The 72,089-nt window shown below is 45.1% G+C and overlaps 1 protein-coding gene across 2 annotated transcripts; it reads right to left on the bottom strand.

Moving 5' to 3' along the window:
• Positions 1-2,790: 2,790 nt before the first annotated feature.
• LOC142748997 (MICOS complex subunit MIC60-like) lies at positions 2,791-40,288 on the bottom strand. Of its 2 annotated transcripts, XM_075856485.1 has the most exons (15): positions 40,107-40,288; positions 21,109-21,179; positions 19,163-19,352; positions 18,622-18,733; positions 17,627-17,758; positions 16,375-16,494; positions 15,933-16,069; positions 15,697-15,800; positions 14,150-14,285; positions 13,318-13,447; positions 9,919-9,933; positions 5,774-5,997; positions 4,337-4,468; positions 4,128-4,257; positions 2,791-3,717 (listed from the first exon to the last, which is right to left on the bottom strand). In XM_075856485.1, exons 1-15 carry the CDS (start codon positions 40,149-40,151, stop codon positions 3,110-3,112), a joined length of 2,286 nt encoding a protein of 761 aa, XP_075712600.1. In that variant the 5' UTR covers positions 40,152-40,288; the 3' UTR covers positions 2,791-3,109. The 2 variants fall into 2 exon arrangements, with proteins under 2 accessions (XP_075712600.1, XP_075712610.1); XM_075856495.1 differs by lacking the exon at positions 9,919-9,933.
• Between the last annotated feature and the right edge of the window lie 31,801 nt (positions 40,289-72,089).

Here is a 72,089-nt window from a genome sequence, read left to right on the forward strand (position 1 = left end):
CCGTCCACGATTGCTGGCACGGCCAACCGCCGACACCCGCGTGACGCATTTTCGTGCCATGCTCCCATACAAAGTATGGGACCATGGCCTGCAAAAAAAAAAGTAGGACATGTTCCATATTTCCTGGCACAGTTCTACGGCACGGACACCCTTCCATAGCGATACAGAAAGGTGTCCGCAGTTAATAGAACTGGGCGGGTCCGTAATTACGGACCGTATTGCAGAGTGGTTTTCAGATAAAACAGCCTCTGATTTTCAGCCGTTTTTGAAGCTGAAAACGATTTGCGGCTTTTTTTTTTTTTAATATATTTTTTTTATTATTATTTTTTTTAGACGTTTCTGGAGCGGATTTACCACTGGCACAATGAAAAACAGCTCCAAAAACGGCTCAAGAAGTGACATGCTCCTTTTTAACTGGCGCTTTTTTGCACGCCGTTTTTTTAAAATGGCGGTGTAAAAAAAACACCCCGTATGAACACAATTTTTCCCATTGAATTCAATCGGCAGATGTTTATAGGTGTTTAGCTACCGTTTTTTCAGGCATATTTCGAGGCGTTTACGCCCCCGTAATACGCCTGAAATCATACCCTTAGGCTCTGCCTAGAAAGCAGGACCAAAAAAGTTTGATTACTTACTGGTAGTCGGATTTTCATGAACCTGCGACAGCACCTCTGGAGAGACATCCCATTCGCTGGACAGGAAGCGTGAGGATATAAAAAAAGGACACCTCTCCACACACCCAGTCTTAGGAAGAACTCCAGATGAGAATTAGTTTAGTTTTTCTTGTGTGCCAACTAAGTGGAATTACCACCACCACCACCTCAATCTTTTACCATTTCACCTATGACAGCACGCCCGGAAATGTACAATGGAAATCGGTATTTAGGGTGGGACCACAGCTTGACTTGGTCTTTGGTAGAAAGGTACTACAGAGGCTGTATGCAGTTGTAATCAGTAATGCTTGAGGAAGGTGTGAGGAGAGCTCCATGTAGCAGCCTTGCATATATGATCTAGGGAGGCCTCTGCTCTCTCAGCCCAGGAAGTGGACACCGCTCCGGCGTAGTGACCCCCGAAGAACTCTGGAGATTCTTATTTACATAGGCTAAGTGTATGGCCTGTGTAACCCATCTCACTATAGTGGATCTACCGGCTGCCGAACCTTTGTTATAACCCTACAACTGAATAAACAAGTTTTCTGAGGTTCATAAATCTTTAGTGATTTTTAGGTACTGGACCAGGCCTCTTCTTACATCCAGGCAGTTAAACTGCTGCTCCCTTGGATTTTTAGGGGAATCACAGGAGGGGAGAATAATCTCTTGGTCTAGAAGAAAGGAGAGACCACCTTAAGAAGAAAACTCGGTAAGGTCTTCACGATGACCATCACCTAATAGTAAGGTTTAAGGGGGAAAGGCAGAGGGCCTGTATCTCACTTACCCTACGGGCCGACGTAATGGCTCACAAGAATGTCATTTTGAGTGTCAGCATCTTTAGGGTTCTAGAGTCTAGTGGATTTGTCATGGCCTGGAGAACGATATTTAAGTCCCATGGAGGAACTGGGGATCTAATCTGGGGTTTAAGCCTAGAGGAGGCTGCCAGGAACCTCCTAACCCAGGGGTGTTCCACTAATTTGAAATCAGAACTTAATGCGGATATCTGAACCTCTAAGGTGTGTGGAGAGGGGTGTCCTTTTTTTAATCCTCAGGCTTCCTGTCCAGCGAATGGGATGTCCCTCCAGGGGTGCGGTCATAGGTGAAAGGGTAAAGTTACTTGGCTCCTGCCACACTAACAATGGCGGATGTATCATGAGTGACAAGGCAGCAAGGAGGGGTCTAAGTAGGAGGAAGAATGTTCTATACAAATTTTTGAGACACAAGTGGGTGGAGCCTAACCAGTATACCATTAGAGCTGTGGGAATAATCGTGTCATGCTGTCGACATCTAGGGCACGATTGTTCACTATTATTGACCTATGGCCGATCAACAAAACGATTAGTAAAAATAAGGAGAGGAACTTACATAGATCTTGTGGGCTTATGTTTTGCCTAAGATCTGCCTTTACTAGATAGAGGTGCTCCATTTCATGCCACTTCATAACATTAACCAAAAATCATCATCAGTGTAGTCCCTGCAGTATGTGGTACAATCACTAATATACAATCCGGTCCCCCATCTCACGGATTCCGAGATTTTCAATGCGCTGCCAGGGGACCGGTAGTCTAGTTGCGCCGCCTTCTTTGATACGATACGACTCTTTGTCTCGTGACAGACCCGGCTGTACTGTATGTAATCGCTGTTCTACTGCTCCTGCTTTTACATAGAGTACAGCGGGGTCGGTCACATGACGAAGTGTCATATCATCAGAGAAGGCTGCACAACTAGACTACCGACCCCCCCCCCCCCCCGGCAGCGATATAAAAATCATGGAAAGTCTCAGAATCAGCGCGACAGGGGACCAGATTGTATATTAGCGAGCGTACTCACCCGCTACAGTACGTACAATGCTAGTAATCTTTGGTCCCAACAACCCCTTTCCGCTGCTTTGAACATTTCCTCTTTATGAATTAAGAAATCCTTTTTTTAAGATCCCTTATAAGAGAATTCTAAACCAGACAATCCCTTTAAACCAGAGCGACCCCCATTGGAGCATTGGCTACTAATTTAGGCTCCAGATCAGACCCCATTTAAGGCTCCCAGCTAGAGACACACGATGGCATTGTCCGTGTAATACATGTGGATCAGGGTGCATTGTGGGTAGTAGGTGCGGATTGAGGACTTGACAAAGAACACAAAATGCAGTAAATCCGATTTATTCAGGAGGAGGCCTAAACAGTAAATGATTAGAATTATTCGTATTTTGGTTGGATCAGTAAAACCTGAAATACTTAAAAACGTAATACAGGGTACAGGACGTGACACTCCTGGAGTTTGCAGACATGATAAAGGGGAGTGCTGCCGTATTGGAGACGTTATCAAAGTGCAACAAATCTCTACTGTCAATGTGTCGTTTACAGAACGCCAAAAAAACAGAACTTAAATTAGGTTTCTTTGTGTGTGACAAAGGGGAACAAATTCTGCAACAACTCGAGAACCGCTCCGCACTTTCCTCCAGGTCACTGCACTTGCGTCGTACCCAAACCGACAGCGCTGGCATAGGCGGACAGGATGTCGATGACTTGCTTGGTTTCTAGGGTGAGTCGGGCCTCGGTTAGCCAGTCATGTGCCACCCGTCTAGACTCTCCTCTCAACTGGTTGACAAGCTTTGCTGCCAGCTCCAGGTCGCCATGTTCGATGCAATACGAGGCAAAAGAAAGCAGTTTAAATGTGTCCAGGTCCTCGGAGGTCAGCTCGCTGGGGGGTTGTAGTTGTTTAGGTTCAAACATGAGAATGGACTGTATGTAAGAGAGAAAGTATTGGTAGAGACTGTTTCTGGTTTCATCAATCAGTGCCACCCGGCGGGCGAGATTACGGACGGTATGAAAACGGGTTCTCAGTGCCTCCTCGCTGTATACACCGCGCTGCAGGGACTCTTCGGGCAGAGCGGTGGTCAGAGCTTCCGTGAATTCGTTGTTGGAGCAGCTTGCTCTTATTCCCTGGACGGCACTATCCAGGGGTTTGGTGGGGTGTTCACCTGAAGCCGATCTCAATGTAAATTTTAAAGCTTCAATGGAGAGCCATAAGTGATGGGCTTTTCTGGCTTCTTCTTCGGCGACGGCATGACCTGCGCAAGAACAACAAGGTCACCAAGACATTCAAAACACATTCATCTTATAGTTGAGGCCCTACTGGTCTGTGCTGATCAGTAATGGACGGAGAGTCTGCACCAACAGAAGAGAATGTGCCCATAACCCTCTGGCATACACAGATTTGCATGGTAGGTGATACTTTGATTTTTTGACAACCCCTTTAAGGGAAGCAGTGGATTTGGAGCGCTTTAACAGAATACGGTATATTCTACAATTTTGCTAAGCGCATAATCAGTAGGATTTATAGGGACGGCGCTGGGAGACTGGGAGAGGAAATAGGCAACGATATGAAGACAATAGGGAGCTCTAGAATTCCTTGTGATTACGTGACGTCCTCCAGACCACATAACAGTAAACGAGAGATGAAAGCTTCCAAGATCCTTACCTTCAACAGCCTCCTCAATGCCCTTCAGCCTGGCATAGGCAGTGTTAATATCCAGCGTGAAGCCATCGAGCTGCTCCTGAGAGAGACGTCTGAACTGCATCTCTTGTTCTGACAGTTTCTCAGACAGGGACTGGAAATAAGAAACACAACGTCAGTCGCGTCCTGCTAAAGCCGGCCAGTCCCCAACCAGTGCCAGGCGTCAAGCTCACCTGCTGGAATTCGGCCTTCATCTCCTGCTCCTGGACTCCGAGGACATCCCGCAGGTGGTCAGTGTGCGCTGCCGCTTGTCTACGCATCTGAGTCCTCATCTCCGCCTCCATCACCTCCCGCACTTCTTCCACCTGCAATGGATCAGTTTAGGCTTTACTAGACCTCTTCTTTAACATGCGGTGTAACCTTGTCCAGACTCCGGATGCAGCAGCCTCTCCTTCCCAGAAATACATGTGATCGTAAATGGAGAGACAGCACCTCTATCCTGCCGGAAGCTTAGTGACCATGACCGGGTGTTGTCATTGACCTCTAAGGCTGTTACAGTCTAGAATAAGGGGGTCTGCCAGACCGTAGTAAGTGTTCAATAAGCTTTATACTCCTCATCACTCCCCTACACGGTCACCACGCTAGTTGTAGGATTAAAACAATCATAAAATGGTCGCGCTACCTCAGTCACCCCCCACTGTTGCAAGGAACGAGGGGCTCATTCGGCCTTTTCCAATCGTCCCATTCATAGTAAATGGGGGCGATGGAAACAGGCGAGTGCATTCAGTGGATTCCAAAACTCCCATTTATCTCTAATGCTCATCCTGCTCGTAGGCCAAGAACGTGTATTTGGGGGCCCTTCGTTCTCAGCAAGTGTGGGGCCACTGATGTCAGACCACCACGGCTCATGCAGGGTCATGTGATGGACACAGGTGCTGGGATCATTAGTAGACATAGCCCTGATACACATACTGTAACGAGACGTGACACCTGTGGGTCCATCACATGACCAGGACAGAATTTTATCCACTGGAAGTAACTATGAAGTTTCCTACTGTATAACAGCAAGCAGAGGTCTTGAAAACCATGAGTAAATAACACAGAAAGTATATTGGAAAATTGTACAACTATTATATTAAAAAAAACATTCATTTCTTAAAAATCGGACAACCCCGGTTTTCGGGGCTACCCCTTTGTCCAAAGGGTAGCCAGCATAAATTTGACTGCATCACTAGGCAGGACTGAAAAAGATGTAACGTAACCAAAGAGCTATTGCTCAACTCCCAGATCCCCGTCACACCAGTGTCGCCGCTGCGGTCCTCCCCGCCGCTGTGTGATGACATAGCTGCAGCGATGATGTCCTTGTATACCCTCGTGATCGCTGCAGCCAATCACTGGACTCAGTGGGTATACGGCACAGGATCGGGGAGGCCAGTGCTTGGCTGCAGTGATCACGTGGGTATACAGGCACATCATCGCTGCTGCTATGGCAAAAAACGGCAGCGGGAAGGAACGACAGGGATCTGTGAGGTGAGTAATGGCTCTTATTTTTTGCATCCCTCCTACATTGGCCAATCTTTTAAATAACAGTTTAAAACATCTGCATCAGCTGGCATCATGGCGCAATGTGCTGCATTATAAATGGCTGATATAGGAGACGCTCCTGGTACCTTCTTGTCCTGCTCCAGTCGGATCTCGGCACGGTAATGCTCCAGGGCTTTGGACACGGCAGTTTCCAGCGCCTTCTTATCCTCCAGTTTCTGTTTCTCTAGTGCGGCTTCAATGTGCTGCTGCTCCCGCACCCGGTAGTCTGCCAGCTGCTTGTGTAACTGGTCAATGCGGCGGTGGGCATGGGCAATCAGAGAGTTCAGGTCTTCAGTGCTCAGCTTGCCGGCTGCACAGGACAGGGACAATTACAATATATACAAACAGGAACGTGGTCGGCCTTCACCACATTGCAGGCCTCGCTCGTATCTTACAGGACACTACAGGAGTTTCTGCAAAGCTTCATAAGTAACTTGGTAAATACTTTGCTTTACCCACATTTTATTGATATTGGTCCTCTAGTCGCATCCAGAGCTGTATTCAGATTTTTTTATTTTTTTTGTGCTTGAAATTAGTCAGTACTGTGTCGATCGGAATACCCTCAATATTTTGGGAGATCGTCCACAACACATTGTACAAGATGCGTTACCCTGTAGACTATCGTATGCTGTAGTGCTAGTGAACACCATCATTTCCCAGAATTCAAATAAGCAAAGTACGTTCTGCATAGACACTAAACTGGCAGGAAGATCGGACAGGCAGCTTGAGTGATAGAAAACTAGTAGGATTGTAAACGCAGCTCTGGATGTGAATGGAGAAGACATGATATAACTCAGATTAGAGGGGTTTTCCAAGATGGCAATATTGAACACGGATAGGCCATCAATATGTGGTCGGTGAGGGATCAGACTCCCAGTACTCCTGATGATCAGACAAATAAAGGGGTCATTGTTTGCTGTACATTTGGTTGTGGCTGTTCAATTTAATGGGACTGAGCTGCAGTACCAGGCACAACCACAACCAAATATATGGCGCTGTGCCTAAGGTAAGCAATGAAGGGTACACAGAGCTGGCTGGAGCATCGTGGCCCCTTCATTCAGCTTATGAGCAGAAGTGCCGGGAATCAGACCCCCACTGATCCTAAGGATAGGCTAGTCACGGAGGGAAAAAAACTTTGACCCCTTCCCGACATTTGATGTAACTGCACCTCATGGTCGAGAAGGGGGGGCACGGAGCCGCCTCCATACTCAGCACTTTACTAGAACGGCCGGGATTGGAGATAACTCCGACCCTGCCTGTTTAACCACTTAGATGCCATGGTCAATAGCCCACCATCATCTGATCAAGCCCCCACCCCCTCCGTGAGATTGAACAAAAAAAAAAACAAAACACCCTATTACGGTTTTTCCCCTAAACCAAAGTAAAAAATAAATTAATATCGCCATACCTGTATAAGTCTAAACTATTCTAATATAACATTATGTAATCTGCAGGGTGACGCCATAAAAAAACAAACCAAAGATAAAACCACCAGAATTGCTGTCTCTTGGTCACCTCGTCGCTCAAAAAATAGAAATAGAAGTGATCAAAAAGTCATACGTACCCCAAAATTATACCAATAAAAGCAACGGCTTAGGCCTTATTTACACAAGTGTGTGGTTTCAACGGCCGTCCCACGGACCTCTAATTTAAGGGGGCCGTTCACATTGTCGTTGTTTCAACGGACTGTGTGAAGGGTCCGTGAGAAAATAGAAAATGTTCTATCTTTTCACGCATCCCTCCATAGACTCAACTCTGGGGGATGCGGGATATCGCGTCGCGCAGAGCACGGATGCACCTCGGGCGTGAAAAACTGCCGTTTTTCACGTCAGATGCGCAGCGCTCGTGTAAATAAGACCTTATTCTGCAAAAAACAAGACCTCACATGCTCCATCAACGGGAACATAAAAGCTATGTTTTTCAGACTTTGGCGACAAAATAGTTTGTTTCTAACAAAAATATTGCCGTAATCTAACAGGGTCGCAGAATAGAAGTTACATGTAGTTCTTACCGCATGGTGAACGCCGTAAAAGCGACACCCAGAAAGCAATTGAGGAATCACTTTTTTTTTATTATTCCTCCCCACAAGAGAACAATTTTTCCCAGCACATTATATGGTACATTAAATTATGCTATCAAAAATGACAACCTCGCCACACAAAAAACAAGCCCTCATACGGAAAAAACAAAAACACGAAAAATAGCTGCGGCGGCAGGGGATTGGAGAGTGTGTGCCATAATGTTAGACATCTTTACATTTGGCATCTGCTAAACGCCCTGATAGATACATTTGAGTTTGGCTAATTTTCTATCTAAAAAGTACTGCATCCACGGAGGCCATGTTGCTCTGGATGCGGCCACGTGATCTCTACACTGAGGGATAATTAATCTTAACTAAAAATATTCGATTGTTTGGTGTCCTGTACAGACCTGTGTGTCTCCATGGTTACAGACTACAAACAAACCCTGTGTAGTCGGATCCTGCAGTCATATTGCCATCCCTTACTTGTTGCTAATATACATTCGGGTGGTTACAAGAAACAGGGGACAAGTGGATAGCAAGAAGACTGCAGATTCAGACTACACAGTTTGTTTGTAGTCTGTAACCATGGAGACACCGATCTGCTTAGGAGCTGTAGACACGAAACTGGAGAAGATATTTAAAAAAAAAAAAAAAAAAAATAAAAAATTTGTTGCAAAGGTGAACATGGCCTTTAACCCCTTAACGACAGGTCACTTACTGGTACGCGGCAGCCGTTAAGGGGAAGTATGGAGCGTGCTCACGGGCTGAGCACGCTCCATATACAGCGGTTGACAGCGGGGTTACACAGCCGACACCTCCCTGCAACGGGCGGAATCAAAGATCACTTTGATTTCGCCCGTTTAATATCCTTAAAGGCTGGAGTCAATCGCGACGACGGAAATTAAGTTGTTAGAATCAGGGGCCGCCCCCTCAAACACACGATCGCACCCCCTGGCGCCCCACGATCGGCCGTTTACAGTGGTTGTAACGGCAGCCTAAGGGCCTAATAAAGGTCCCCAGGTCTGCACTACTTTGGTCAGAATGACGATATACTGCAATACATTAGTATTGTAGTAGATCATGCAAGCGATCCAACGATCGCTGCTTCAAGTCCCCTAGGGGGACTAATAAAAAAAAAAAAAAAAAAGTTACGATTTTTTGAATCTTCCAAAAAAACAAAAACAAAAAACAATTACAAGTTCACTAAACCTCCCTTTTCACTAAAGCAATGTTAAAAGAAATAAAAGTGAACATAACTGGTATCGCCGCGTCCGTAAAAGTCTGAACTATCACAATATAGCGTTGTTTAACTTGCTCAGTGAACTACGTGAAAAAAATATATATATGAAAACATGTAAATTGCGGGTTTTTGGTCACCTTAGCTCTCCAAAAAAAAAAAAAAAAAAAAAAAAAAAAGGATAAAAAGTGATCAAAAAGTCACATGTACCCCAAAAATGGTATTGGTGAAAACTACAGCTCACCCTGCAAAATTTAAGCCCTCACATCACTAAATTGGAAAAATAAAAAAAGCTATGGTTTTCAGAATATGGCGACACAAAATTGTATTTTTATTTTCTTTTTTTTAAAAAGTGGTAAAACATAAAAAAACAAAACAAATTTGGTGTTGCCGTAATCTTATCGACCTGTAGAATAAGGTGAATATGTCGTTTTTACCGCCTGATTGACACGGTAAAAACAAACCTCCCCAAAAAATAATAATTGTGTAACCGCTGTTTTTTTACCGATTTCACCCCACAAATAATTTTTTGCCAGATTCCCAGTACGTTATGCGGTACAATAAACGGTGCCATGAAAAACAACAAACTTGTCCCGCAAAAAACAAGACCTCATATGACTATGCCGACGAAGAAATAGAAAAGTTATGGCTTTTGGAAGGCGAGGAGGAGAAAACTAAAAACGAAAACCTTAAACTGGCCTGGTCTTTAAAGGGTTAAAGAATCTGATCCATTGTGAAGTAATGTCCTATTTGCAGCTGCAGAGGGCGCCCTATAATAGAAATCATTTTGGAGGAAGACACAACATGGGATCTGGTCTGTCTGCAGCAATACCTGCAGGGGACTCCATTACTTACTCATCACAGCCGCTTTATTATACGGGGGTGACGCAGACAGACATGCAGAGTACAGGCTACACAGGCAGAGTACAGGAAGGTGTCAGTGTTAGAAGGGAGACAGGAGCAGAACTCACCTACATCGGAAATCTCTGAAACAGAAAAAAAATGAAGGTTTGGAGAGGTTAACGCCGGTCCGCAGGCGACTTACAGGACTCTACATGCAGAAAAGCCATAACCCCCAAACAAGAACAGAAACCACCGACCGACAAGAAGCCAGTATACCGATCCCTGAAAGGACAATACAAATGTTATACTAAACACGGTCACATTAACAAAGGACCGGGCCCTCCTGACACGTCTATTAGTAGATACTGGTATTCTCCATAATACAATAATATTGAAGCAACTTTTTTCAAATACTTTGCTGTGCCGTCTCCTCAGTTATTCCTCCAGGAAATCTACAAATAAATGGTGTTTCCAGTCCCTAGTTAATGAGGCGTGTTACTACCCAGTCAGTACCCACTAAACAGTGTCAGAGTATGTAGGGACATTCCCTATCGCCAAGGTAATGGCAACACAGTTATCCATAAATTTCCAGGAGGAATAACAGAGGAACGTCACAACACAGTCTTAAGAATAGTTTTCAGAATTCTTAGTTTATTGGAATACAAGTATTTACTGAGACACGTGAGAAGCTCTGACAGGTCCGGCCTCAGTGACGCCCACGAGTTTTTGTAACAAACAATGAGAAGTCCACCAATATAGAGGTAAGGTGAATGGGAATAAAAAAAACAAAAAAACTTTGGCGATCCCAAAACAACCCTAACCCCACTAGTTCCTCCTCAGCAGGAGGGGTGATCTACACAAGTAACATCTATTTGCTGCCATCATGGTCTGAAGCCATAAAGCAGCGCATGCAAAGGAGAGCGCTGTACAAGACATGCAGTACATCACACCTCAGATACCGCGCCGCCGCCGCCACACCTCATAGATACCGCGCCGCCGCCGCCACACCTCATACATACCGCGCCGCCGCCGCCACACCTCATACATACCGCGCCGCCGCCGCCACACCTCATACATACCGCGCCGCCGCCGCCACACCTCATACATACCGTGCCGCCGCCACACCTCATACATACCGTGCCGCCGCCACACCTCATACATACCGTGCCGCCGCCACACCTCATACATACCGTGCCGCCGCCACACCTCATACATACCGTGCCGCCGCCACACCTCATACATACCGTGCCGCCGCCACACCTCATACATACCGTGCCGCCGCCACACCTCATACATACCGTGCCGCCGCCACACCTCATACATACCGTGCCGCCGCCACACCTCATACATACCGTGCCGCCGCCACACCTCATTCATACCGTGCCGCCGCCACACCTCATACATACCGTGCCGCCGCCACACCTCATACATACCGCGCCGCCGCCGCCACACCTCATACATACCGCGCCGCCGCCGCCACACCTCATACATACCGTGCCGCCGCCGCCACACCTCATACATACCGTGCCGCCGCCACACCTCATACATACCGTGCCGCCGCCACACCTCATACATACCGTGCCGCCGCCACACCTCATACATACCGTGCCGCCGCCACACCTCATACATACCGTGCCGCCGCCACACCTCATACATACCGTGCCGCCGCCACACCTCATACATACCGTGCCGCCGCCACACCTCATACATACCGTGCCGCCGCCACACCTCATACATACCGTGCCGCCGCCACACCTCATTCATACCGTGCCGCCGCCACACCTCATACATACCGTGCCGCCGCCACACCTCAAACGGTGACACCACAAGGTGAATAGAGGAACTGTCTCCCTCTAGCCTCAGCTGTATCTATATAGAGTAGACGCTGCTGGGGAGTGAACTGGATGCAGATGAGATTTTCATGATGCGTTGTCTTATATACAAGTCATAACGGAGAGCACCGGTAATTCTCCACCATGAAGCAGATGGAATGATTATTTTCTATCGCTCTGGGTTATGACCGGTTTCCCTGCACTGGATATAATTTAACTTACTGCGTCATATGCAAGAGAAATAATACACTGAAGAATGCTGTAAAATACAACGGGGCAATTCATTAAGACTGGCGTTTCAGTAATCGTAAGAAAAGTTGAAGTAAACTGTGACACATTTATTAACCTCCGTGCTCTTCTCCCCTCTGGGACCCCTCCTCACTCCAGCGCCGCTCATACAAGGTCCTGACAGCGAGCAGCGTCGGGCCCTTATATGCAACGCAACACTTTAACGTCATTAGTGCTGCGTCACACACAATGTCCTGCCGATGCCCGGCATCAGGATCTTAATGAGCCGCGCTGGAGAGATGAGGGGTCCCGGAGGAAAAAAGGGGTGCAGGGAGCAGAATTTGTTTTGCTACGCCACATAGAGTGAAGCTAGGAGCTGGCGTGGATTTCCACTAAATGGAAAGAAAGCAGCCATGTTTTTCGGATTCTCAACAACCCCCTTAATGTATGGGATATTGCAGCGGAGGGAATGAAGAGGAGCGGCGGCCAGATACCACTGGTGCCGCCTATCTCTGGGGAAATCAGACAGGTTAAACACCCATCCTGATGCTCTCAACAGCCGGTATCAGGAGTCGGTCTGGCACCCCCCATAGATCCATCCAGAAATCGAACGTCTACAGGCCGGCAGCCACCAATCACACCCAGCAGAAGCTCAAAGCCACTAAATAATAGAGAAGTGCACGCGCGGCCAACACACCACCAGTCTCCGGACCTCTCCCCAAGCATGATCAGGACTGACAGGAGGCATCACAGAAATTCAGACGTGTCAGATATGGAGAGATTTTAATGTTTAACCCATTGAGCACCCAGGCTGGATCTTGGGACCCATGCACACAGCAGAGCCGTATACACGGAGCCTGTAAACAGAACGTGGAGGCCGTACAGCTCCCTAGTAAGGAGCACGAGGCACAGTGTGACACAAGAGTGTGTGGGGACATACCCCATTGACAAGGCAACCGACAGTTGTCAACTTAGTCATACATTTCCAAGAGGAACAACAGTGGAACAACTATGCAAATTTTTAAGAAAAGGCTGTTTTTTCAGTGGCTATCGCTGCACTGAGTTTCACGATTACCTAACAAAATCAAAATTGATTGTGAGGTTTCAAGGGGTTAAAAGAACAGTAAGAGACACGACTCCCAATTGCTGCCCATATAATTCTTAGTTGTAGCATACTGCGATCGCAAACAGTGACACTTCCCAGAAGGGCTTCTTGCTCCATGTCACACATTTCTATGATGCCAACGCATGTCACACATTTCTATGATGCCAACGCATGTCACATATTTCAGCGTACCGTTCCGTTCACGCCACACGACAGAAGCGGCTTTACTTTAGTTTTAGTAAGACACACAGCACGGACATGATTTTACCATCATACACATGACAGAAGAAATGAAATACGTCTAATAAATTATAAACTGGGGTGCACCCTCCGCCATATACTGGAAACCTGCAGACACTTACTTAACCCCTTCCAGCCAGGTTGCACCTCTGGTGTAACACTGTCGAGCTCCTTCTGAAAATCCTCTCGGGCGACGGCCACCAGCTCATGGTACTGAGCCACGATCTTGGCTTCTGATTGAGCAGATTGCACCTACAATAACAGGACAGATCATCAACCTAAACATTCACTGCACCAGATCAGTTACTATAATAGTAATATGGGGTGCGTATAATGTTGTGGAATTATAGGAATCTATTATACAGATGCTGAACACGTAAACCCCTTTTAGTCACGTCACTCAGATACCTGCTGCCTTTTGACGGAGGGTGGTGCAGGTCCCCAGTCTACAGCGACATCTTTTGGTGTCGCTGTAGAAAAGACTTATGAGTGTTCCAGTGAGCGCTCATTCTGTAAGCAGGAGCTGCTGAACTTAAGGAAGCCTTTGGAGTACATCTGGTATGTAGAAAAATTACGACCCCAGCTGTTTAATCCCTTGATCGCCGCAGTCCATGACCAAAAGGGGACTTCCCTTTTCGATCGAGTTTTCAAAAACACTGACGCGATAGGAGACTTAGGGAACCCTCTGCAGTCAGCACTGGGGACCTATGGCTGCTGAAAGTCTGTGAGCCCCAATGGGGAATAAGTAAGGAAATCCTCTGTACAGCGCTGTGGAATATGTTGGCGCTTTATAAAGTAACAGAAATAAATAAATGAGGAAACAACGAAAAAATTTTTGCTGGTCATTAAGGCCTTTTTCGAGGTTTGGCCATTGAGTTAGGACAGGTTGCTGGGATACTAAGATTTGATTAAATATTCTGGTTATAAACATTTGATATATATACCACGTTTTACCTTTTTAACAATGTTATCCAGGTCCACGATCATACGATGCAAATTTTCTTCAGCTGACATGATATGAGGTTTGGCGCCATTGATGGAGTTCTTCTTGGTGTCATCAATAACACCCCGCATACGCTCCAGCTCCTCCCTGAAGCAAAACAGAGATGTAGTCACGGTCACTGCCAGCAGGGGGCGAGCTTGCTGGTCTAAATAGCAAATAGAAATTGTTCTTAAAGAGGCTCTGTCACCAGATTTTGCAACCCCCATCTGCTATTGCAGCAGATCGGCGCTGCAATGTAGATTACAGTAACGTTTTTATTAGGTAGCAGATAGGGGTTGCAAAATCTGACAGAGCCTCTTTAAAGAGGCTGTCACCAGTTTAATACTTCCCTATCTCCTACCTAATCTAATAGGCGCTTTAATGTAGATAAATACTGCTTTTTATGGGGGGGGGGGGGGGTTTCAAACATTTATTTTTGACCAAGTTACGATCATTTTTAGTTTTATGCGGATTTGTTCTAAATGCCCAACTGAGCATTTTTTTTAACTTTTGACCAAGTGGGCTTTGTAAAGAGAAGTGTAAGGCGCTGACCAATCAGCATCATACACTTCTCTTCATTCATGGCCAGCTTTATTCACAGCGTGCTGTGAGAGCTTGCCCGCTACTCTGACACTGTAAAGATTCCCCCTTTACGCCAACCACAAAGTAATAATGCCCACTTTAGTGCCCCCATGAAGTGATTATACCCTCATTATGCCCTCATATTAATAATCCCCTTTTGTGCCCTATATTAATAAGCCCCGTGTGCCCCCCTGCAAAGTAATAGCGTCCCAATTGTGTTCCCACAAGTTAATAGTGCTACCTTTGTGCCCCTTCAAGGTAATGGTGAACCCTGTGTGTTCCCACAAGGTAATAATTGTCATATGTGCCCCCCACAAGGTAATAGTGCCCTCCATGGGCCCCCTTAAGGTAGCATGGCCTCCAGCCGTGCCAGGACTGCTGCTGAGGAGGTTAATCGTCCTGGCACGGCTGGAGGTGATGTCTGGTCATTCTCCCGTCGCTCCGGTGAAGGAACTGCGGGAGTAAGTGACGTCACAGCGTGATCTCGCGAGATCACGCGGTGCTGTGAATAAAGCTGGCCACGAATGAAGAGAAGCGTATGACGCTGATTGGTCGTCAGCAGCAGCAAACACTTTTCTTTACAACGCCCACTTGTTGAAAAGTAAAAAAAAACAAAAAAACACCCAGTTGGGCATTTAGAACAAATTTTCATAAAATTAAAAATCATAACTTGGTCAAAAATAAACGTGTTTAAACCCCCCCCCCACAAAAGTTGTTATCTACATTAAAGCGCCTATTAGATTAGGTAGGAGATGGCGCAGTTATAAACAGTTGTCAAAGCCTCTTTAAAACGGTAATGCAATGTAAAGCCTGCCATCTAACAGATCGGCAAATCATACAGATCATGCAGGTAACCGTTTACTACTGTATGTCTAGATAGATGCAGCCAGGACGGCAAGACGCGAGAAGCTCACACAGAACACACGATAATACGAACTTTGCTTTGAGTAGAGCATCAGCTGCCTCATCCACAGCTTTGCTGCGCACCTTCAAGGCATCCTCCAAATCCCGCCACTGCAAGGACTTCGGTTCAGCGGAGATCTAAGAGACAGTAGGGAGTTACGACCACCAGTCAGGAACAGAACGTCAAATCTATGATTTAAAACATAGGGTTGCTCTTCATATGCAAGTCCCACAAGCTTTTATGTGGGACAGAGCTGGGTATCTGCTCACTTGCGTGTCATCCATTGCTTCACGTAACTTCTGAGCATGGAAGTTCACAGCTTGCACAGCGGACTCCTGCGAGGTGATGGCCTGGAGTGTGACGCGGGCAGTATTGCCGAGTGCTTCCTCTAGTACCACTGCTATAGCTGTGGAAAAAAGGCTGATATAAATACAATGTACTCGTCCAACATGTGCCTAGTGCAGGATACATTGGGTTCATGGACATCACGTCACTACAGTAAAGTAAACAGTGGACCGGTGAACGGGAGAATGGGGGTTGAGGGAGGTATTGACACGTGCAGACAAAAAAAAACCTCACGTATCTTATAGAAATAACTAGGAGTGATGTCACAGACACATTAATTCCCACAAACATTCTGCAGCGGGACCAGTGTAGTCCTACCCTCCAGATAAACCCTAAATTGTACGACTTCCCTCAGTCATGACCTACATTCAATCTTTTCTCTCTCTTCTTTCTCCTGCTGTACGAGGCGCGCGGCTACCTCCTCTGCGGGACGTTCCTTCAGGTGGTGAGACTCCTCATGCTCACACTCCTTACAGTGCTCGGCTTCTACCAGGTGGAGAAAGCAAACAAGAGCGAAAAGTCAGGCGGGCAATTCAGAACACTACAATTAATGGACATCCAGCAAAAAAAAATAATAATCAAAAATCGAGCCCACCCTAGCATTTTGGGAAGGCATGGTCTGGTACTTGTTGGCCTCCCCCACCCCATTCATATTGCTTGTAGGAGAGGACGGCACGGCCTGATGGCTCGTTTCATTTTCCTGTCTCACATCTAATGTTACTGTGATTTTGTAGATGGAGCTCAGGAGTTTCTGACTAGCCTGTGCCGGGGCCCTCTTTTTTTTACAGGCCTCATGAGATGCCTCTATAGTACGACCTTTGGCCAGGGGAGGTTGGCTTCATATACAGGATCTAGTGTCTTGCACCTTCACCTGTGCATGGGTTGTGCCATTTAAGTGACTAGAGCGGAGCTGCAATGCCAAATACAACCTGAGAACAGGCGTGGCATAAACTGCCCTCCGTTGATTTCAATCGGAGGTAGAGGCATTTTTCTCCTGTATGGTTTGAAATCAATGGAAGGCAGATTTTTGGACGCAATTTTTGACCAACAACCGCCCGCAGCTTTTGCATTTGTTTCATTAAAAACGCCCCACGAAAATAAACTATCAAAAAACATTCAACGGAATTTTGAGGCAGATTTTCTCCTGTTTGGCAAGAAACACTGTGCACATATCCTTAGGTTCAGTTCACACAGTTTTTTGGTGCTGATTTCCGACGCGCTTTCCACGTCAAATAAGCGCCAAAAAAACAGCCCAAATCGCCCCTCATTGATTTCAATAGGAGGCAGAGGAGGTGGTTTTCCCCTGGTGGATTTTGGCCGCTTGCGGGGAGAAAAAAAATATAATACTTTTTTGAGTAGTTTCCACCTCGGACGCTTGTTTTGCACACTGTTTGAGGCTGATTTTTTTCTGCCTGCAAAAATCTGTGCGAACAAGGCCTTACCATGTTGTTCTGATTTCTGGACACCCCCTTTAACCCATGATATTCAGGTTTCTGGAGCTGTCCTTGGAGCGACACTGGCGGGTAACACTGAATGACATAGCTGCTGCTGGGTGACTGATTTTGGGAAGTTCCTACTCGTACTATGTCAATTATCAGTCCAGATGTTGTGCATTTACCTGAACTTGCTGGATGTTTCGGCTTTTGCTCTCCTGTTTCGGCCACCTTGGGAACCTCTTCATGCACCACTGAAGCTGGGACTGAAAGTACATCCCCAGTGGCAGAAATGATCTGAGCTACATGTGATGACGCTACAAGACAACAAGAAAATCTGAAGTGAAAAAAAAGCACAAAACAAAAACTTCCTGAACTCCTCACAGTTCCGAATATGTCAAGGGAAGGATTTCAATAACATTGTGGAATTTCCTACCCCTTAAGGACCAGCCTGATTTGGACCTTCAGCATCGGGCGGTTGTTTTTTTTTCATCAACGGATTCTAAGAGCCACAACCAATTTTTTGTGAGAGCAGGTGTATATATAATCTATTGAGGCTACGTTCCTATGTAATACTGAAAGGCTTCACATAGCGAAGGCCCATATGTAACACTTCAGCAGTTTGCAGGGAATTTGGAAGCTCCCTGTGATCAGTTCATCGTGGAGCCCGGTTATGTGTTGAAGGGTAACTAAACTTTCAAAAAAACTCTTGACATGGCAGAAGATTTTGACCGGTGGGGATCTGAGCAGGGAGACCCCATCGATCGCTAAAATGAAGCGGAAGAAGTGCACTGTGCTGCTTTGTTTCTGATTGGCTTTTCTCGGAAAGCCGAGCAGTTGGTGTATGGGCTTAATAGAAAGTCTATGAGTCCGCTCACCGCTCGCTTGACATTCCGAGGAAAGCCAATGAGAAACCAAGAAGCACAATGCTTACCAGAGAGCTTCTGCCGCTTTGTTTTAGTGATCGTGGGGGTCTCAGTGCTCGGACCCCCACCGATCAAATCTTCTGACATGTCAAAAGTGTTTTTTTTAAAGTTTAGTTTCCCTTTAAGAGGTTTTTCAAACTGGGAAACTCCATAAGGGACTATTCAGACGCTGCAGTTAAAACCTCATCCAAAAACCACATGGGTTTTACCGCAATTTGTCCGCATGTACCCTAATAATTCATACACAAATTCACCTTCTACGTTTTCACCAGGTACGGGTGTCGCTTCCGTACTTTTTTTCGGTTGTTTGGACTCCTTCGTCACTTCCGATACTGAAGAAATCTTTAGTGGACTGGAATCCTTCACCTAAGGAAACAAAATCAGAGATTTTAATTTTTATTTTTTTCAAAGTCCTACATTACTTGTTCCAAATGGTCTAAGTTTAGTCATTAGACAACCCACTGCAATGAAGAATACCCCCCGTGCTCACGCAGCAGTCAGGTGCGGCTTCTTACTATTACGTACAAGTCTGAATTGGGTAGTCGGTGGGGTTCGATGCCCACTGATCAGCAAAACGAAAGGGTGCTGTGCGGTTTGGTACTGCAGATCAGCCCTATTTTAATGGGGCTACAGCATAAAACAAAGCTACACGGACGGCACTTTACGCTCCAGCCACTTCTTTCTGCTGACCAGTGAGGGTCCCAGGGGCTGCACTCCCACCAATCATACATGGACGGCCTATGCGAAGGAGAAATTCCTCCCAAGTCAGAGACATGCAGACACGACCCATCTTACTGGTTTCTTCGGCACGGTTACTTTATAGGGTGCAGGTCCTAGGGCGAGCTCCAAAAGTTTGTCAGAATAAGGAACAGACTTCTCCACATTTTCACGGAACTTTGGATCCCAATTGGCGTAGAGAACAGTACCCCCCACTCCTCCACCTGCAAAGAGGAGTCCTGCGGCCACGACCTTCCCAGCAGAGGGGCTGCAAGAAAATACACACACACGGTTACCACCATATCAGTACACGTAGACCACGTTTGTGCCCTACGTCAGACAGATGTGTTTATTTTAATATATTTATATATAGCTTGATTCTTGGTGCAGATCTGAATTATGGCATGAGCAATGTCTGATTGATGGGTCCAGAATACACCGCAGCCAGAGATCAGCGGCGCCTTGTCCCACGTCAGAGATGTGGTCACACATCTGCAGTATTAAAGTCAACGGGAGATATGTAAATTGTCGGGTGCATGACTTGATATTTGCAGTCAAGACGCCATTATTATCCTTCATGGAAAAAAAACAACTCAATTCCAGTAAAGAATAGAAAGCGTGTAACTGGAATCTGGTCTTTACCACAAGGTTTGCAACGATCTTGCTCATATCAGGGCTAAAAACACTGCACCGTGTAAAAAGACCCCACGATCACGGGCCACCTTCATCCAAACATGAGTGGAATTAGTGCTGGGGATATAAAGTGATGTTACTCCACCCGGAGAGAGTAGTCAGTGCTGTAGTGGAGAACTCCGCGCCGGGTTAATATGTGAAGGGGTTTCATGTTACGTATAAGGTGTGGGGCCGTCAGGACACAGCGGCTCCGGACCTGCACATACTGGATCTACGTAACTGCTGAGAGATGCGGGACCAACACAAACCTACAGAAGGCATCCCATCTACTTCACACCCGCATTACTCCATACAGACGGCATCCCATCTACTTCACACCCGCATTACTCCATACAGACGGCATCCCATCTACTTCACACCCGCATTGCTCCATAGAGACTGCATCCCATCTACTTCACACCCGCATTACTCCATACAGACGGCATCCCATCTACTTCACACCCGCATTACTCCATAGAGAGTGAAAACTAAATGAAGTGCATGCAATGACCACATAGGACATTCTAGTGACCCGGATTCAGAAAAAAAAAATTCCTGTTCACACAATGTAATAAAAAAAGATCACTTATTCTGGTCTGGTTTTGCTCCACTGACTTCACATCGCGTTTTGGCCCTTTGCGGTAAGTATACGTCAGTAAAGCTCCCAGGATACAGGATAAACGTGTCCATAGGGCTCCATTAGTCTGATGGAGACCAAAAGAGTGTCTTTTTGGCCACCGTCATGCTGGTATCAGTATATATTTTTATAGAATGGAATAGTGTAGTAGACTACAGATCCAGCGGAAAAACGTACGCCACACAGTATATTTCTTTTTACCATGGGGCTTATGGATGAGCATTGCTACTGGCCTCCATTAAACGTATGCGTCAGAAAGCTTCAGTGACACAACTATCCACATATGTACATTTATCGCTGGGGCTTCCCGATGCAGCAGCGGCCCTCGCCCCCGCTTGCACAGCGGCCCTCGCCCCCGCAACCACAAGACTTTTATAACCAGAGTCAACAGCTGCTTTAAAGTTCTTGTGGCTGCAGAAGAACATAGGGCCGCCATGCCATTGGTCAGGCCACAGTCCAGTTTAGGCTATGCCGCCGGTCAGGCCACAGTCCAGTTTAGGCTATGCCGCCGGTCAGGCCACAGTCCAGTTTAGGCGCCGTCACCGACAGCCATCTAGCGTATGGACAGAAATGGATATTTTCTTACAATAAAAGGCTGTGTCTTATATTGAAAAAAGTAAATAAATCTATAAAAGCAGAAAACAAGGACCATGGCGCTGCCGTAGTGCTCGGTCTACCAGTACAACAAAATAAATGTAGAAATCATTAAACATACCCAGGTGATGGTGTGGAATAAGCTCTTGTAGCACGGAGGGGGTTAAGTGACGTCTTCACACACAGACATTCCTACAAAAGAGAAGAAAAAGGGTCACCAACAACTAAACCTGGAGGGAGAAGATTTCTTCTTTAATACGTAGAACTATAGTCAGGAAGACCGTAATAAAAACACATGAATTCTATCACGACCATTACAACCTCCGAGACCGCAGAACTGCAATGCAGCTTTTCCACAGAAGCAGTTCCAGGAATATTTCCTGCTGACCTCCTTCCCGGAGCCATGGATTTTATTTTTCTTTTGCCAACATTATAGTGCGAGGTCTCCTTGTCTGCGATTCTTTGTCTCATTATTATGGTATCATTATTTTTATTTTTTTTAGCAGACCGCAAAAAATAAATCAACTCCACTTTTGCTCTTTTGTTGTCTGACTATTGTTGGGGTAAACCATTAACCCCTTCGCGCTCAGGTCAGTAATAGTACGTCCTGCTAAGTAGAACGTTCGCGCTCAGGTCAGTACTATTACTGACCTGAGTAAACACGGCGCCATCTTTCCCCGGCGCGTGTCTGAGCTGTGATACCTGCTGTTTCCGACAGCAGGCTATCACAGCTTAGTGTGCAGGGACCGATCGCGGTGGTCCCCGCCGATTAACCCCTTAGAAGCCGCGTTCAATAGCGATCGCGGCTTCTTAGGGGTTAAGCTGCCATCGCCGGCCTGCTACACGATAGCGGGCCGTGATGGCTACTATGGCAACCAGAATCCTAACAATGGACTCTGGCTACGCCATCGACGGAAGCCTAGTGGGTCCCGACAAAATCAGGACCCACTATGCTTGCTGTCAGCGAACAGCTGACAGCTCTAATACACTGCACTACGCATGTAGTGCAGTGTATTAGAATAGCGATCAGAGCCTCCTGCTCTCATGTCCCCTAGTGGGACAAAGTAAAAAAAAGTGTGAAAAAGTAAAAAAAAGTTGTGTAAAAATAAGAAAATAAAAGATTTAAAAGTAATAAAAGTAAAAGTCCCCCTTTTTCCCTTATCAGTTCTTTATTATTAATAAAAATATATAAATAAACAAATAAACTATACATAATTGGTATCGCCGCGTCCGTAACGTCCTGAACTACAAAACGATGTCGTTATTTATCCCGCGCGGTGAACGCCGTAAGAGAAAATAATAATAAACCGTACCACAATCACAATTGTTTGGTCACTTCACCTCCCAAAAAATGGAATAAAAAGAGATCAAAAAGTCGCATGTACCTAAAAATTGTACTGATCTAAACTACAGTTCGTTACGCAAAAAATAAGTCCTCGCACGGCTTTCCTGATGGAAAAATAAAACAGTTATGGCTCTTAGAATAAGGTAACACAAAAAATAAATTATATTTTACAAAATGTATTTTATTGTGCAAACGCCATAAGACATAAAAAAAAACTATAAACATCTGATATCGCCGTAATCGTATCGCCACGCAGAATAAAGTGAATATGTCATTTATAGCGCACGGTGAACGCTGTAAAAAAAATTGAATAAAAAACAATAGTAAAATTGCTGTTTTTTAGTCACCACGCCACCTAAAAATAGAATAAAAACTGATCAAAAAGCCGCATGCACCCCAAGAAAACTACAATGGATTCCTCAAGGGGTCTAGTTTCCAAAAAGGGGTCACTTTTGGGGGGTTTCCACTGTTTTAGCACCACAAGACCTCTTCAAACCGGACATGGTGCCTAATAAATTAAATTAAATTAATTAAATGTCACCTCTACTTTGCTCTAAATTCCTGTGAAACACCTAAAGGGTTAATAAACTTTTTAAATGCTGTTGTGAATACTTTGAGGGGTCTAGTTTCTGAAATGGGGTGTTTGATAGTGGTGTCTAATATATGGGCCCCTCAAAGCAACTTCAGAACTGAGCTGGAAACTAAAAAATAAAATAAAAATGAGGCAATACTTCGCTTCTTACATTATACTGATAATGAGCCGTGCCCACCCCGAGATGACCCCAGTTTTGACCGTTTGTATAAACGGAGACCCCTATTAGACCGTTTCAGTGCCCGGTTTTCCCAAGCATACACCCCCGAGAAGTGTATTTCTATAGATGAATCCCTGGTACATTTGAAAGGGAGGCTTCAATTCCGCGAGTACCTGCCGGGTAAGAGGGCAAGGTATGGCGTGAAGATGTATAAGCTGTGCGAGAGTTCATCAGGGTATACCTACAGATTTAGGATATATGAAGGGAAGGACACCAGTTCTCAGCCCCCAGAATGCCCCCCCTTACTGGGAGTTAATACAAAAATTGTGTGGGATTTGGTGCAGCCACTGCTGGACCAGGGTTACCACCTCTACCTGGATAAATTTTATACCAGCGTCCCACTCTTCAACTGCCTCGCTTCCAGAAGTCCTGCGGCATGCGGCACTGCTAGAAGAAACCTGAGAGGCCTCCCTACGACTCTGCTTGGGCAAACACTCAGAAGGGGTGAGAGCAGGGCACAATCTAGCAGCAACATATTGTGTGTCAAGTACAAGACCAGGGAGATGCCACACCAGTACCCATGTACCTGTACGAGGCACCAGTACAGGGACCCCCAAACTAGACTGCATCCTGGACTACAATAGGTACATGGGAGGGGTGGACTTGTCAGATCAAGTCCTGAAGCCTTACAGTACTTCTGGAAGCGGGGCCACAGGCATCGTACCAGGGCAACACTTTTTAGGAGAAGTTCCCCAAACTGGCAAGAAGGGAAAAAGTCAAAAGAGGTGCAGAGTCTGCTATAAGAGGGGGATAAGGAAGGACACAATATATCAATGTGACGCGTGTCCCGAAAAACCAGAGCTCTGTATGAAAGAGTGTTTTCAAATTTATCATCCATCCCTTTATTTTTAATTTACCCCAGTTTTACTCGCTCTGATCCACTTCGCACAGCTTACCCCTCCTCATCTTTCCCCTCTGAGCCCTGCTGTGTGCCCAGGCAGCTGATAACAGCCACATGTAGGGTATTGCCGTACCCGGGAGAGCCAACATTACAGTTTATGGGGTGTATGTCTCCGGTGGCACATGCTGGGCACAATATATCGGACACTGACATGGCATATATATAGAAAATTGCAAATCTCACTCTGCACCATCTGCTGCGCATTATCTTTTACACAATACCTGTGGGGTCAAAATGCTCACTACACCTCTAGATGAATTCCTTAAGGGGTGTCGTTTTTAAAACGGGGTCACTTCTCGGGGGTTTCAACTGTACTGATACCTCAGGGGCTTCTGCACACACGACTTAGCACCAGAAAATTCCCAGTAGGCCACATGGTGGTCCTTTCCTTCTGAGCCCTCCCATGGGCCCAAACGGCAGTTTATCACCACAAATAGGGTATTGCCACACTCAGGACAAATTGGGCAACAAAATGCGGTATTTTATTCCTTGTGAAAATAAGAAATTTTGAGCCAAAACTACCTCTTATTGGAAAAAATAATTTTTTTTTTAATTCACAGTCCAATTCAAATAAATTCTGTGAAAAAACTGTGGGGTCTAAATGGTCGCAACACCCATAAATAAATTCTTTGAAGGGTGTAGTTTCCAAAATGGGGTGACTTCTGGTGGGTTTCCATTGCTTTGATACCTTTGGGGCTCTGCAAATGCGACATGGCACCCGAAAACCAATCCAGCAAAATCTGGGCTCCAAAGAACACATAGCGCTCCTTTCCTTCTGAGGCCTCCCATGGGCCCAAACGGCAGTTTATCACCACAAATGGGGTATTGCCGCACTCAGGACAAATTGGGCAACAAATTGGGGTATTTTATTCCTTGTGAAAATAAGAAATTTTGAGCCAAAACTACCTCTTATTGGAAAAAATTTCATTTTTTTGAATTCACAGCCCAATTCAAATAAATTCTGTGAAAAAACTGTGGAGTCTAAATGGTCACAACACCCATAAATAAATTCCTTGAGGGGTTTTGTTTCCAAAATGGGGTCACTTTTGGTGGGTTTCCATTGCTTTGATACCTCTGAGGCTCTGCAAATGCGACATGGCACCCGAAAACCAATACAGCAAAATCTGGACTCCAACAAACACATAGCGCTCCTTTCCTTCTGAGCCCTCCCATGGGCCCAAACGGCAGTTTATCACCACAAATGGGGTATTGCCGCACTCAGGACAAATTGGGCAACAAAATGGGGCATTTTGTTCCCTGTGAAAATAAGAAATTCTGATCAAAAATGACATCTTATTGGAAAAATTGTCATTCTTTTAATTTCACAGCCCAATTCAAATACGCGCTGTGAAAAAACTACGGGGTCAAAATGGTAACAATAACCATAAATTAATTCCTTGAGGGGTGCAGTTTCCAAAATGGGGTCAGTTTTGGGGGATTCCTACTGTTTTGGCACCTCAACACCTCTCCAAACCTGGCATGCTGCCTAAAATATATGCTAATAAAAAAGCACCACCAAAATGCACTAGGTGCTTCTTTGCTTCTGGGGCTTGTGTTTTATTCCACGAGCGCACTAGAGCCACATGTGGGACATTTCTAAAAACTGAAGAATCTGGACAATACATATTTAGTTGTGTTTCTCTGGTAAAACCTTCTTTGTTACAGAAAAAAAATAGAATAAAATTGAAATTCAGAAATAAAAACGAAATTTGCAAATTTCACCTCCACTTTGCTTTAATTCCTGTGAAATTCCTGAAGGGTTAAAAAACTTTCTAAATGCTGTTTTGAATACTTTGAGGGGTCTAGTTTTTAAAATGGGGTGCTTTATGGGGGTTTCTAATACATAGGCCCCTCAAAGCCACTTCAGAACTGAACAGGTACCTTAAAAAAAAGGCTTTTGAAATTTTCTTAAAAATATGAGAAATTGCTGTTTATGTTCTAAGCCTTGTAACGTCCAAGAAAAATAAAATAATGTTCTAAAAACGATGCCAATCTAAAGTAGACATATGGGAAATGTGAACTAGTAACTATTTTGGGTGGTATAACCGTCTGTTTTTCAAGCAGATGCATTTAAATTCTGAAAAATGCTATTTTTTCTAAATTTTCTCTAAATTTTGCAATTTTTCTCAAATAAAGACTGAATATATCGACCAAATTTTACCACGAACATGAAGCCCAAAGTGTCACGAGAAAACAATCTCGGAATCGCTTGCATAGGTTTAAGCATTCCGACGTTATTACCACATAAAGTGAAATATGTCAGATTTGAAAAATGGGCTCTGAGCCTTAAGGCCCAAACTAGGCTGCGTCCTTAAGGGGTTAAGAGACAAAAAGGGAGCAACATTAAGGTTAAATGGCCATCTTTTAAGTTGTTTTCTCCGATTAGGACCCCCCCCCTCATCAAATACCATAAACAGTGCTAAGTGCTAAGGGGTTAAAATTCTTTAACACCAATATCGTCCTGGTGCGTTTTATAGAAGCCGCAGCTGCTTTTCCCTGATCCAGAGCTCCAAACCCCCCCCCCCCCTTGCTTCACACAGACACAAAGTTAGGCCACGTTCACACGTTCAGGATTTTACAGGATTTGGGAGGAGATTCCTGACAGCCCCCGCTCACAATCCTCCGGCAATGCTTGATAAAGGGGTATTCCCAGAATCGACAATTATGACCTATCCGCAATAAAGGTGCTAACTGTCTGATCTAGGGTTGTCACGAGACCAGAATTTAGACTTTGATACCGATACTTGGTTTCAAGTATCCGAATACTACACAAACAGTACAAAAAAAGAGACGCTATAGATTTGTTGTGCAGGTTATTACGGTGGCGACGATACCGAATGTGTGTATTACAAAGGCATCATAAGTTATACATTATTCCAGCCCCTACCTCCCTCCTCCCTCCATATCACAGCGAGAAAAAAAAAAAGTGAAAAAGTGTATATTTTATGTATTGGGACTTATTTTAATGTTGATTGTAAAAAGTGTGTTTTTTTTTTTTTATTATTACTTAACAATACTTTAATTTTTTTTTACTTTTTTATTTTTAAACTTTAATGTACTGCCATATATCTATACACTTATAGTACACAGGCAGTTGTTAGGACATACCCAAGTATGCCCTAACAGGAAATATGGTCAGACAGCCCTGGGGTCCTTCAAAGGACCCTGGGCTGTCTACGGATATATGGTATGTCCCTCGATCACAAGAATTCCCTTTGATGCGATCAAAGGGGCACCCCCTTCTGATTCACCCCTTGAATGCTGCGGTCAGCTTTGATCGCAGCCTTCAAGGGAATAGCGGCAGCGATCTGAGGTTTTTCTGATCTCCACCGTTAGAGCAGGGCTGCGATTGTGTAACACAGCTATTGCCCCACTCCTGACAAGTGCGCACGGTCAGCATGAGCGGATGCGGCTGGCGCTGCACTAATTATTGGCAGCACCTGTACTGAAGACAGGTGCACACTTGTCAGGAGCGGGGCAATGGCTGTATTACACAGCCGCAGCCCCGCTCTAACTACATTCACGTTTCACAATACGAAGTTGTGCGGATGAACAGCTTAGTATCGAAATACATGAATTGACGGCATTGAACCGTTTGAGGGTGCGCGGCATCTAAATAGTATCGATATTTCGATGCAATGTACCACCCTAGTCCGATCACTGAGCCCCACCAACCCGAGAACAGGGGTCCCGAACCGGTTCCTCTTCACTGCTCCACTCAAAGTCTACGGGAATAACGGAAACAGTCAAGTTCAGCGCTCAGCTGTTTCGATCTGTCTCAGACATTGAATAGAGCGGCAGGGTGCATGCTCGACCACTTAATGGGGTGTAGTGAGGAGGATCTGAGGGTTCAGGACCCCAATCAGTCGGGTTCCCAGCGGTGGGGCACCTAGCAACCAGACAATTATCACCTATTCTGTGGAACTGGTACAACCCTTTTGATAAAGTTTTTTTATACCCCATTGACACGCCCAGCAAAATATTGTGCGGAACGTTCTGCAGATATTAAGATGTATGAACTTCATTTTTGAAGGGATACATTTTGATACAAAATTGCATGAAGACGACTGTGCTGGATGTCATTTTTGCAATATGTAATGCGTCTTTCATAAAATATATGGCTATAATCTGTTTTTTTTTACTTTCATAATTCAGGTTGTGTCAAGAGTATAAAAATTGCCACGGCAGTGAAAGGGTTAAATGATAAAGTTCTGGGGGTCTGCAACCATCACTGGGGGATATGCCACAACATTTAAAGAAGGGAATACGCTTTTATATCTGTATAAAAAGAGAGCTCCCCCTAGTGGTGGCTGCAGGGAGCCAGGACTTCTCTCGATGGCTGTGTGAAGGGGATTCGGAGTTCTGTAACGTATCGTCTTAGGGTCTGAACTGTTTTTCTATTCTGAAATTATCAGACATGTTTTTGGACCTTATCAAATGAAGAAAGATAAAAATAGGGTGGACATCGCCACTTGCAGCAAAATCGCATGCATTAATGTGAGGTTGCTGCTGTTGTCACCGCTAGTAAAGCTTATGTAAAAGTCCCCAGAGACTAAAAAAAATAATATTTTTTTGCATTCGCCCAGCCATAGATACACATTAAATAAAAAGTTGTCCAAAACGGCAGATTCCTACCATTTCGGCTAATGATCGTTATGAAAAATGAACGTGAATCCGAAAACTTGATAGGCCAGGTCTGTAAGTTTCAGACATGGTCAGCCTAAACTAATGTGTACACCATGATGGCCCGAATTAACCCTTCCTGTAATCTGCTGTCCACTCCCTGTTGTCAAGTAAAATCCATCCAGTTACAGAGCAGAGGGGCTGGACTGCAGTAAGTGGAGGAATGAGGAAAGTGGGGTATCAGGAGTAGAAAAACACAGACACGCCACCCATAGAAGTCTTTGAAGAGGGGAGGGGTAGCAGGAGGAGAGAAAGACACCGAGCGCAGCAGCCCCTGCAAACAACTGATCAGCAGCGGTGCCGAGAGTCGAACCCTCCTCACCGGTCAGATAATTATGGCCTATCCCGAGTATAGGCCATCAATTTTATCTCTCCGGATAACCCCTATAACACAACTCTGGATTATCCTCCAGATTAGGCAGCAGCACTGGTCGGACAGTGCCCACAGCCCGGGTGATGGTCACTGATCCCTCTAAAATCAGCTACTAACGTCTACGAGGTCTTGTCTGTTCCATGCTAATCTGGAGAGCAGTAGCACACAGCGCTCCCCTGGGACTACAATGTCTGGAAAACAGCATGAGCAGAGGGGGAAGTATTGCAGGACTACAGGCACGAGCTGGTAAAATATGCAGGAGCCGTCCCACAGAAATACACCCTGGTTTCCTATAGTGACTCATGTTTTCCATGGTAAAGAATCATGCCCTGTATGTTTATACCAGCTGAACAGTGTTCTCCCTCCTATATGCATCTGCTAAGGAACTGGGAAAGAAACTCAGGAGAGCCACCATTATTTTACCAAATAAATAAAAGTCTCCTTCCGCTCAGCTCTCATTATACCACCCAGATATCATAGGGCACACTAATCTGATCCAATCATAGCTATGACGCTAGAAAGCATGGCACACAGCCTGCGGGCATCTCTAATCACAGAAAAACAGATCGATCACACAGGTAATACTGATGAAGGCTCATCGAGATCAGCACCATCTAGTGGAAGGGGGGATAATAGACAGTCCTACACTGGCTCTAGACTATGCTACTTGTTGAATTAAAATAGAAAGGTAAGTTTCTGTGGATTGCAAATGCGCATTACAGATAATACTATGGAGCCACACTGTGCATGGTCCCTCTGGCTCAGTGTCGTATATTGCACTGTATTCCCCTCTAAAAAAGCACCGAAACAGTGGAATACGGTCTGACATATGGCATCCATTGTAGCACGATGCAATTTTCTGTTTTTACACAGACTGCATGCATCCCATGTAGTGCTCCGACGTTCCAATACAGATGGGATCATTGGAAAGAACTTTCTGAGTTGGGTTCTGTTCACATCCATGCCAGAACTTCCGTCCTTAACAGAGATATGACCGACAATCCTTATGGATCTCATTGACATAAGAAAAAAAAAAAAAGTCAACAGCAAAACTAATACAGCAGACTACGCTAATCTTGAGGAAGAAAACACTGGACATCCAACGGAATGGATCTCTGTGCCAGTGTGAACAGAGTCTTATAAAGTGCTGTGATCCAAAGCAGAGGAACCCAAAATGTACAAGTTTATAGGACTGTACAGACAAAAGTATATGATGTATTAGGGTGGATTCACACACGGCAGATTGGATGCAGAAATTTCTGCGGCTCTTTGATTGGTCTGAATGGGGCTTACAAAACTTCTCGCACAGAAACAGCCCCATACACACATATAGAACCGATTTCCAGTCACAGACAATTATTATATATGTATATTCATTTATTAGTTAGGCTAGGGCTCCATGGTGGCTTTTGGTAGCGGAAATGGTAAAGTTGTAACCTCAAAGTTTATTGGGGAAAGTCGCATGACAATGCCAAGAATCCCGACACGAGCAAAATTCTTGCGATCGGCACAAGTTACTCAAGACCCCCCCCCCAAAGGGAACCAAAAAGTCACTTTGGAGTCCTGTCTAAAATGCATTGACTGCAAAACTATTATAATGATATCAATCAGGCCTCGGGAAACCGCTAAAGCGTTATCCCACAGATCATTAGCATACCAGAAGTCCAGAAATACGGTTAGTAGATGTTGTATAGTAATTTGCAGTGTTTCTAGCATATAGAAATACCCGTCTCATCTTTTCTCTTTTGCTTCCTGTGTCCCCCTTGGTGCGGTTGCTAATCTGTGCCGCTGGAAGAGGGACTCTGGGAAAATAAAGTCCTTCTGACTTCCCTGCAGATCGATAACATGGGATTGAGAGTAGTGAGGGGATATACTGTGTGACATTCACAGTATACACTCCCATAGAAAGCAATGAGAATATAATTCAATAAAACTATAAAAGGCTGAGTGGGCATGTGTATGGTTCATATCTGCCGACAGGATGCAGAACTTTACAATCATAATAAGCGAAGGAGTATCCTCTGCTATACTACTAGAGAGGCTCTGCTCCTTACCTGACAAGAAGTCTCCTCTACTATACTGCCATGTTGTAACGTCTGCGGTCAGAAATCGCAGACTCCTCTATCATGCTGCAGACATATTCCTCCCCAGAGATGCCAGCACATGTGGCCGTCCTGTCCTGCAGTGACCACTAGGGTGCGTGCTTGAACTCATTCCCGGCCTTAGAGAACCTTTCACCTCCCAATACAGGTGCAGCTGAGAACAGCATGTAATGGGCAGGGCTGCACAAACCCTGGGGCACTTTACATTTTTTTTCTACCTTCCTCCGTTATTTAGATATCGGTGCCGTTATATTTAGTGCCCGATATTTAAATAACCCCCTGACCGGTCAACGGGGCATGTACTGGCAAGGGGGCGTGTAACATAGCTGTGACACTGTCCCTTCCTTCATTGCCTGAGCGTTGTGTTTACCCGTGTTAGTCTTTGCAAATGGTCCCTTAGTGCTTTCCAGTTCCCATTGTTCCCGTTTCTGCTACCTGTATCCTGTGCTACCTTGTTCCTGTGCCGTAGAGAGTTGGAGTCGTGTGGTGCCGTATACTACGCCTGCTGTATTTCACCGCGCCTGGAGTCTGCCAAGGTCCCATCCGAGCCTGCCATAGAGCTACTGTCTGTATTGCCACAGGTATACTTATTCGAACTATTGACTTTGCATTCGTATCCTGTTTGGCCAGCTGCTATCCCGCTACAGTGGTACGGCCCAGTGGGTCCACACCCACCGTGACACGTTACTAGAGGCTCCGCTCCTACCCTGAGAAGTCTCCTCTACTATATACCGCCATGTTACTACAGAGACTCTGCTCCTCCCCTGAGAAGTCTCCTCTACTATATACCGCCATGTTACTACAGAGGCTCCGCTCCTACCCTGAGAAGTCTCCTCTACTATATACTGCCATGTTACTACAGAGACTCTGCTCCTCCCCTGAGAAATCTCCTCTACTATATACTGCCATGTTACTACAGAGGCTCCGCTCCTACCTCGAGAAGTCTCCTCTACTATATACTGCCATGTTACTACAGAGGCTTTGCTCCTACCTCGAGAAGTCTCCTCTACTATATACAGCCATGTTACTACAGAGGCTCCGCTCCTACCCTGAGAAGTCTCCTCTACTATATACAGCCATGTTACTACAGAGACTCTGCTCCTACCCTGAGCAGAAGTCTCCTCTACTATATACAGCCATGTTACTACAGAGGCTCCGCTCCTACCCCAAGAAGTCTCCTCTACTATATACCGCCATGTTACTACAGAGGCTCCGCTCCTCCCCTGAGAAGTCTCCTCTACTATATACCGCCATGTTACTACAGAGGCTCCGCTCCTACCCAGAGAAGTCTCCTCTACTATATACCACCATGTTACTACAGAGACTCTGCTCCTACCCTGAGCAGAAGTCTCCTCTACTATATACCGCCATGTTACTACAGAGACTCTGCTCCTCCCCTGAGAAGTCTCCTCTACTATATACAGCCATGTTACTACAGAGGCTTCGCTCCTACCCTGAGAAGTCTCCTCTACTATATACAGCCATGTTACTACAGAGGCTTCGCTCCTACCCCGAGAAGTCTCCTCTACTATATACAGCCATGTTACTACAGAGGCTCCGCTCCTACCCCGAGAAGTCTCCTCTACTATATACTGCCATGTTACTACAGAGACTCTGCTCCTACCCTGAGCAGAAGTCTCCTCTACTATATACAGCCATGTTACTACAGAGGCTCCGCTCCTACCCCGAGAAGTCTCCTCTACTATATACTGCCATGTTACTACAGAGACTCTGCTCCTACCCTGAGCAGAAGTCTCCTCTACTATATACAGCCATGTTACTACAGAGGCTCCGCTCCTACCCCGAGAAGTCTCCTCTACTATATACCGCCATGTTACTACAGAGACTCCGCTCCTCCCCTAAGAAGTCTCCTCTACTATATACAGCCATGTTACTACAGAGGCTTCGCTCCTACCCTGAGAAGTCTCCTCTACTATATACAGCCATGTTACTACAGAGACTCCGCTCCTCCCCTGAGAAGTCTCCTCTACTATATACTGCCATGTTACTACAGAGACTCCGCTCCTACCCTGAGAAGTCTCCTCTACTATATACAGCCATGTTACTACAGAGACTCTGCTCCTACCCCGAGAAGTCTCCTCTACTATATACAGCCATGTTACTACAGAGACTCTGCTCCTCCCCTGAGAAGTCTCCTCTACTATATACTGCCATGTTACTACAGAGACTCTGCTCCTCCCCTGAGAAGTCTCCTCTACTATATACTGCCATGTTACTACAGAGGCTCCGCTCCTACCCTGAGAAGTCTCCTCTACTATATACTGCCATGTTACTACAGAGACTCCGCTCCTACCCTGAGAAGTCTCCTCTACTATATACTGCCATGTTACTACAGAGACTCCGCTCCTACCCTGAGAAGTCTCCTCTACTATATACAGCCATGTTACTACAGAGACTCTGCTCCTCCCCTGAGAAGTCTCCTCTACTATATACTGCCATGTTACTACAGAGACTCCGCTCCTACCCTGAGAAGTCTCCTCTACTATATACCGCCATGTTACTACAGAGGCTCCGCTCCTCCCCTGAGAAGTCTCCTCTACTATATACCGCCATGTTACTACAGAGGCTCCGCTCCTACCCTGAGAAGAAGTCTCCTCTACTATATACTGCCATGTTACTACAGAGACTCCGCTCCTCCCCTGAGAAGTCTCCTCTACTATATACCGCCATGTTACTACAGAGGCTCTGCTCCTCCCCTGAGAAGTCTCCTCTACTATATACCGCCATGTTACTACAGAGGCTCCGCTCCTACCCAGAGAAGTCTCCTCTACTATATACTGCCATGTTACTACAGAGACTCCGCTCCTACCCTGAGAAGTCTCCTCTACTATATACCGCCATGTTACTACAGAGGCTCCGCTCCTCCCCTGAGAAGTCTCCTCTACTATATACCGCCATGTTACTACAGAGGCTCCGCTCCTACCCGGAGAAGTCTCCTCTACTATATACAGCCATGTTACTACAGAGGCTCCGCTCCTACCCGGAGAAGTCTCCTCTACTATATACTGCCATGTTACTACAGAGGCTCCGCTCCTACCCTGAGAAGTCTCCTCTACTATATACAGCCATGTTACTACAGAGGCTCTGCTCCTCCCCTGAGAAGTCTCCTCTACTATATACAGCCATGTTACTACAGAGGCTCCGCTCCTACCCTGAGAAGTCTCCTCTACTATATACAGCCATGTTACTACAGAGACTCCGCTCCTCCCCTGAGAAGTCTCCTCTACTATATACAGCCATGTTACTACAGAGGCTCCGCTCCTACCCCGAGAAGTCTCCTCTACTATATACAGCCATGTTACTACAGAGACTCTGCTCCTCCCCTGAGAAGTCTCCTCTACTATATACAGCCATGTTACTACAGAGGCTCCGCTCCTACCCTGAGAAGTCTCCTCTACTATATACAGCCATGTTACTACAGAGGCTCCGCTCCTACCCTGAGAAGTCTCCTCTACTATATACAGCCATGTTACTACAGAGACTCTGCTCCTCCCCTGAGAAGTCTCCTCTACTATATACAGCCATGTTACTACAGAGGCTTCGCTCCTACCCTGAGAAGTCTCCTCTACTATATACAGCCATGTTACTACAGAGGCTCTGCTCCTCCCCTGAGAAGTCTCCTCTACTATATACAGCCATGTTACTACAGAGACTCTGCTCCTCCCCTGAGAAGTCTCCTCTACTATATACAGCCATGTTACTACAGAGGCTCCGCTCCTACCCTGAGAAGTCTCCTCTACTATATACAGCCATGTTACTACAGAGGCTTCGCTCCTACCCTGAGAAGTCTCCTCTACTATATACAGCCATGTTACTACAGAGGCTCCGCTCCTACCCTGAGAAGTCTCCTCTACTATATACCGCCATGTTACTACAGAGGCTCCGCTCCTACCCCGAGAAGTCTCCTCTACTATATACTGCCATGTTACTACAGAGACTCTGCTCCTCCCCTGAGCAGAAGTCTCCTCTACTATATACAGCCATGTTACTACAGAGGCTCCGCTCCTACCCCGAGAAGTCTCCTCTACTATATACCGCCATGTTACTACAGAGACTCCGCTCCTCCCCTGAGAAGTCTCCTCTACTATATACCGCCATGTTACTACAGAGACTCTGCTCCTCCCCTGAGAAGTCTCCTCTACTATATACTGCCATGTTACTACAGAGGCTCCGCTCCTACCTCGAGAAGTCTCCTCTACTATATACCGCCATGTTACTACAGAGGCTCCGCTCCTCCCCTGAGAAGTCTCCTCTACTATATACCGCCATGTTACTACAGAGGCTCCGCTCCTACCCTGAGAAGTCTCCTCTACTATATACTGCCATGTTACTACAGAGACTCCGCTCCTACCCCAAGAAGTCTCCTCTACTATATACTGCCATGTTACTACAGAGGCTCCGCTCCTACCCTGAGAAGAAGTCTCCTTCATAACCGCGTGTAAGTGGAAAACATAAATTTTTTTAAAATCATCTATGCAATGATTGTGATATGAAGTGGTGGGATAACCCCTTTAAGTTGCATTTTGCAGTCACTCTCTGCCTGGATGTAGCGGCCGCCTTGCCAGTTCGGAGGGATGTAGGGGGAACCCCAGTACTCCAGATAGGTGCGGGTCCCAGAGGTGGAACCTGTTTGTATCACATTTCTGGGATTTCCTGTGGCTATGCCATATATATCTGAGATCAGAATAACCCTTTAATGCATCACATCTAAATAAGACTAAGATGCATACAGAAAACAATTGAAGGGGCCTGAGAACAAGTTAACGTCATACACCCTGCAATATCAGATAACCCATGGACAAGAGGGAGGCTGTTTCTGGGGGAAAAAAACAAAAAACAGACCCTTTCTTACTAATCTCATACAGGCTGCCATGTTGACCTACTGAATGTGATGTCTTGCACAATATCACACTACAAAATTGCATGCAATAAGTACACTTTGATTTTATGTCATATAGCGTTGCAGAAAAATAAATTTTATGAGGATTTTCTGTAATTTAGGGCAGGAGCCTCATTAGATAAAAATGACAGCAATATTGGGATTTCATGCATTTTTAAAAGCGCACTCACATGGCACAGAGTATAAAAAATATCCAACATTGTTTCATTTAAAGAGGCTCTGTCACCACATTATAAGTGGCCTATATTGTACATGATGTGATCGGCGCTGTAATGTAGAGAACAGCAGTGTTTTTTATTTAGACGGAGTTATGACCGATATTAATTTTATGCTAATGAGTTTCTTAATGGACAACTGGGCGTGTTTTACTTTTTGGCCAAGTGGGCGTTATGGAGAGAAGTCTATGATGCTGACCAATCAGTGACCAATCAGCGTCATACACTTCTCTCAATCCATTTACACAGCACATAGTGATCTTACTAGATCACTATGTGCAGCCACATACACATTACTCAAGTGTCCTGACGGTGAATATACATTACCTCCAGCCGGGACGTGATGTCTATTCACAATCCCGACACTTTGTTAACGTTTGTGTGAGATTTACAGCAAGGCAAGCGTAATCTCGTTTTAAATGACAGCTTAATCACGCGAGATTACGTTTGCCTTGCTGTAAATCTCACACAAACGTTAACAAAGTGTCGGGATTGTGAATAGACATCACGTCCCGGCTGGAGGTAATGTATATTCACTGTCAGGACACTTGAGTAACATTATAGTGTGTGTATGTGGCAGCACATAGTGGCTGTTCACATCACCGTTCACTTTCCATCTGAGGTTTCCGTTGTGGAACCCCGCAATGGAAAGTCAAACGGAAACCACAGCTTCCGTTTGCATCACCATTGATATAAATGTTGATGGAAACACTGCTAATGGTTTCCGTTTTAATGACGGAATCAATAGCGCAGTCAACTGCGCTATTGATTCCGTCGGAAAAACGAAAACCTGCCGGAACTGTGACAAACGGAAACCATTAGCAGTGTTTCCGTCACCATTGATATCAACAGGTGATGCAAACAGAAGCTGTGGTTTCCGTTTGACTTTCCGTTGCGGGGTTCCACAACGGAAACCTCCGACGGAACCCGGAACGGAAAGCGAACGGTGATGTGAACAGGCCCTAAGTGACATTTGATCGTATTTCTGCCGCAAGTCCCGGACCGAACACAGTGCAGGGAGCCGGGCTCATAGCATCATAGTTATGTACGACGCTAGGAGTCCCTGCCTCTCCGTGGAACTACTGTCCCATACTGAAAACATGATTACAGTACGGGACAGTTGTCCTGCAGCGAGGCAGGGACTCCTAGCGTCGTACATAACTATGATGCTAGGAGCCCGGCTCCCTGCACTGTGTTCGGTCCGGGACTTGCGGCCGAAATACGTTCCGTTCTTTACGGACCGAACATGCTCATGTGAATCCAGCCTTATACTCTCAGCCTCTGCTTGGGTCCAACTTTTAGCTACAAACATGAATTGCTGTGCGTTTTTTTATACCACGTTAAGCTTTGCTGCCAAACCGCATGACGTCGCCCATGTGTGTAAAGCGCAAGGTGGCCTTTTTCATCATATATATAAGTCTGAGGGTATAACATGATTGTATTTTTTCTAGTCAAAAGTGTGAAGATTGTTGCAGCAATGAAAAGGTTATGGTTGAACAGTTTAGTGTATGATATATATAATATAGGTTTATAATTACCCAAAACCCCCCATTTATGCACCAAAGAATTGTTAGTTATTAATATTACGTATACTTATGTACTATTGATCTGAAAATTGCTAGGATATGCCAACACTTTATCACTGGGACCCCCCCGATCCAGAGAATGACGGGGCCATAGTGCTGAATTTGGCACTGCGACCCTTCAAAGTGCTCCTTGCCAGCCAGCTTTGCAGAGAACCGCATTTGTCCCCATTCACTATGCAACCCATCGAAAAATAACCAAAAATCAGCGCAACAGTCAATCCTACGCATTTCGGTTTTAAATTTTTTTCCCCGGTTTAGGGTATGTTCACACGGCAGCGTCCGTAACGGCTGAAATTACGGAGATGTTTTCAGGAGAATACCTCCCCGTAATTTCAGCCGTAACGGAATGTACAGGCGCTTGAACGCCGCGTCCATTACGGACGTAATTGGTGCTGCTTTTCATTGGAGTCAATGAGTAACAGCTCCAATTACACCCCAAGAAGTGACAGGTCACTTCTTTGACGCGGGCGTCTATTTACGCACCGTCATTTAACAGCGGCGCATAAATATACGCCTCGTGTGAACAAACATCAGCCCATTGCTTTCAATGGGCAGATGTTTGTCAACGCATTCAAGCCGCAACTTTCGGACGTAATTCGTGGCAAAAACGCCCGAATTACGTCCATAATTAGTGTGTGTGAACATACCCTTAAACTGTTTCTGCATCTTCAGGACGCAGATACAGTTGAATCCGATGGTGGGGCTGGGAGCCGTAGTAAGGTCCCTGCTCTACCATTCACTATGTATCGCCGGACGCGAGGAAGTGATGTCATTGCGCCTGTCTGCGCCGCACAGACCAGAGGGATCTCCTCCACTCGTCTGTATATTATTATTAGGCACTATTGGGGCTGTGTGGGGGCAGCGTCAGGGGGTATATTATATACATTAGTGTACAGCAGGCTCAGGAGACAAATATTAATTCAATGGCGCATCATGCAAAAAGGGGTGTGGTCTGAATAATCATTCATTGATCGCAATCGATGTTACACTTTCAATTAATGACCAATTCGATTTAGGTCATAATGGCCCAGCCCTACCAATCACCCTGCAATAACCTGCACCGCCGAGTGGCCGGGAGCGCCACAACAAACCAGCACCACAGCCCCTTCATTCTCAGGATCGGTGGGGACCCAAAAGTCAGAAAGTGATAGAATTTCCTGGCAATTTTCCCGCCACCACATCGGTTCACACTCCCGACTCATGGCGTGTTACGTTTGCAGGACGGCCAATCACGACGCGTCGATCGTGGTGATGTAATTGGCTAAAGTGCAGACCGATGCGCCGGTAAACAGGAATAGCAGTGGCGAAGGAACGATAAAAACTGAAGTACGTGAAAAGTTGATTGTGTTGTTTTGTAGTAATATTCTTGGCGGTTGCTGATGCAGCTATAATATTAGGTAAAAGATGAGAAAATAGACCACATGAGTTATACAGATATCTTGTAGTGGGCGCGTCCTCGTAATTCACTTCACACTGCGATTATAATCTGCATAGTCCTGGTGGGGACCTGGCCGGTGGTTCTTAAAGGACGTCCTCAGCCAGTCAGGGGCCGGCATACAGCAGTGACTCACTAAGGCCCTGAGTCTGGGAGTGACACCCACTACAAGGTCACGTCCTCCTGGGGTTAAACGCAGCCACCCTGCATCCCTCAGCAGCTGCTTACAGGACTGAGTTCACATTTGGTGTGACAACAGCAGGAAGCGCACCCCCCAGCACACCGGTCACTGACTGCAGCGTCCTGACATGCTGCTCCTCCAACATCTGTCCTTACACCACAGCCAGTGTCTGACCTGCCGAGCCTTCCTATTAGATCAGCCTCACGTCCATCACATTAAAAACAACACTTTATTGGACATTGAACACGTCGCTCACAGCAAAGCCCGCCCTTCTATACTATACAGTTGAAAGGTCATAAAATCCTCCAGTGATTGGATAGCAAGGCAAGAACAGCGCATTGTAATTGGTTACTGTGGTTTACAGGGATCACAGCCGATTGGCTAAAGGTAAAAGCAATACGCGGTGCTCTGTAAGGCCGGAGCGCCCGGTGTAATACCGCCAGACGCTGGCAGCAGAGAGGTCTGGTCACAGCCGCTGAGGCCGGTCTTGGTCGGCCACGTCAAAACCCACCACCCAGCAATGATGGCTGCCCACAGACATAAAAACACTTTTCTGTAACGTTACCTTAGCGAGCGCCGCCGCGCGGGCCTTCCTGCACACCCGAAGCATGTTCCCTGTTGTAACGGGGAGGAATCAGTCCGGTGCCCGACTCAACACACCATGTCCCGGTACAGGATGAATGAGAAGAGTGACCGCGCAGCCAAACTGACACCGCCCACGCCCCCTCGTCTCACCACGCCCCTTCTAGGCAGCAGCGTGCGTTGTTTTTTTTTTTTTTCAACAACTTTATTCAACGTTTCTCACAGTGCAGTGGAAACGGTCACTTTGTAGTTATCTATGGAAACAGAAAATCAAACTAACAATGATAATTACAACATATACAGCAATATACCGCACCTGTGTGTACAGAGCCCTCACAGCAATATACCGCACCTGTGTGTACAGAGCCCTCACAGCAATATACCGCACCTGTGTGTACAGAGCCCTCACAGCAATATACCGCACCTGTGTGTACAGAGCCCTCACAGCAATATACCGCACCTGTGTGTACAGAGCCCTCACAGCAATATACCGCACCTGTGTGTACAGAGCCCTCACAGCAATATACCGCACCTGTGTGTACAGAGCCCTCACACCAATATACCGCACCTGTGTGTACAGAGCCCTCACAGCAATATACCGCACCTATGTGTACAGAGCCCTCACAGCCAATATACCGCACCTGTGTGTACAGAGCCCTCACAGCAATATACTGCACCTGTGTGTACAGAGCCCTCACACCAATATACCGCACCTGTGTGTACAGAGCCGCCACAGCAAAATACTGGACCTGTGTGTACAGAGCCCTCACAGCAATATACTGCACCTGTGTGTACAGAGCCCTCACAGCAATATACCGCACCTGTGTGTACAGAGCCGACACAGCAATATACTGCACCTGTGTGTACAGAGCCCTCACACCAATATACTGCACCTGTGTGTACAGAGCCCTCACACCAATATACCGCACCTGTGTGTACAGAGCCCTCACAGCAATATACTGCACCTGTGTGTACAGAGCCCTCACAGCAATATACTGCACCTGTGTGTACAGAGCCCTCACAGCAATATACCGCACCTGTGTGTACAGAGCCGACACAGCAATATACTGCACCTGTGTGTACAGAGCCCTCACAGCAATATACCGCACCTGTGTGTACAGAGCCCTCACACCAATATACCGCACCTGTGTGTACAGAGCCCTCACAGCAATATACCGCACCTGTGTCTACAGAGCCCTCACAGCAATATACTGCACCTGTGTGTACAGAGCCCTCACACCAATATACCGCACCTGTGTGTACAGAGCCCTCACAGCAATATACCGCACCTGTGTGTACAGAGCCGCCACAGCAATATACCGCACCTGTGTGTACAGAGCCCTCACACCAATATACCGCACCTGTGTGTACAGAGCCCTCACAGCAATATACCGCACCTGTGTGTACAGAGCCCTCACACCAATATACCGCACCTGTGTGTACAGAGCCCTCACAGCAATATACCGCACCTGTGTGTACAGAGCCGACACAGCAATATACCGCACCTGTGTGTACAGAGCCCTCACAGCAATATACCGCACCTGTGTGTACCGAGCCCTCACACCAATATACCGCACCTGTGTGTACAGAGCCCTCACACCAATATACCGCACCTGTGTGTACAGAGCCCTCACACCAATATACCGCACCTGTGTGTACAGAGCCCTCACACCAATATACCGCACCTGTGTGTACAGAGCCCTCACACCAATATACCGCACCTGTGTGTACAGAGCCCTCACAGCAATATACTGCACCTGTGTGTACAGAGCCGACACAGCAATATACTGCACCTGTGTGTACAGAGCCCTCACAGCAATATACTGCACCTGTGTGTACAGAGCCCTCACAGCAATATACTGCACCTGTGTGTACAGAGCCCTCACAGCAATATACTGCACCTGTGTGTACAGAGCCCTCACAGCAATATACTGCATCTGTGTGTACAGAGCCGACACACCAATATACCGCACCTGTGTGTACAGAGCCCTCACAGCAATATACCGCACCTGTGTGTACAGAGCCCTCACACCAATATACCGCACCTGTGTACAGAGGGCACACAGCAATATACCGCACCTGTGTGTACAGAGCCCTCACAGCAATATACCGCACCTGTGTGTACAGAGCCCTCACAGCAATATACCGCACCTGTGTGTACAGAGGGGACACAGCAATATACCGCACCTGTGTGTACAGAGCCCTCACAGCAATATACCGCACCTGTGTGTACAGAGCCCTCACAGCAATATACCGCACCTGTGTGTACAGAGCCCTCACAGCAATATACTGCACCTGTGTGTACAGAGCCGACACAGCAATATACTGCACCTGTGTGTACAGAGCCCTCACAGCAATATACTGCACCTGTGTGTACAGAGCCCTCACAGCAATATACTGCACCTGTGTGTACAGAGCCCTCACAGCAATATACTGCACCTGTGTGTACAGAGCCCTCACAGCAATATACCGCACCTGTGTGTACAGAGCCCTCACAGCAATATAACGCACCTGTGTGTACAGAGCCGCCACAGCAATATACCGCACCTGTGTGTACAGAGCCGCCACAGCAATATACCGCACCTGTGTGTACAGAGCCGACACACCAATATACTGCACCTGTGTGTACAGAGCCCTCACAGCAATATACTGCACCTGTGTGTACAGAGCCCTCACAGCAATATACTGCACCTGTGTGTACAGAGCCCTCACAGCAATATACCGCACCTGTGTGTACAGAGGGGACACAGCAATATACCGCACCTGTGTGTACAGAGCCCTCACACCAATATACCGCACCTGTGTGTACAGAGCCCTCACAGCAATATACTGCACCTGTGTGTACAGAGCCGACACAGCAATATACTGCACCTGTGTGTACAGAGCCCTCACAGCAATATACTGCACCTGTGTGTACAGAGCCCTCACAGCAATATACTGCACCTGTGTGTACAGAGCCCTCACAGCAATATACTGCACCTGTGTGTACAGAGCCCTCACAGCAATATACTGCATCTGTGTGTACAGAGCCGACACACCAATATACCGCACCTGTGTGTACAGAGCCCTCACAGCAATATACCGCACCTGTGTGTACAGAGCCCTCACACCAATATACCGCACCTGTGTACAGAGGGCACACAGCAATATACCGCACCTGTGTGTACAGAGCCCTCACAGCAATATACCGCACCTGTGTGTACAGAGCCCTCACAGCAATATACCGCACCTGTGTGTACAGAGGGGACACAGCAATATACCGCACCTGTGTGTACAGAGCCCTCACAGCAATATACCGCACCTGTGTGTACAGAGCCCTCACAGCAATATACCGCACCTGTGTGTACAGAGCCCTCACAGCAATATACTGCACCTGTGTGTACAGAGCCGACACAGCAATATACTGCACCTGTGTGTACAGAGCCCTCACAGCAATATACTGCACCTGTGTGTACAGAGCCCTCACAGCAATATACTGCACCTGTGTGTACAGAGCCCTCACAGCAATATACTGCACCTGTGTGTACAGAGCCCTCACAGCAATATACCGCACCTGTGTGTACAGAGCCCTCACAGCAATATAACGCACCTGTGTGTACAGAGCCGCCACAGCAATATACCGCACCTGTGTGTACAGAGCCGCCACAGCAATATACCGCACCTGTGTGTACAGAGCCGACACACCAATATACTGCACCTGTGTGTACAGAGCCCTCACAGCAATATACTGCACCTGTGTGTACAGAGCCCTCACAGCAATATACTGCACCTGTGTGTACAGAGCCCTCACAGCAATATACCGCACCTGTGTGTACAGAGGGGACACAGCAATATACCGCACCTGTGTGTACAGAGCCCTCACAGCAATATACCGCACCTGTGTGTACAGAGCCCTCACAGCAATATACCGCACCTGTGTGTACAGAGCCCTCACAGCAATATACTGCACCTGTGTGTACAGAGCCGACACAGCAATATACTACACCTGTGTGTACGGAGCCCTCACACCAATATACCGCACCTGTGTGTACAGAGCCCTCACAGCAATATACTGCACCTGTGTGTACAGAGCCGACACAGCAATATACTGCACCTGTGTGTACAGAGCCGACACACCAATATACTGCGCCTGTGTGTACAGAGCCCTCACACCAATATACCGCACCTGTGTGTACAGAGCCCTCACACCAATATACTGCACCTGTGTGTACAGAGCCCTCACAGCCAATATACCGCACCTGTGTGTACAGAGCCCTCACAGCAATATACTGCACCTGTGTGTACAGAGGGGACACAGCAATATACTGCACCTGTGTGTACAGAGGGCACACAGCAATATACCGCACCTGTGTGTACAGAACCCTCACACCAATATACTGCACCTGTGTGTACAGAGCCGCCACAGCAATATACCGCACCTGTGTGTACAGAGCCGACACAGCAATATACTGCACCTGTGTGTACATAGCCGCCACAGCAAGATACCGCACCTGTGTGTACAGAGCCCTCACAGCAATATACCGCACCTGTGTGTACAGAGCCCTCACAGCAATATAACGCACCTGTGTGTACAGAGCCGACACACCAATATACTGCACCTGTGTGTACAGAGCCCTCACAGCAATATACCGCACCTGTGTGTACAGAGCCCTCACAGCAATATAACGCACCTGTGTGTACAGAGCCCTCACACCAATATACTGCACCTGTGTGTACAGAGCCGCCACAGCAATATACCGCACCTGTGTGTACAGAGCCGACACAGCAATATACTGCACCTGTGTGTACAGAGCCGCCACAGCAATATACCGCACCTGTGTGTACAGAGCCCTCACAGCAATATACCGCACCTGTGTGTACAGAGCCCTCACAGCAATATACTGCACCTGTGTGTACAGAGCCCTCACAGCAATATACCGCACCTGTGTGTACAGAGCCCTCACAGCAATATACCGCACCTGTGTGTACAGAGCCCTCACAGCAATATACCGCACCTGTGTGTACAGAGCCCTCACAGCAATATACTGCACCTGTGTGTACAGAGCCCTCACAGCAATATACCGCACCTGTGTGTACAGAGCCCTCACAGCAATATAACGCACCTGTGTGTACAGAGCCGCCACAGCAATATACCGCACCTGTGTGTACAGAGCCGCCACAGCAATATACCGCACCTGTGTGTACAGAGCCGCCACAGCAATATACCGCACCTGTGTATACAGAGCCCTCACAGCAATATACTGCACCTGTGTGTACAGAGCCGCCACAGCAATATACCGCACCTGTGTGTACAGAGGGGACACAGCAATATACTGCACCTGTGTGTACAGGACCCTCACAGCAATATACTGCACCTGTGTGTACAGAGCCCTCACAGCAATATACCGCACCTGTGTGTACAGAGCCGACACAGCAATATACTACACCTGTGTGTACGGAGCCCTCACAGCAATATACTGCACCTGTGTGTACAGAGCCCTCACAGCAATATACCGCACCTGTGTATACGGAGCCCTCACAGCAATATACTGCACCTGTGTGTACAGAGCCCTCACAGCAATATACTGCACCTGTGTGTACAGAGCCCTCACAGCAATATACTGCACCTGTGTGTACAGAGCCGCCACAGCAATATACCGCACCTGTGTGTACAGAGCCCTCACACCAATATACCGCACCTGTGTGTACAGAGCCCTCACACCAATATACTGCACCTGTGTGTACAGAGCCCTCAGCAATATACCGCACCTGTGTGTACAGGGGGGACACACCAATATACTGCACCTGTGTGTACAGAGCCCTCACAGCAATATACCGCACCTGTGTGTACCGAGCCGCCACAGCAATATACTGCACCTGTGTGTACAGAGCCCTCACAGCAATATACTGCACCTGTGTGTACAGAGCCCTCACAGCAATATACCGCACCTGTGTGTACAGAGCCCTCACAGCAATATACCGCACCTGTGTGTACAGAGCCCTCACAGCAATATACCGCACCTGTGTGTACAGAGCCCTCACAGCAATATACCGCACCTGTGTGTACAGAGCCCTCACACCAATATACCGCACCTGTGTGTACAGAGCCTACACAACAATATACTGCACCTGTGTGTACAGAGCCCTCACAGCAATATACTGCACCTGTGTGTACAGAGCCCTCACAGCAATATACTGCACCTGTGTGTACAGAGCCGACACAGCAATATACTGCACCTGTGTGTACAGAGCCGACACACCAATATACTGCACCTGTGTGTACAGAGCCCTCACACCAATATACCGCACCTGTGTGTACAGAGCCCTCACACCAATATACTGCACCTGTGTGTACAGAGCCCTCACAGCCAATATACCGCACCTGTGTGTACAGAGCCCTCACAGCAATATACTGCACCTGTGTGTACAGAGAGGACACAGCAATATACCGCACCTGTGTGTACAGAACCCTCACACCAATATACTGCACCTGTGTGTACAGAGCCGCCACAGCAATATACCGCACCTGTGTGTACAGAGCCGACACAGCAATATACTGCACCTGTGTGTACATAGCCGCCACAGCAAGATACCGCACCTGTGTGTACAGAGCCCTCACAGCAATATACCGCACCTGTGTGTACAGAGCCCTCACAGCAATATAACGCACCTGTGTGTACAGAGCCGACACACCAATATACTGCACCTGTGTGTACAGAGCCCTCACAGCACTATACTGCACCTGTGTGTACAGAGCCCTCACAGCAATATACTGCACCTGTGTGTACAGAGCTGACACAGCAATATACTGCACCTGTGTGTACAGAGCCGACACACCAATATACTGCACCTGTGTGTACAGAGCCCTCACACCAATATACCGCACCTGTGTGTACAGAGCCCTCACACCAATATACTGCACCTGTGTGTACAGAGCCCTCACAGCCAATATACCGCACCTGTGTGTACAGAGCCCTCACAGCAATATATTGCACCTGTGTGTACAGAGGGGACACAGCAATATACTGCACCTGTGTGTACAGAGGGCACACAGCAATATACCGCACCTGTGTGTACAGAGCCCTCACACCAATATACCGCACCTGTGTGTACAGAGCCCTCACACCAATATACTGCACCTGTGTGTACAGAGCCCTCACAGCCAATATACCGCACCTGTGTGTACAGAGCCCTCACAGCAATATATTGCACCTGTGTGTACAGAGGGGACACAGCAATATACTGCACCTGTGTGTACAGAGGGCACACAGCAATATACCGCACCTGTGTGTACAGAGCCCTCACAGCAATATACCGCACCTGTGTGTACAGAGCCCTCACAGCAATATACCGCACCTGTGTGTACAGAGCCCTCACACCAATATACCGCACCTGTGTGTACAGAGCCTACACAACAATATACTGCACCTGTGTGTACAGAGCCCTCACAGCAATATACTGCACCTGTGTGTACAGAGCCCTCACAGCAATATACTGCACCTGTGTGTACAGAGCCGACACAGCAATATACTGCACCTGTGTGTACAGAGCCGACACACCAATATACTGCACCTGTGTGTACAGAGCCCTCACACCAATATACCGCACCTGTGTGTACAGAGCCCTCACACCAATATACTGCACCTGTGTGTACAGAGCCCTCACAGCCAATATACCGCACCTGTGTGTACAGAGCCCTCACAGCAATATACTGCACCTGTGTGTACAGAGAGGACACAGCAATATACCGCACCTGTGTGTACAGAACCCTCACACCAATATACTGCACCTGTGTGTACAGAGCCGCCACAGCAATATACCGCACCTGTGTGTACAGAGCCGACACAGCAATATACTGCACCTGTGTGTACATAGCCGCCACAGCAAGATACCGCACCTGTGTGTACAGAGCCCTCACAGCAATATACCGCACCTGTGTGTACAGAGCCCTCACAGCAATATAACGCACCTGTGTGTACAGAGCCGACACACCAATATACTGCACCTGTGTGTACAGAGCCCTCACAGCACTATACTGCACCTGTGTGTACAGAGCCCTCACAGCAATATACTGCACCTGTGTGTACAGAGCTGACACAGCAATATACTGCACCTGTGTGTACAGAGCCGACACACCAATATACTGCACCTGTGTGTACAGAGCCCTCACACCAATATACCGCACCTGTGTGTACAGAGCCCTCACACCAATATACTGCACCTGTGTGTACAGAGCCCTCACAGCCAATATACCGCACCTGTGTGTACAGAGCCCTCACAGCAATATATTGCACCTGTGTGTACAGAGGGGACACAGCAATATACTGCACCTGTGTGTACAGAGGGCACACAGCAATATACCGCACCTGTGTGTACAGAGCCCTCACACCAATATACCGCACCTGTGTGTACAGAGCCCTCACACCAATATACTGCACCTGTGTGTACAGAGCCCTCACAGCCAATATACCGCACCTGTGTGTACAGAGCCCTCACAGCAATATATTGCACCTGTGTGTACAGAGGGGACACAGCAATATACTGCACCTGTGTGTACAGAGGGCACACAGCAATATACCGCACCTGTGTGTACAGAGCCCTCACAGCAATATAACGCACCTGTGTGTACAGAGCCCTCACACCAATATACCGCACCTGTGTGTACAGAGCCGTCACAGCAATATACCGCACCTGTGTGTACAGAGCCGACACAGCAATATACCGCACCTGTGTGTACAGAGCCGCCACAGCAATATACCGCACCTGTGTGTACAGAGCCCTCACAGCAATATACCGCACCTGTGTGTACAGAGCCCTCACAGCAATATACTGCACCTGTGTGTACAGAGCCCTCACAGCAATATACTGCACCTGTGTGTACAGAGATTAATTATATGGTTCACTGAAGTGACAACTGAGTAAAATATACCTTTTAATAGTAACTTGTTCTAAAAACAGGGGTAACACACCACTGTGACATAAGCCCCACCGTGAAAATTAAAAATGTATTAAACAAAAAACACTGAGTCATTATGATACATATATCTCAGTGTTTTGTAACGATATTTGTCTGGAATCAGCATAAATCCTGGGCACAACAGTAGTACAATCCCCAATTGAAGCACCGGTGTCCGAAAGAAAATCGGATCTCCTAGCGCTGGGTGTAACACAATATGACTGTCCCCTATGCAGACATTCCATAAACAATAAACGACCCTACGCGTTTCAGATACTCATCCTCAGGGGTCCGTATCTTGGTAACTCTGGCCTCATCACCAGCGATAGTAGTATTCAACAGCAGATATTCTGCTGTGCGTCACGGGAAGATGCACGTATCGATGTCAACGGCATACTTCATTACAGGCGCTGGGTTACTATAAACACCTAAACTCCACCCCTCGTATTAGGCGGCAACACATGAACTGACCAATCACAACACCCTCTCGATTCGTGACACCTGCCCATGTGACCCCCCGCCGTCAGCTGACAGCCAGGGGTCATCATCGACCGCATCATACCGAACGCGCAGGCGCAGTGGAAGCCAAGGACGTGTCGCCCGGACTACCATACACGAGGAAGGTAAGCGCTACACGATAATATATTTTATAAGTATATCTTGCGGGACAGTTAACCACCGCAAGTGGACTACCTTACAAAGCAACTCTAAAGTAAATAAACACATGTAAGGTGGACAAGATAACTAAGTCCCTCACATTTAGAAAAACTGACAAACGATCTCTTTATGTGTCGGCTGACCAGTATGGCCATCTCAAATCTAGTACACTATGCAAATGAAACTCACCCACCCTAGAGGCAACCCAATAACGGGTTGACCACCTAAAGGGGAATGATATTGCATATTAAATAAAACATGTATAATTAGTCTGCTCGTTTAAACCTGCTGGTTGTATACATGCCAATCTATGGATCCATTGGGCTTCTTTACGTAAAATCAGGTTGTCCCAGTCCCCTCCTCTTTTAGGGGGTCTAATAAGTTCAATTGCTTGAAACTTTAAACATGCTGCCTGGCCTTGGTGTTTAGCATGCACGTGCTTAGATATTGGGGTGTCCCTAACATGGATAATATCTCCAACATGCTCCCTAATCCGGCGACGAAATTGTCGTGCTGTTTTACCCACATAATTTAGGGGGCATGGGCATGTAATTAGGTAAACGACTCCCGCTGTCTTACAATTGACAAAATCCCGAATATTGTATTTTTTCTGTGTAGCAACACTGGTGAAGCTATTCCCTTTGAAAATGAAATCACAAGCTTTGCAGCTACCACATCTAAAAGTGCCTGGTATTTGTCTATCCAGCCACGTACCCCTAGGTGAAATGGGGTCAAAACAACTGTGCATGACTCTGTCCCTAATATTTTTCCCTCTCCGATACGTGACAGACGGCCACTGTGTGATCTGGTCTACTAAATCTGTATCAGAACTGAGAATACGCCAATACCTTTTCAGGATCTGCATAATATCATTTTGTTTGGAATCATAAGTGCCTATGAGTCTCGTAACCTGTTCTTCTTTACGTTTTTTAGGGACCAGAAGACATTGCCTGTCTGCATCCCTTGCTCCCTCATAGGCCTTCCTAATAACACTCTTGGGGAAACCTCTATCCTTCAATCTTGTTTTGAGTTCCTGGGCTTGGCACTCAAAATCACCCATAGAGCTACAATTCCTACGTACTCTCATAAATTGGCCTTTCGGAATGCCACGTTTGAGGGGATAAGGATGACAACTATTCCATTGCAAAAAACTATTGGTTGCTGTTTCTTTCCGATGTACCTTGGTACGGATTGTGCCTTCTTCCGTTTTTATAATTTTCAAATCTAGAAAAGACAATTCTTTTTCACTGATCTCGCATGTGAACTTTAGCCCTACATCATTATTGTTGAGGGCTGCTACAAAACTATGGAACTCATCCATTGTAGAGTTCCAGAGAATCAGCACGTCATCAATATATCTTATCCATAATCCAACGGATGAAGTCCATTTGGCAAATTTGTCCCCAAAGACAATTGTCTCCTCCCACCAGCCAAGAAATAAATTTGCATAGGTGGGAGCAGCAGGACTCCCCATTGCAGTACCACATTGCTGATGAAAGATCTTGTCTTCAAAAATAAATATATTTTTTTCAAGAACAAACTGTAGTAACTGCAAAACAAAATGGTTATGGGCTGCAAACTGAGTGCCTCTTGATCCCAGATAATACTCGATCGCTTTATAACCCAATTTGTGAGGTATGGATGAATACAACGCCTCAACATCCAGGCTAGCCAAAATTGTATCTTTCTCCAAAGAAATACCGTCAATCTGTTTCAAGACATCCATAGTGTCACGTACATATGATGTGAGACTCAAAACAAAGGGGCGCAACACCTGATCAACATATGTACTCACATTTTGGGTTAAATTATTAATGCCTGAGACAATGGGTCTGCCACGTAAGGGAGGATACCCTTTGTGGATTTTGGGCAGACTATAAAAACATGCCATGACAGGAAATTGTGGGTACAGGAACCCAAACTCACTTGCACTAATCAAAAATCTGCTCTTTGCATCACTCAGAATGCCCAGCAACTCCTTCTTGAATAGTGCTGTAGGGTTGTCCTTTAAAATGGTGTAACAGTCATGGTTAAGTAAAATGTCCTCACACATTTTTTTATAATCATCCCTACTCATGACCACAATGTTCCCACCTTTATCAGATGCCTTTAGAACAATATTTTGTTTTTTCTCTAAAGTGGTCAGAGCTGATCGTTCGGACCAAGACAAATTGTTATCTATGCCCCTACTGTCCTTACTAAGATTTTTGATCTCATCTCCCACCATCTCCACAAACAAATCCACATTGGTAAAGTCTCCTATAGGTGGCAGCTTTCTACTCTTCATTTTAAGATTGGTAAAAGGACCTAAACCTGGGGCTCTACCAGATTCCTCTAATAACCCCTCTAAGGCCACAAGGCCTTCCATATCAGACTCTTCTAGCCCTAATTCCATACATTTTTTCCTATTATGGTGTTTGAAAAATTTGATCCATTTGAGTTTACGAGCAAATAAATTAAGATCCTTTATCCAAGAGAACGAGTCAAATTTAACTGTGGGGACAAAGGAAAGTCCCTTTTCTAATAATGTATTCTCTGATGCACTCAAAATATATTCAGATAGGTTAATAATTTTTAGCCTATCCATATTATTTCCCTTCACTAATCCTTTTGTCCCCTCAGCATATAGCGGGAAATGGGGGGATTGTTGGCTAAAAAATTATTGCCACTATTAGAAGAGGCTCTAGCACGGCCTCTATTTCTACCTCTAGCTCCTCCCCTGAATTTTTGTTTCCCACCGCTACCACCAAAGAAAGGGCCCACTCTTTCAGAGTCTGTTGTTTCACTCTCTGATGTGGAAGGGTCAGATTCCCTCGGCCCCCTATTGGTCTGTTGATATTGCTGTTGTTGTGTGTTAACAAAATCGTAAGCTTTTTTCTCCCTAAATTCCTGTAGGTCTCTCTGGAATTGGAAGTGTTTACGTTCCTTTAAATGATTAGTGAACCTTTCTAAAGTTTGTTGAAGGATTTTATCTTTTTTATCAAAACCAGGGGTGTCTACTAGAGACTTAGCTGCCTCAATCTCTTTTTTAAGCTCAGCACTAATAGAGTCAAACTGGACTTTCTCTTCCTCTACTAAAATCTGCATCAGCCTAAGTGAGCTCCCTGTGATCTCCTGTTCCCACCTTTCTTTAATATTAATGGTTTTTAATCTTGATGCTGGAACAATGGGGACCCTAAGGCCTCTGGGAACTATCTTGTTTTTTAAATAGTTTTCAAGACTCTGAATCTCCCACCAGCTTCTAGTGTAATCCTTATGCAATCTATTAAGGTTTTTAAAGGTAGATTTAAGAGATGCACCCTGAACTGCATACACCAATTCACATTCAGAAAAGACGCTTTTTGCCTCACTCATCCACCCTTCTGTGTTTAAATCAGAGAGTGCAAAGGCTGCCATACCCAGATATAATGAATTTATTAACTGTATGGACTAAATGTAATTTCACTGTATAATTTGATGAAAATCTAATTGTGCTCCCACAATATGAAAAAATTAATTATATGGTTCACTGAAGTGACAACTGAGTAAAATATACCTTTTAATAGTAACTTGTTCTAAAAACAGGGGTAACACACCACTGTGACATAAGCCCCACCGTGAAAATTAAAAATGTATTAAACAAAAAACACTGAGTCATTATGATACATATATCTCAGTGTTTTGTAACGATATTTGTCTGGAATCAGCATAAATCCTGGGCACAACAGTAGTACAATCCCCAATTGAAGCACCGGTGTCCGAAAGAAAATCGGATCTCCTAGCGCTGGGTGTAACACAATATGACTGTCCCCTATGCAGACATTCCATAAACAATAAACGACCCTACGCGTTTCAGATACTCATCCTCAGGGGTCCGTATCTTGGTAACTCTGGCCTCATCACCAGCGATAGTAGTATTCAACAGCAGATATTCTGCTGTGCGTCACGGGAAGATGCACGTATCGATGTCAACGGCATACTTCATTACAGGCGCTGGGTTACTATAAACACCTAAACTCCACCCCTCGTATTAGGCGGCAACACATGAACTGACCAATCACAACACCCTCTCGATTCGTGACACCTGCCCATGTGACCCCCCGCCGTCAGCTGACAGCCAGGGGTCATCATCGACCGCATCATACCGAACGCGCAGGCGCAGTGGAAGCCAAGGACGTGTCGCCCGGACTACCATACACGAGGAAGGTAAGCGCTACACGATAATATATTTTATAAGTATATCTTGCGGGACAGTTAACCACCGCAAGTGGACTACCTTACAAAGCAACTCTAAAGTAAATAAACACATGTAAGGTGGACAAGATAACTAAGTCCCTCACATTTAGAAAAACTGACAAACGATCTCTTTATGTGTCGGCTGACCAGTATGGCCATCTCAAATCTAGTACACTATGCAAATGAAACTCACCCACCCTAGAGGCAACCCAATAACGGGTTGACCACCTAAAGGGGAATGATATTGCATATTAAATAAAACATGTATAATTAGTCTGCTCGTTTAAACCTGCTGGTTGTATACATGCCAATCTATGGATCCATTGGGCTTCTTTACGTAAAATCAGGTTGTCCCAGTCCCCTCCTCTTTTAGGGGGTCTAATAAGTTCAATTGCTTGAAACTTTAAACATGCTGCCTGGCCTTGGTGTTTAGCATGCACGTGCTTAGATATTGGGGTGTCCCTAACATGGATAATATCTCCAACATGCTCCCTAATCCGGCGACGAAATTGTCGTGCTGTTTTACCCACATAATTTAGGGGGCATGGGCATGTAATTAGGTAAACGACTCCCGCTGTCTTACAATTGACAAAATCCCGAATATTGTATTTTTTCTGTGTAGCAACACAGAAAATGAAATCACAAGCTTTGCAGCTACCACATCTAAAAGTGCCTGGAATTTAGGGAGAAAAAAGCTTACGATTTTGTTAACACACAACAACAGCAATATCAACAGACCAATAGGGGGCCGAGGGAATCTGACCCTTCCACATCAGAGAGTGAAACAACAGACTCTGAAAGAGTGGGCCCTTTCTTTGGTGGTAGCGGTGGGAAACAAAAATTCAGGGGAGGAGCTAGAGGTAGAAATAGAGGCCGTGCTAGAGCCTCTTCTAATAGTGGCAATAATTTTTTAGCCAACAATCCCCCCATTTCCCGCTATATGCTGAGGGGACAAAAGGATTAGTGAAGGGAAATAATATGGATAGGCTAAAAATTATTAACCTATCTGAATATATTTTGAGTGCATCAGAGAATACATTATTAGAAAAGGGACTTTCCTTTGTCCCCACAGTTAAATTTGACTCGTTCTCTTGGATAAAGGATCTTAATTTATTTGCTCGTAAACTCAAATGGATCAAATTTTTCAAACACCATAATAGGAAAAAATGTATGGAATTAGGGCTAGAAGAGTCTGATATGGAAGGCCTTGTGGCCTTAGAGGGGTTATTAGAGGAATCTGGTAGAGCCCCAGGTTTAGGTCCTTTTACCAATCTTAAAATGAAGAGTAGAAAGCTGCCACCTATAGGAGACTTTACCAATGTGGATTTGTTTGTGGAGATGGTGGGAGATGAGATCAAAAATCTTAGTAAGGACAGTAGGGGCATAGATAACAATTTGTCTTGGTCCGAACGATCAGCTCTGACCAATTTAGAGAAAAAACAAAATATTGTTCTAAAGGCATCTGATAAAGGTGGGAACATTGTGGTCATGAGTAGGGATGATTATAAAAAAATGTGTGAGGACATTTTACTTAACCATGACTGTTACACCATTTTAAAGGACAACCCTACAGCACTATTCAAGAAGGAGTTGCTGGGCATTCTGAGTGATGCAAAGAGCAGATTTTTGATTAGTGCAAGTGAGTTTGGGTTCCTGTACCCACAATTTCCTGTCATGGCATGTTTTTATAGTCTGCCCAAAATCCACAAAGGGTATCCTCCCTTACGTGGCAGACCCATTGTCTCAGGCATTAATAATTTAACCCAAAATGTGAGTACATATGTTGATCAGGTGTTGCGCCCCTTTGTTTTGAGTCTCACATCATATGTACGTGACACTATGGATGTCTTGAAACAGATTGACGGTATTTCTTTGGAGAAAGATACAATTTTGGCTAGCCTGGATGTTGAGGCGTTGTATTCATCCATACCTCACAAATTGGGTTATAAAGCGATCGAGTATTATCTGGGATCAAGAGGCACTCAGTTTGCAGCCCATAACCATTTTGTTTTGCAGTTATTACAGTTTGTTCTTGAAAAAAATATATTTATTTTTGAAGACAAGATCTTTCATCAGCAATGTGGTACTGCAATGGGGAGTCCTGCTGCTCCCACCTATGCAAATTTATTTCTTGGCTGGTGGGAGGAGACAATTGTCTTTGGGGACAAATTTGCCAAATGGACTTCATCCGTTGGATTATGGATAAGATATATTGATGACGTGCTGATTCTCTGGAACTCTACAGTGGATGAGTTCCATAGTTTTGTAGCAGCCCTCAACAATAATGATGTAGGGCTAAAGTTCACATGCGAGATCAGTGAAAAAGAATTGTCTTTTCTAGATTTGAAAATTATAAAAACGGAAGAAGGCACAATCCGTACCAAGGTACATCGGAAAGAAACAGCAACCAATAGTTTTTTGCAATGGAATAGTTGTCATCCTTATCCCCTCAAACGTGGCATTCCGAAAGGCCAATTTATGAGAGTACGTAGGAATTGTAGCTCTATGGGTGATTTTGAGTGCCAAGCCCAGGAACTCAAAACAAGATTGAAGGATAGAGGTTTCCCCAAGAGTGTTATTAGGAAGGCCTATGAGGGAGCAAGGGATGCAGACAGGCAATGTCTTCTGGTCCCTAAAAAACGTAAAGAAGAACAGGTTACGAGACTCATAGGCACTTATGATTCCAAACAAAATGATATTATGCAGATCCTGAAAAGGTATTGGCGTATTCTCAGTTCTGATACAGATTTAGTAGACCAGATCACACAGTGGCCGTCTGTCACGTATCGGAGAGGGAAAAATATTAGGGACAGAGTCATGCACAGTTGTTTTGACCCCATTTCACCTAGGGGTACGTGGCTGGATAGACAAATACCAGGCACTTTTAGATGTGGTAGCTGCAAAGCTTGTGATTTCATTTTCAAAGGGAATAGCTTCACCAGTGTTGCTACACAAAAAATACAATATTCGGGATTTTGTCAATTGTAAGACAGCGGGAGTCGTTTACCTAATTACATGCCCATGCCCCCTAAATTATGTGGGTAAAACAGCACGACAATTTTGTCGCCGGATTAGGGAGCATGTTGGAGATATTATCCATGTTAGGGACACCCCAATATCTAAGCACGTGCATGCTAAACACCAAGGCCAGGCAGCATGTTTAAAGTTTCAAGCAATTGAACTTATTAGACCCCCTAAAAGAGGAGGGGACTGGGACAACCTGATTTTACGTAAAGAAGCCCAATGGATCCATAGATTGGCATGTATACAACCAGCAGGTTTAAACGAGCAGACTAATTATACATGTTTTATTTAATATGCAATATCATTCCCCTTTAGGTGGTCAACCCGTTATTGGGTTGCCTCTAGGGTGGGTGAGTTTCATTTGCATAGTGTACTAGATTTGAGATGGCCATACTGGTCAGCCGACACATAAAGAGATCGTTTGTCAGTTTTTCTAAATGTGAGGGACTTAGTTATCTTGTCCACCTTACATGTGTTTATTTACTTTAGAGTTGCTTTGTAAGGTAGTCCACTTGCGGTGGTTAACTGTCCCGCAAGATATACTTATAAAATATATTATCGTGTAGCGCTTACCTTCCTCGTGTATGGTAGTCCGGGCGACACGTCCTTGGCTTCCACTGCGCCTGCGCGTTCGGTATGATGCGGTCGATGATGACCCCTGGCTGTCAGCTGACGGCGGGGGGTCACATGGGCAGGTGTCACGAATCGAGAGGGTGTTGTGATTGGTCAGTTCATGTGTTGCCGCCTAATACGAGGGGTGGAGTTTAGGTGTTTATAGTAACCCAGCGCCTGTAATGAAGTATGCCGTTGACATCGATACGTGCATCTTCCCGTGACGCACAGCAGAATATCTGCTGTTGAATACTACTATCGCTGGTGATGAGGCCAGAGTTACCAAGATACGGACCCCTGAGGATGAGTATCTGAAACGCGTAGGGTCGTTTATTGTTTATGGAATGTCTGCATAGGGGACAGTCATATTGTGTTACACCCAGCGCTAGGAGATCCGATTTTCTTTCGGACACCGGTGCTTCAATTGGGGATTGTACTACTGTTGTGCCCAGGATTTATGCTGATTCCAGACAAATATCGTTACAAAACACTGAGATATATGTATCATAATGACTCAGTGTTTTTTGTTTAATACATTTTTAATTTTCACGGTGGGGCTTATGTCACAGTGGTGTGTTACCCCTGTTTTTAGAACAAGTTACTATTAAAAGGTATATTTTACTCAGTTGTCACTTCAGTGAACCATATAATTAATTTTTTCATATTGTGGGAGCACAATTAGATTTTCATCAAATTATACAGTGAAATTACATTTAGTCCATACAGTTAATAAATTCATTATATCTGGGTATGGCAGCCTTTGCACTCTCTGATTTAAACACAGAAGGGTGGATGAGTGAGGCAAAAAGCGTCTTTTCTGAATGTGAATTGGTGTATGCAGTTCAGGGTGCATCTCTTAAATCTACCTTTAAAAACCTTAATAGATTGCATAAGGATTACACTAGAAGCTGGTGGGAGATTCAGAGTCTTGAAAACTATTTAAAAAACAAGATAGTTCCCAGAGGCCTTAGGGTCCCCATTGTTCCAGCATCAAGATTAAAAACCATTAATATTAAAGAAAGGTGGGAACAGGAGATCACAGGGAGCTCACTTAGGCTGATGCAGATTTTAGTAGAGGAAGAGAAAGTCCAGTTTGACTCTATTAGTGCTGAGCTTAAAAAAGAGATTGAGGCATCTAAGTCTCTAGTAGACACCCCTGGTTTTGATAAAAAAGATAAAATCCTTCAACAAACTTTAGAAAGGTTCACTAATCATTTAAAGGCATGGTGTCGCCCCAAAAACATGTTTTTTTTTTAAAATTTAAACATTTAGTGTGTGGGTGATAAAACATTGTTCAAATTTTTTTTATTTTTTTCGCGAGTCAGGAAATATTATAAATTTTTTCAAATTTATAATACTACCCATTTTTGGTCACTAGATGGAGCTGTTTGGAGCTAGTTCCCAAAATTGCAGCATTGCAACATTGGGTTAAAAGCTATCGCTCTAGTGAGCGCTCAGCATCCCCCCCTCCTTTATCCTGGCTAGTGCCGGGATAAACGAGGGGTTTGAAAGGTTTAACCTGCTACACTGTGCGTCGCCATTTTTTGAGGTAACCCACAGTGTAGTAGGTTTACATGCAGTAGTAAACACACACAAACACTAACATACATTGAAATCGCTTACCTGCTCCTGCCGCCGCGGCCCGTCCGCTCCCTTTGCTGCCGCTGTTCCATGTGCACTTGTCCGGAAGCCGCGACCGGAAGTAGTAATATTACTGTCCGGCCGCGACTTCCGGTCCACAGGAAAATGGCGCCGGACGGCGCCAATTTCGAATAGGACTGTGTGGGAGCGGCGCATGCGCAGTTCCCACACAGACGCCGTACACGGCAGTCAATGGGACGGGAGCCGTTCGCAGTCCCTATGGGACTGTGGCTGCCGTATTCCATGTCTGTGTGTGTCGTTAATCGACACACACAGAAATGGAACAAAAAATGGCAGCCCCCATAGGGAAAAAAAAGTGTGAAAAAAAGAAACAGTAAAACACAAACACACAAATGAAAATAAACGTTTATATTAAGGCACTAACATCTTTAACATATTAATAAAATATTTGTGATGACACTGTTCCTTTAAAGGAACGTAAACACTTCCAATTCCAGAGAGACCTACAGGAATTTAGGGAGAAAAAAGCTTACGATTTTGTTAACACACAACAACAGCAATATCAACAGACCAATAGGGGGCCGAGGGAATCTGACCCTTCCACATCAGAGAGTGAAACAACAGACTCTGAAAGAGTGGGCCCTTTCTTTGGTGGTAGCGGTGGGAAACAAAAATTCAGGGGAGGAGCTAGAGGTAGAAATAGAGGCCGTGATAGAGCCTCTTCTAATAGTGGCAATAATTTTTTAGCCAACAATCCCCCCATTTCCCGCTATATGCTGAGGGGACAAAAGGATTAGTGAAGGGAAATAATATGGATAGGCTAAAAATTATTAACCTATCTGAATATATTTTGAGTGCATCAGAGAATACATTATTAGAAAAGGGACTTTCCTTTGTCCCCACAGTTAAATTTGACTCGTTCTCTTGGATAAAGGATCTTAATTTATTTGCTCGTAAACTCAAATGGATCAAATTTTTCAAACACCATAATAGGAAAAAATGTATGGAATTAGGGCTAGAAGAGTCTGATATGGAAGGCCTTGTGGCCTTAGAGGGGTTATTAGAGGAATCTGGTAGAGCCCCAGGTTTAGGTCCTTTTACCAATCTTAAAATGAAGAGTAGAAAGCTGCCACCTATAGGAGACTTTACCAATGTGGATTTGTTTGTGGAGATGGTGGGAGATGAGATCAAAAATCTTAGTAAGGACAGTAGGGGCATAGATAACAATTTGTCTTGGTCCGAACGATCAGCTCTGACCACTTTAGAGAAAAAACAAAATATTGTTCTAAAGGCATCTGATAAAGGTGGGAACATTGTGGTCATGAGTAGGGATGATTATAAAAAAATGTGTGAGGACATTTTACTTAACCATGACTGTTACACCATTTTAAAGGACAACCCTACAGCACTATTCAAGAAGGAGTTGCTGGGCATTCTGAGTGATGCAAAGAGCAGATTTTTGATTAGTGCAAGTGAGTTTGGGTTCCTGTACCCACAATTTCCTGTCATGGCATGTTTTTATAGTCTGCCCAAAATCCACAAAGGGTATCCTCCCTTACGTGGCAGACCCATTGTCTCAGGCATTAATAATTTAACCCAAAATGTGAGTACATATGTTGATCAGGTGTTGCGCCCCTTTGTTTTGAGTCTCACATCATATGTACGTGACACTATGGATGTCTTGAAACAGATTGACGGTATTTCTTTGGAGAAAGATACAATTTTGGCTAGCCTGGATGTTGAGGCGTTGTATTCATCCATACCTCACAAATTGGGTTATAAAGCGATCGAGTATTATCTGGGATCAAGAGGCACTCAGTTTGCAGCCCATAACCATTTTGTTTTGCAGTTACTACAGTTTGTTCTTGAAAAAAATATATTTATTTTTGAAGACAAGATCTTTCATCAGCAATGTGGTACTGCAATGGGGAGTCCTGCTGCTCCCACCTATGCAAATTTATTTCTTGGCTGGTGGGAGGAGACAATTGTCTTTGGGGACAAATTTGCCAAATGGACTTCATCCGTTGGATTATGGATAAGATATATTGATGACGTGCTGATTCTCTGGAACTCTACAGTGGATGAGTTCCATAGTTTTGTAGCAGCCCTCAACAATAATGATGTAGGGCTAAAGTTCACATGCGAGATCAGTGAAAAAGAATTGTCTTTTCTAGATTTGAAAATTATAAAAACGGAAGAAGGCACAATCTGTACCAAGGTACATCGGAAAGAAACAGCAACCAATAGTTTTTTGCAATGGAATAGTTGTCATCCTTATCCCCTCAAACGTGGCATTCCGAAAGGCCAATTTATGAGAGTACGTAGGAATTGTAGCTCTATGGGTGATTTTGAGTGCCAAGCCCAGGAACTCAAAACAAGATTGAAGGATAGAGGTTTCCCCAAGAGTGTTATTAGGAAGGCCTATGAGGGAGCAAGGGATGCAGACAGGCAATGTCTTCTGGTCCCTAAAAAACGTAAAGAAGAACAGGTTACGAGACTCATAGGCACTTATGATTCCAAACAAAATGATATTATGCAGATCCTGAAAAGGTATTGGCGTATTCTCAGTTCTGATACAGATTTAGTAGACCAGATCACACAGTGGCCGTCTGTCACGTATCGGAGAGGGAAAAATATTAGGGACAGAGTCATGCACAGTTGTTTTGACCCCATTTCACCTAGGGGTACGTGGCTGGATAGACAAATACCAGGCACTTTTAGATGTGGTAGCTGCAAAGCTTGTGATTTCATTTTCAAAGGGAATAGCTTCACCAGTGTTGCTACACAGAAAAAATACAATATTCGGGATTTTGTCAATTGTAAGACAGCGGGAGTCGTTTACCTAATTACATGCCCAAGCCCCCTAAATTATGTGGGTAAAACAGCACGACAATTTCGTCGCCGGATTAGGGAGCATGTTGGAGATATTATCCATGTTAGGGACACCCCAATATCTAAGCACGTGCATGCTAAACACCAAGGCCAGGCAGCATGTTTAAAGTTTCAAGCAATTGAACTTATTAGACCCCCTAAAAGAGGAGGGGACTGGGACAACCTGATTTTACGTAAAGAAGCCCAATGGATCCATAGATTGGCATGTATACAACCAGCAGGTTTAAACGAGCAGACTAATTATACATGTTTTATTTAATATGCAATATCATTCCCCTTTAGGTGGTCAACCCGTTATTGGGTTGCCTCTAGGGTGGGTGAGTTTCATTTGCATAGTGTACTAGATTTGAGATGGCCATACTGGTCAGCCGACACATAAAGAGATCGTTTGTCAGTTTTTCTAAATGTGAGGGACTTAGTTATCTTGTCCACCTTACATGTGTTTATTTACTTTAGAGTTGCTTTGTAAGGTAGTCCACTTGCGGTGGTTAACTGTCCCGCAAGATATACTTATAAAATATATTATCGTGTAGCGTTTACCTTCCTCGTGTATGGTAGTCCGGGCGACACGTCCTTGGCTTCCACTGCGCCTGCGCGTTCGGTATGATGCGGTCGATGATGACCCCTGGCTGTCAGCTGACGGCGGGGGGTCACATGGGCAGGTGTCACGAATCGAGAGGGTGTTGTGATTGGTCAGTTCATGTGTTGCCGCCTAATACGAGGGGTGGAGTTTAGGTGTTTATAGTAACCCAGCGCCTGTAATGAAGTATGCCGTTGACATCGATACGTGCATCTTCCCGTGACGCACAGCAGAATATCTGCTGTTGAATACTACTATCGCTGGTGATGAGGCCAGAGTTACCAAGATACGGACCCCTGAGGATGAGTATCTGAAACGCGTAGGGTCGTTTATTGTTTATGGAATGTCTGCATAGGGGACAGTCATATTGTGTTACACCCAGCGCTAGGAGATCCGATTTTCTTTCGGACACCGGTGCTTCAATTGGGGATTGTACTACTGTTGTGCCCAGGATTTATGCTGATTCCAGACAAATATCGTTACAAAACACTGAGATATATGTATCATAATGACTCAGTGTTTTTTGTTTAATACATTTTTAATTTTCACGGTGGGGCTTATGTCACAGTGGTGTGTTACCCCTGTTTTTAGAACAAGTTACTATTAAAAGGTATATTTTACTCAGTTGTCACTTCAGTGAACCATATAATTAATTTTTTCATATTGTGGGAGCACAATTAGATTTTCATCAAATTATACAGTGAAATTACATTTAGTCCATACAGTTAATAAATTCATTATATCTGGATATGGCAGCCTTTGCACTCTCTGATTTAAACACAGAAGGGTGGATGAGTGAGGCAAAAAGCGTCTTTTCTGAATGTGAATTGGTGTATGCAGTTCAGGGTGCATCTCTTAAATCTACCTTTAAAAACCTTAATAGATTGCATAAGGATTACACTAGAAGCTGGTGGGAGATTCAGAGTCTTGAAAACTATTTAAAAAACAAGATAGTTCCCAGAGGCCTTAGGGTCCCCATTGTTCCAGCATCAAGATTAAAAACCATTAATATTAAAGAAAGGTGGGAACAGGAGATCACAGGGAGCTCACTTAGGCTGATGCAGATTTTAGTAGAGGAAGAGAAAGTCCAGTTTGACTCTATTAGTGCTGAGCTTAAAAAAGAGATTGAGGCAGCTAAGTCTCTAGTAGACACCCCTGGTTTTGATAAAAAAGATAAAATCCTTCAACAAACTTTAGAAAGGTTCACTAATCATTTAAAGGAACGTAAACACTTCCAATTCCAGAGAGACCTACAGGAATTTAGGGAGAAAAAAGCTTACGATTTTGTTAACACACAACAACAGCAATATCAACAGACCAATAGGGGGCCGAGGGAATCTGACCCTTCCACATCAGAGAGTGAAACAACAGACTCTGAAAGAGTGGGCCCTTTCTTTGGTGGTAGCGGTGGGAAACAAAAATTCAGGGGAGGAGCTAGAGGTAGAAATAGAGGCCGTGCTAGAGCCTCTTCTAATAGTGGCAATAATTTTTTAGCCAACAATCCCCCCATTTCCCGCTATATGCTGAGGGGACAAAAGGATTAGTGAAGGGAAATAATATGGATAGGCTAAAAATTATTAACCTATCTGAATATATTTTGAGTGCATCAGAGAATACATTATTAGAAAAGGGACTTTCCTTTGTCCCCACAGTTAAATTTGACTCGTTCTCTTGGATAAAGGATCTTAATTTATTTGCTCGTAAACTCAAATGGATCAAATTTTTCAAACACCATAATAGGAAAAAATGTATGGAATTAGGGCTAGAAGAGTCTGATATGGAAGGCCTTGTGGCCTTAGAGGGGTTATTAGAGGAATCTGGTAGAGCCCCAGGTTTAGGTCCTTTTACCAATCTTAAAATGAAGAGTAGAAAGCTGCCACCTATAGGAGACTTTACCAATGTGGATTTGTTTGTGGAGATGGTGGGAGATGAGATCAAAAATCTTAGTAAGGACAGTAGGGGCATAGATAACAATTTGTCTTGGTCCGAACGATCAGCTCTGACCACTTTAGAGAAAAAACAAAATATTGTTCTAAAGGCATCTGATAAAGGTGGGAACATTGTGGTCATGAGTAGGGATGATTATAAAAAAATGTGTGAGGACATTTTACTTAACCATGACTGTTACACCATTTTAAAGGACAACCCTACAGCACTATTCAAGAAGGAGTTGCTGGGCATTCTGAGTGATGCAAAGAGCAGATTTTTGATTAGTGCAAGTGAGTTTGGGTTCCTGTACCCACAATTTCCTGTCATGGCATGTTTTTATAGTCTGCCCAAAATCCACAAAGGGTATCCTCCCTTACGTGGCAGACCCATTGTCTCAGGCATTAATAATTTAACCCAAAATGTGAGTACATATGTTGATCAGGTGTTGCGCCCCTTTGTTTTGAGTCTCACATCATATGTACGTGACACTATGGATGTCTTGAAACAGATTGACGGTATTTCTTTGGAGAAAGATACAATTTTGGCTAGCCTGGATGTTGAGGCGTTGTATTCATCCATACCTCACAAATTGGGTTATAAAGCGATCGAGTATTATCTGGGATCAAGAGGCACTCAGTTTGCAGCCCATAACCATTTTGTTTTGCAGTTACTACAGTTTGTTCTTGAAAAAAATATATTTATTTTTGAAGACAAGATCTTTCATCAGCAATGTGGTACTGCAATGGGGAGTCCTGCTGCTCCCACCTATGCAAATTTATTTCTTGGCTGGTGGGAGGAGACAATTGTCTTTGGGGACAAATTTGCCAAATGGACTTCATCCGTTGGATTATGGATAAGATATATTGATGACGTGCTGATTCTCTGGAACTCTACAGTGGATGAGTTCCATAGTTTTGTAGCAGCCCTCAACAATAATGATGTAGGGCTAAAGTTCACATGCGAGATCAGTGAAAAAGAATTGTCTTTTCTAGATTTGAAAATTATAAAAACGGAAGAAGGCACAATCCGTACCAAGGTACATCGGAAAGAAACAGCAACCAATAGTTTTTTGCAATGGAATAGTTGTCATCCTTATCCCCTCAAACGTGGCATTCCGAAAGGCCAATTTATGAGAGTACGTAGGAATTCTAGCTCTATGGGTGATTTTGAGTGCCAAGCCCAGGAACTCAAAACAAGATTGAAGGATAGAGGTTTCCCCAAGAGTGTTATTAGGAAGGCCTATGAGGGAGCAAGGGATGCAGACAGGCAATGTCTTCTGGTCCCTAAAAAACGTAAAGAAGAACAGGTTACGAGACTCATAGGCACTTATGATTCCAAACAAAATGATATTATGCAGATCCTGAAAAGGTATTGGCGTATTCTCAGTTCTGATACAGATTTAGTAGACCAGATCACACAGTGGCCGTCTGTCACGTATCGGAGAGGGAAAAATATTAGGGACAGAGTCATGCACAGTTGTTTTGACCCCATTTCACCTAGGGGTACGTGGCTGGATAGACAAATACCAGGCACTTTTAGATGTGGTAGCTGCAAAGCTTGTGATTTCATTTTCAAAGGGAATAGCTTCACCAGTGTTGCTACACAGAAAAAATACAATATTCGGGATTTTGTCAATTGTAAGACAGCGGGAGTCGTTTACCTAATTACATGCCCATGCCCCCTAAATTATGTGGGTAAAACAGCACGACAATTTCGTCGCCGGATTAGGGAGCATGTTGGAGATATTATCCATGTTAGGGACACCCCAATATCTAAGCACGTGCATGCTAAACACCAAGGCCAGGCAGCATGTTTAAAGTTTCAAGCAATTGAACTTATTAGACCCCCTAAAAGAGGAGGGGACTGGGACAACCTGATTTTACGTAAAGAAGCCCAATGGATCCATAGATTGGCATGTATACAACCAGCAGGTTTAAACGAGCAGACTAATTATACATGTTTTATTTAATATGCAATATCATTCCCCTTTAGGTGGTCAACCCGTTATTGGGTTGCCTCTAGGGTGGGTGAGTTTCATTTGCATAGTGTACTAGATTTGAGATGGCCATACTGGTCAGCCGACACATAAAGAGATCGTTTGTCAGTTTTTCTAAATGTGAGGGACTTAGTTATCTTGTCCACCTTACATGTGTTTATTTACTTTAGAGTTGCTTTGTAAGGTAGTCCACTTGCGGTGGTTAACTGTCCCGCAAGATATACTTATAAAATATATTATCGTGTAGCGCTTACCTTCCTCGTGTATGGTAGTCCGGGCGACACGTCCTTGGCTTCCACTGCGCCTGCGCGTTCGGTATGATGCGGTCGATGATGACCCCTGGCTGTCAGCTGACGGTGGGGGGTCACATGGGCAGGTGTCACGAATCGAGAGGGTGTTGTGATTGGTCAGTTCATGTGTTGCCGCCTAATACGAGGGGTGGAGTTTAGGTGTTTATAGTAACCCAGCGCCTGTAATGAAGTATGCCGTTGACATCGATACGTGCATCTTCCCGTGACGCACAGCAGAATATCTGCTGTTGAATACTACTATCGCTGGTGATGAGGCCAGAGTTACCAAGATACGGACCCCTGAGGATGAGTATCTGAAACGCGTAGGGTCGTTTATTGTTTATGGAATGTCTGCATAGGGGACAGTCATATTGTGTTACACCCAGCGCTAGGAGATCCGATTTTCTTTCGGACACCGGTGCTTCAATTGGGGATTGTACTACTGTTGTGCCCAGGATTTATGCTGATTCCAGACAAATATCGTTACAAAACACTGAGATATATGTATCATAATGACTCAGTGTTTTTTGTTTAATACATTTTTAATTTTCACGGTGGGGCTTATGTCACAGTGGTGTGTTACCCCTGTTTTTAGAACAAGTTACTATTAAAAGGTATATTTTACTCAGTTGTCACTTCAGTGAACCATATAATTAATTTTTTCATATTGTGGGAGCACAATTAGATTTTCATCAAATTATACAGTGAAATTACATTTAGTCCATACAGTTAATAAATTCATTATATCTGGGTATGGCAGCCTTTGCACTCTCTGATTTAAACACAGAAGGGTGGATGAGTGAGGCAAAAAGCGTCTTTTCTGAATGTGAATTGGTGTATGCAGTTCAGGGTGCATCTCTTAAATCTACCTTTAAAAACCTTAATAGATTGCATAAGGATTACACTAGAAGCTGGTGGGAGATTCAGAGTCTTGAAAACTATTTAAAAAACAAGATAGTTCCCAGAGGCCTTAGGGTCCCCATTGTTCCAGCATCAAGATTAAAAACCATTAATATTAAAGAAAGGTGGGAACAGGAGATCACAGGGAGCTCACTTAGGCTGATGCAGATTTTAGTAGAGGAAGAGAAAGTCCAGTTTGACTCTATTAGTGCTGAGCTTAAAAAAGAGATTGAGGCAGCTAAGTCTCTAGTAGACACCCCTGGTTTTGATAAAAAAGATAAAATCCTTCAACAAACTTTAGAAAGGTTCACTAATCATTTAAAGGAACGTAAACACTTCCAATTCCAGAGAGACCTACAGGAATTTAGGGAGAAAAAAGCTTACGATTTTGTTAACACACAACAACAGCAATATCAACAGACCAATAGGGGGCCGAGGGAATCTGACCCTTCCACATCAGAGAGTGAAACAACAGACTCTGAAAGAGTGGGCCCTTTCTTTGGTGGTAGCGGTGGGAAACAAAAATTCAGGGGAGGAGCTAGAGGTAGAAATAGAGGCCGTGCTAGAGCCTCTTCTAATAGTGGCAATAATTTTTTAGCCAACAATCCCCCCATTTCCCGCTATATGCTGAGGGGACAAAAGGATTAGTGAAGGGAAATAATATGGATAGGCTAAAAATTATTAACCTATCTGAATATATTTTGAGTGCATCAGAGAATACATTATTAGAAAAGGGACTTTCCTTTGTCCCCACAGTTAAATTTGACTCGTTCTCTTGGATAAAGGATCTTAATTTATTTGCTCGTAAACTCAAATGGATCAAATTTTTCAAACACCATAATAGGAAAAAATGTATGGAATTAGGGCTAGAAGAGTCTGATATGGAAGGCCTTGTGGCCTTAGAGGGGTTATTAGAGGAATCTGGTAGAGCCCCAGGTTTAGGTCCTTTTACCAATCTTAAAATGAAGAGTAGAAAGCTGCCACCTATAGGAGACTTTACCAATGTGGATTTGTTTGTGGAGATGGTGGGAGATGAGATCAAAAATCTTAGTAAGGACAGTAGGGGCATAGATAACAATTTGTCTTGGTCCGAACGATCAGCTCTGACCACTTTAGAGAAAAAACAAAATATTGTTCTAAAGGCATCTGATAAAGGTGGGAACATTGTGGTCATGAGTAGGGATGATTATAAAAAAATGTGTGAGGACATTTTACTTAACCATGACTGTTACACCATTTTAAAGGACAACCCTACAGCACTATTCAAGAAGGAGTTGCTGGGCATTCTGAGTGATGCAAAGAGCAGATTTTTGATTAGTGCAAGTGAGTTTGGGTTCCTGTACCCACAATTTCCTGTCATGGCATGTTTTTATAGTCTGCCCAAAATCCACAAAGGGTATCCTCCCTTACGTGGCAGACCCATTGTCTCAGGCATTAATAATTTAACCCAAAATGTGAGTACATATGTTGATCAGGTGTTGCGCCCCTTTGTTTTGAGTCTCACATCATATGTACGTGACACTATGGATGTCTTGAAACAGATTGACGGTATTTCTTTGGAGAAAGATACAATTTTGGCTAGCCTGGATGTTGAGGCGTTGTATTCATCCATACCTCACAAATTGGGTTATAAAGCGATCGAGTATTATCTGGGATCAAGAGGCACTCAGTTTGCAGCCCATAACCATTTTGTTTTGCAGTTACTACAGTTTGTTCTTGAAAAAAATATATTTATTTTTGAAGACAAGATCTTTCATCAGCAATGTGGTACTGCAATGGGGAGTCCTGCTGCTCCCACCTATGCAAATTTATTTCTTGGCTGGTGGGAGGAGACAATTGTCTTTGGGGACAAATTTGCCAAATGGACTTCATCCGTTGGATTATGGATAAGATATATTGATGACGTGCTGATTCTCTGGAACTCTACAGTGGATGAGTTCCATAGTTTTGTAGCAGCCCTCAACAATAATGATGTAGGGCTAAAGTTCACATGCGAGATCAGTGAAAAAGAATTGTCTTTTCTAGATTTGAAAATTATAAAAACGGAAGAAGGCACAATCCGTACCAAGGTACATCGGAAAGAAACAGCAACCAATAGTTTTTTGCAATGGAATAGTTGTCATCCTTATCCCCTCAAACGTGGCATTCCGAAAGGCCAATTTATAAGAGTACGTAGGAATTGTAGCTCTATGGGTGATTTTGAGTGCCAAGCCCAGGAACTCAAAACAAGATTGAAGGATAGAGGTTTCCCCAAGAGTGTTATTAGGAAGGCCTATGAGGGAGCAAGGGATGCAGACAGGCAATGTCTTCTGGTCCCTAAAAAACGTAAAGAAGAACAGGTTACGAGACTCATAGGCACTTATGATTCCAAACAAAATGATATTATGCAGATCCTGAAAAGGTATTGGCGTATTCTCAGTTCTGATACAGATTTAGTAGACCAGATCACACAGTGGCCGTCTGTCACGTATCGGAGAGGGAAAAATATTAGGGACAGAGTCATGCACAGTTGTTTTGACCCCATTTCACCTAGGGGTACGTGGCTGGATAGACAAATACCAGGCACTTTTAGATGTGGTAGCTGCAAAGCTTGTGATTTCATTTTCAAAGGGAATAGCTTCACCAGTGTTGCTACACAGAAAAAATACAATATTCGGGATTTTGTCAATTGTAAGACAGCGGGAGTCGTTTACCTAATTACATGCCCAAGCCCCCTAAATTATGTGGGTAAAACAGCACGACAATTTCGTCGCCGGATTAGGGAGCATGTTGGAGATATTATCCATGTTAGGGACACCCCAATATCTAAGCACGTGCATGCTAAACACCAAGGCCAGGCAGCATGTTTAAAGTTTCAAGCAATTGAACTTATTAGACCCCCTAAAAGAGGAGGGGACTGGGACAACCTGATTTTACGTAAAGAAGCCCAATGGATCCATAGATTGGCATGTATACAACCAGCAGGTTTAAACGAGCAGACTAATTATACATGTTTTATTTAATATGCAATATCATTCCCCTTTAGGTGGTCAACCCGTTATTGGGTTGCCTCTAGGGTGGGTGAGTTTCATTTGCATAGTGTACTAGATTTGAGATGGCCATACTGGTCAGCCGACACATAAAGAGATCGTTTGTCAGTTTTTCTAAATGTGAGGGACTTAGTTATCTTGTCCACCTTACATGTGTTTATTTACTTTAGAGTTGCTTTGTAAGGTAGTCCACTTGCGGTGGTTAACTGTCCCGCAAGATATACTTATAAAATATATTATCGTGTAGCGCTTACCTTCCTCGTGTATGGTAGTCCGGGCGACACGTCCTTGGCTTCCACTGCGCCTGCGCGTTCGGTATGATGCGGTCGATGATGACCCCTGGCTGTCAGCTGACGGCGGGGGGTCACATGGGCAGGTGTCACGAATCGAGAGGGTGTTGTGATTGGTCAGTTCATGTGTTGCCGCCTAATACGAGGGGTGGAGTTTAGGTGTTTATAGTAACCCAGCGCCTGTAATGAAGTATGCCGTTGACATCGATACGTGCATCTTCCCGTGACGCACAGCAGAATATCTGCTGTTGAATACTACTATCGCTGGTGATGAGGCCAGAGTTACCAAGATACGGACCCCTGAGGATGAGTATCTGAAACGCGTAGGGTCGTTTATTGTTTATGGAATGTCTGCATAGGGGACAGTCATATTGTGTTACACCCAGCGCTAGGAGATCCGATTTTCTTTCGGACACCGGTGCTTCAATTGGGGATTGTACTACTGTTGTGCCCAGGATTTATGCTGATTCCAGACAAATATCGTTACAAAACACTGAGATATATGTATCATAATGACTCAGTGTTTTTTGTTTAATACATTTTTAATTTTCACGGTGGGGCTTATGTCACAGTGGTGTGTTACCCCTGTTTTTAGAACAAGTTACTATTAAAAGGTATATTTTACTCAGTTGTCACTTCAGTGAACCATATAATTAATTTTTTCATATTGTGGGAGCACAATTAGATTTTCATCAAATTATACAGTGAAATTGTGTGTACAGAGCCCTCACAGCAATATACCGCACCTGTGTGTACAGAGCCCTCACAGCAATATACTGCACCTGTGTGTACAGAGCCCTCACAGCAATATACCGCACCTGTGTGTACAGAGCCCTCACAGCAATATACCGCACCTGTGTGTACAGAGCCCTCACAGCAATATAACGCACCTGTGTGTACAGAGCCGCCACAGCAATATACCGCACCTGTGTGTACAGAGGGGACACACCAATATACCGCACCTGTGTGTACAGAGCCCTCACAGCAATATACCGCACCTGTGTGTACCGAGCCG

Source organism: Rhinoderma darwinii, chromosome 1, assembly GCF_050947455.1.
Source record: "Rhinoderma darwinii isolate aRhiDar2 chromosome 1, aRhiDar2.hap1, whole genome shotgun sequence".
Classification (NCBI taxonomy): Eukaryota; Metazoa; Chordata; class Amphibia; order Anura; family Rhinodermatidae; genus Rhinoderma; species Rhinoderma darwinii.

Excerpts from the sequence above, each read along its gene's own strand:
- LOC142748997 (XM_075856485.1), bottom strand. The coding sequence starts at position 40,151 with ATGCTTCGGGTGTGCAGGAAGGCCCGCGCGGCGGCGCTCGCTAAG. Across the intron at positions 14,286-15,696 it reads GATGCTCTACTCAAAGCAAA|GGAGGAGCTGGAGCGTATGC; the intron begins GTTCGTATTATC and ends GTTTTGCTTCAG. Across the intron at positions 4,258-4,336 it reads TGAAGGCCGAATTCCAGCAG|TCCCTGTCTGAGAAACTGTC; the intron begins GTGAGCTTGACG and ends TCTTATTTCCAG.